The sequence below is a fragment of the Gordionus sp. m RMFG-2023 genome, chromosome 5, assembly GCF_954871325.1.
Source record: "Gordionus sp. m RMFG-2023 chromosome 5, tfGorSpeb1-WG-v2, whole genome shotgun sequence".
NCBI classification, from domain to species: Eukaryota; Metazoa; Nematomorpha; class Gordioida; order Chordodea; family Parachordodidae; genus Gordionus; species Gordionus sp. m RMFG-2023.
Genome location: NC_088779.1, coordinates 12799437 through 12871525, shown reverse-complemented (window position 1 = coordinate 12871525; position 72089 = coordinate 12799437). Strand labels below are relative to the sequence as shown.

General features: G+C 25.2%; 2 protein-coding genes across 2 annotated transcripts; both read left to right on the top strand.

Annotated features, from left to right (window-relative positions):
* The first annotated feature begins 508 nt into the window (after positions 1-508).
* On the top strand, positions 509-23903 carry LOC135930176 (uncharacterized). Its single transcript, XM_065466958.1, has 4 exons — positions 509-1136; positions 19511-19623; positions 20268-22468; positions 23481-23903. The coding sequence occupies exons 1-4, from the start codon at positions 855-857 to the stop codon at positions 23693-23695; spliced, it is 2811 nt and encodes a 936-aa protein (XP_065323030.1). The 5' UTR covers positions 509-854; the 3' UTR covers positions 23696-23903.
* An 18343-nt stretch (positions 23904-42246) lies between these two features.
* Positions 42247-56616, top strand: LOC135930582 (rRNA 2'-O-methyltransferase fibrillarin-like). The gene is made up of 8 exons (XM_065467422.1): positions 42247-42345; positions 42389-42439; positions 42692-42805; positions 43023-43117; positions 45383-45553; positions 54517-54762; positions 54844-54989; positions 56459-56616. The coding sequence occupies exons 1-8, from the start codon at positions 42336-42338 to the stop codon at positions 56478-56480; spliced, it is 855 nt and encodes a 284-aa protein (XP_065323494.1). The 5' UTR covers positions 42247-42335; the 3' UTR covers positions 56481-56616.
* The last annotated feature ends 15473 nt before the right edge of the window (positions 56617-72089 follow it).

Genomic DNA, 72089 nt, shown 5'->3' with positions numbered 1-72089 from the left:
AACATATTAAATGAAAACCTTTTTATCAGTAGTTTGAAAGAAAATAACATATATAATATTATTTTTGGAATTCTTCCAAAGCCCATTCCTATCAACGATAAAGGGTGTTGTTTTTATATATGTCCATTCCCCTTTAAAACTGCAACAAATTTTACGAAGAAAAGGGTAAAGTTTAGAAAAACAAAGATGCCAATATTTACAGGTAGAAAATATTTATAATTTTTTTAAATATTTTTATTACTTACATAAAATAGTATTATACATAAATTATGCAAATAAATATCTTAAAATTAATATATATATTTTTTATAAAATATATATAAAAAAAATTAAACGATTATATGGTATAAAAATCAATATGAAATTAAATTTTCTTTTAAAATATTATATAGTAACATATAATTTATTGCATTAAAATTAATGAAAAAGCGAAAAAAAATTTTTCGTTTTGTTCTTTTTTCTTAAAATTCTTTTAAGTTAAAGTTTTTATTAGGATCAATATTTGCATTTTTTTAAAAAACTGTTAAATTTTTTTATTACTATCTTACCTGCATTTAAAATTCCTTTTTTTTTCTTAAAAATAAGTAGAATACAATAAAACATCTCATGTTAAAACTGGATATAATACAATTACTGATTCTAATGGTATAAACTATAACACAAATATAACTGAAAAATTTATCGAATGTTCAAAGTATTTAAATCTAACTGATACAGTACTACAGGTGAATGAAAATCTATGGCATATTTCTAATCATTCATATTCATTTAATAAAAGTATAAATTCTTTCTCATCGTATTATTATCATAACCAATCGATTGCGGCAACAACCAAAACCACTATTCAATTTAATATGGGGATAAGGGAGGATATTATAGTGTTTAATAGCACAGTAAATAACAATATTAGCCATTATACATCTAATATCGTTACTCAAAAGGAAAAATCATTTGCTTATTGGGCTCTATTGTTATCAAGTGTCCCAATCATGACAATATTCGGAAACGTCTTAGTGATACTGAGCGTTTACAGGGAAAAAAATTTACATACCATCACAAATTATTTTATAGTGAGCTTGGCTTTTGCGGATATATTCGTGGCCACATTAGTTATGCCCTTTGCTGTTTACATTGAGGTAATAAATTTTTAAAAATTAACATATTTATTAGTGAGTGTGGAATATTAATATTTATTTGAATATTTGAGTTTATGCATTCCATTTTTATAATCTGGGCATTGAAAATCTAGCGTCGTTAATTTTAATTTTATACGGATGAAACATTTGAATGCGAAAATATTAATCCATAATTTTAATAAATGAAGGTTTTTTTTTATAGACTTATAACTTTAAATTGTACATAAATGAAAATTAATTTTACGATAAACCAACAGAGGATATTAAAATCCTATAAGCAATTGTAGTTTAGCTTTATTCATTAAAAATTTTGTTTGGAATTAATAAGAGTTTATAATTTATTAATACTTAATCGTTTTTTTCAGACTTTCTTCTATATCGTGTTTCTTTGTAAAAGTTATAAAATATAGTTTTAAAGGAAATTTTAATGAAAATAGGTAGCCAAAACGACAATTGCATCGTCGTTTCTATACAAAGCCAAAATTAAATTTATATCCTTGTTATAAATAAATGTCTTTAAATTATAAAATGTTTAAATAGATCCATTCCAAATGTAAAAGAATGTATAAGAAATGACTTTTATTTAAAAAAAAAAAATCCTTTGACGATTTAATTTAACTAAAATATAGATAAAAAAAATTGATAATTTTTGATTTGATTTTTTTATAAAATGTTTAGTTAATCTCATTTTTAACTTGGGGATTAGTTCTTGGAATCATCTGTTAAAAACATCTATTTTAAAAAATATATTAAATCTTAATTTGTTGGTTAAAATTATATTTCATACATTCATAAATTGTGTATAAATGTATATTTTAGACTGATCATATATTTCCTAAGAGTATTTTGTAAGACTTGACGTGAGCTTGATTTACTTTATATGTATGATAAGGATTAGCTAGTGTATGAAAAATTACTTGTATAATATATATTTTTTTAATCTAGTATATTTTGTCCAATCACCAAAATGTAAACGCATCCCAAAAAATACAATAATTTAAAAAACATTAATCGCAATTTGCAAACTAGATATAATATAACCAAATTTTCTTCAAATAAAAACATTGTATACTACTTTTTTTTACCAGTCACGAAAATGGGTCAATTAAGTTTTAGAAAATTTTTTATATTTAATCGATAGACTATATATAAAAAAATATTGTCTTCAATTTTTTAAAAAAATCTTCAATTTAAAAAAAAATATATAATTGAAAATGTTCAGTGATTAATATTTTGTTCTCTTTTTTGTTTATTAGGGAGGCACTCAACTCAAATTAAATAAAAGTTGAAAATGAAGTCTCAGAACTTGATATTATAATTAAGCACCATATCAAGTTTAAAAATGCGAGTTTAAGCTTTATTTTCTTCTCATCATTGCTTTATTGCCAGCTGTGATGCATACTATCCTAGTATTTTTTTGCAATATAAAATTTGAAACATGTAAAATATTAGTGTCGTTAAACGGCTCGATTTGAGCGGATTAAAAACTGCAACTCAATATTTAATTCAGAGAAATATTAGATTTTGGTCCTAGATGGCAAATTGACATATATTAGTGAAATCTCGAGGTTAAGGCTATAATTTTCTGGATAAAAATATTGAGTTCGCACTTTTTAAATCGGCTAAAGAATTTTCTTATCCTAAGACAAAATATATAAATAACATATTTAAATATAATTATTGAGCTTTTTGGGACTCAATTGTGTTTTTCATAATTGTGCCCCCCCCCCTTTTAACATATTTTTGTATATAATATTGTTTTTTTATAGTATACTAGTTGATAATCCGCCAAGAATGACGGGAATAATAAAATCTTGAACTATTATATGAAATTTTTTTTTAAATACATTATTTTATATAAAATAAATGACAAATTTTAGAGTGATTATTTATTCATTTTATTAAATTTAGAGTAAAATATATGAAATTGTAATCAAAAATGTAGGGAAGATATTGATAAATTGGTGTTGTATGTCATTTCCAGAGTTCAAATATTGTTGTTGAGATAAAATTTTTATACTGGCATATTTTGGGGTGGTAATATGAGATAAATGTTTTTCAATTGGCTAAATATAATTTAAATTTATTTGTTAAATCTAAATTGTAATAAGTACTTAGGATTAGTGAGGAAGGTTAATTTTCTGGCATGGGAAGATATTGATAAATAGGTATTTTATTCTATTTGCAAAGCTCGCATATTGTGGTTGAGATAAAAAAAAATTTTACTGCCATATTTTGGGGTGGTAAATAATTTAAATTTATTTGTAAATCTAAATTGTAATATAAAAATAATTTTATAAAAATTAATAAATTTTACTTTGATTGAATATAAATATACGTTATTTTAATTGGCTAAATATAATTTAATTTGCTATATTAAATTTAATAATATTCATTCTTACCATATTGAGGTGAGGTTAGTATTCTTTTTAATATAACACAATAAGATCTCAATTATATAAATTAATTGAAAAATAAATGTTAATAGCAAAATAATAACATATATAAGAAATATTATATTACAAAATTTAATATAGAAGGTGGCTGAGTGGAAGAACGTTTGCCTTTAAAACGTTAAGTCATAGGTTCGAATCCTGTGATGTACAAAATATTTTCTTAAAATTTAAAATTAGAGATATATAGTCTCCATCGATTTATTTAACATTAAGAGGATAGGAAGGTTGATAGAAAAAATAAATTTTAACATTAAGATGATGGGAATAATAAAAATTAACGTTAAGATTATACGAAAACGTTCATTTCTTGATTACGGTGATTATATATAAATGTTAATCCTTATTTGTTAAAATGTATATTTTAAATAGAAAAAAATAATTTGGTTTTCGTAATTTGTTAAAGGTCACTTAGGTCAGGATTCTCATTAATTACAATAATCTGGACACTCATTTTATATTTAAAAATGTTGAATGTTTTGGCAAAATTAATAATAATATTATGAGTGCGATATAAAATTCTCCTAAATAATCCTCTGTAGTTACCAATATAAATTTATAAATTTAAAGTAACACTTAAATTCGCACTAATAAATTTGTCTTCTCTAGAATGACGCATAATAACGGTGCCATTAATATATGATAATGATTTTAAGATTTTCTTCTATATGGACTCTAATTTAATGGTGTTATATTTAACAAATATAAACTATTCTATAATTATCTGCTTAATTTTATATCATATAAAATTGCTTAATAAACCAAAATAATGAGGCAAAAAAAAGCATCCATATTTAAATGGAAGCCTATTTTGTTAATTGACCATGTTCAACTTTGAGAAAAAATATATTGTAGCTTCATGGGAAACATTTTTTAATAAAAAAAATATTTTAAAATAAATTTAGAAATGTACATTTTTTTTCTAAAATTGATTAAATTAAATTAATGTCTTTTATTTCAAAATATTTAATGGTAGATGGCACTAATAATGCTTTTAAATTGCAAAACAGTTTTAGAAATTTTTGACCATATAAAATTCTCTGGATAGTAAACGAGTATTATAAATCCTTTGGGAATAGTAAAATCTTTTACAAGGGAAAAATTAAAAAATGTAGACAACTTAGTTTTAGGCCGGATAAAAGTTATCTTTTGGGGTTGTAGTTTAGAATAGATAGTGCCAACATTTTTTACTTAACGGGGAGAATTAAAAATTTCAATAACTTGATTTTTTAGCGAATAAAAGTTTTGGGTGGTAGATGGGTAACAAACCTTTAGGATTAAACTAATCCCTAATATTAGTCTACTACCCATAACTTTTTATCCACCCAAATCACAATTAAAAAAAAACATTTTAAATGCTTATCTGCAACTTGTGTAAATGATATGATATTATAAGCCATTTATAATGTGTATTTACTTCTTACAAACTATAAGATGTTAATAAAATTAAAAAAATTTAATGTCCATTCTTAAAAAATATTTTAATAAAGCTACAATAATTTTTAATGTTAAATACGTGAGCAATTAATAGAAGAAGCTTATTCTTAATCATTTAAAGATGGAAGTCTCCATATATTTTCATGATTTTTACAGAATGAATAACGAGTGAATAGTTCTATAACATGTATGGCCAAGGCTGCCGCCAATGCTAGTGAATGCAGGGGAGACTGGGGTTAGTCGAACCAATTTTTACAAAATTGGCTATAGCACTTGTTGTTTTATAGATAATATAAAAAATAATATATAATTGGATACCTAAAACTATACTCTATAAAGGTGCCTTATAAAAAATCTGAATATAATCATATTTTTTAATTTTTATTTTTTGTAAAAATGAAAATTTTAAAAATGAAAATTTTGTTCAACAAGCACCAATAGCGGGGTGAGGCAAACCACTTCAAGGGGTTTCCTAAACTATTTGTTTTTTAGGCCATAATAAATTGAAATGCATTTTTATTTATTAATAATGATATGTATAGAATAATTTTATTGTTTTATTGTTCAAAATATCATAATACTTATAAATTGAAGCTAATTATATATAAAAATTGAAACTTAATTTTGGCTAATTTAATTAACATTTTGGACATAAAAAAATATGAATTTTAAGGAGAGATTAAGATTTCTTAATATAAATCCTAAATACCAATCATAAACAGCCATGAAATTGCCTTTTCTAGAATTTGAAATTTTTTTCATTATTAATTGCCATAATTGACGTGTATGGTTTAGCAACCCGCTAGCTCTAAATTGACAAATCATGTTTGAAATAATATCTGGATTTGATAAATACTCATAAAACTTACCCAAATTATAGAAGAATGTTTAAACTTTATAATAAAATTTAATTTACAAATAAATGATTATATATTTTAATAAAAATTGAAATTCTGTCGTGTAAAAATCTTTTGAAAATTTTATCAAAATTTTATTTCTTAAATTTTAGTAATTAATTATTTCAAAATTTATTTTGTCCATAGATGTATACTAATGAAAACTATATTAGGATAAAATTTTAACCTTCTGGTGTATTTAATTTTAAAATGAGAAGAAGTAGTTTGCCAAGCCCCGGGGCTTACCTAACCCCAGTCTCCCCTACTATTGCACGTATGCTAGATTTATTAACATGAAAATTTTACCATTTTTGACCGTGAATGCAATTTTGCACCTTACACCAGGAATTTTTTCGTGAATTATTGTTTTTAAAATTAAAAAAAATATGTGAAGAGAGTATTAATTTAGATATGCCTTTAGGAAATTATAATAGGGGAGACCAGGGCTCGTCGATGCAATTTTTATCAAAATCATCATAGGTCGAAAGTAATTGTTGTACTTGAATTTACAAAATACCATAAGATAGCCCAAACATCTACCTAATCTTATACATTGATAAATTTTTAAATTATTTTATAGTTTTTTGTCAAGATTGAATCTAGTAAAAGTGAATTTTCAAGCCTCAGACCCGGGGCTTCTAGATTCAATAATTTTATTAAGTCTCCCATAGTATAATTAATATGATTGTTCTAACTTTCATGGACAAAGTTTTATTTATTAAATATCCATTTAAAAAATAATTCATATAGAAATGACAAAATATTATATTATTTTAATTATAAAAAATGTGTAAAATATTTAAAAAAATTTTTTATTTTTTCCAAATTCTATTGTATTACAATTAATTTTAATATATAATAGTGGCAAATAAATACTTATTTTATATTATTATATAAAAATATTATAATATATCATATTTGTAAGAATTATTTGAATGATCTTAGTAGCCCTGATTCTACTAGCCTCTAGTTACTAATATAATAAAACCTTTTAAGAATATATTAAAAGATGATATAGGATTATGAAAGTTTCATAAATGCGAAAAGAGGGGTTTAAATTTCATATAATATTAATTCTATTATTTTTAAATTCTTCATAATTTAATGCCACCTAATACAGTGTAAAAACATTTTGATTTTTACATAAATAACACATTTTATCATAAAAAATTAAATATCGGAGGAGTGTAAAATATTTTTAGCCTCAAATATACATATTATACAATGCTAATTATAATTAAATTAAAATTTTTAATATGTCTGGTTTTTAAATAAAATCCGTTAAACCGACATCCGCCGACTATTCCTGGTTTCTCTTTCTCCTAAATTCTATATAAAAAACTTTGAAAACTTATTTTCATTTTAAGTAGAACGTAATTCAATAAAAAAATTCCATTTTATAAGGTAAAAACTTTATTATTTCATCTTCAACATTTTTATAGATCAAAAAATAGTCTCAAAAAAACTAAAAACTGAACAATTAACATTTGAATTAGACTTCTGAGAACAACTGGTATTTATCGATTAAATCTGATCTGGGGGAGAATACGATAACTAATAATTTAGTATTGAGAAAGAAAAATGAAATTAAATAAAATGAGCTATGTAATGATCTAGAATATGAGTGGAAAAAATAGGGAAGTTGTATTTTACTAGTGGCATTGTTATACCTTAAATTACTAAGAATTACCTACGAGGAAAATATTATTCGTGTAAAAAAAAGAAAATATCTTCCACTGATCGAACGTCAACTCAATTTCTTCTTGTCAAATTAAAGGCCAAATTTTAATTTATTTCTTTCAAATTTCTCAATATCCAAAAGATTGCAGCTAATTTGAATTAGCTAAATTGATCAAATTTTTCCGATATTTTATGGAAATATCTAGGCATTTATTTGCACTATGTTTTAGGAGTTGGCAAATTCAAGACTATGCTATTTAAACCTGGATATTTTGGTAATGTTCAAAATTTTAAATTATCTATAGCGGGTGTTTTTTAATTTTTAAAGACTCGACATTACTGGAATTGTACTACAACATGTAGAGAACCTAATCTATTTACAATTTTGTCATAATCTATTTTTCTAATTCCTAAGAAATGATCAACATGTCTATATTATAAATTATTTACTTTTTAAAAATTTACTAAACCCCTACAATATTACTACTATAATAATCTTTTAGCAGATTTTAGTTATTCAATTAACTTAAATCGAAGCCTTGGCCTAGTGTCACTATTTTGGCTTCATATAAAACTTAATTTAAAGAAACCTTCTCATTAATATTAATAGTATTATAAATTCATTAAAAATTCCCATTTTTTTATTATTTCAATTTTTTTTATTTTTTTCTTTTGATACTATACCAGGATATGCCACCTAAACCATGATTAAATGACAGTATTTAAATAAAATTAGTAAAAATAAATAGTTACAGCAAAAATACAAGCACAGTAACTTCAATATTAACTAATGTAAAAAAATTTAAATTAGAATTGCTTAACATCGTAATTACAATATAATTTGTTAATTTAGCCTTTCAAGGACATAATAAAAATTTTAAATTAACAAGCTCTTAAATGCATAGACGTATCCTTTTCCAGCAAATTTTATAGTAATAAAAATTTCATTATAATTATATCAACCCCTTCTGTTATTTATTAGAGACTTATTATTATTAAAGATGTAATCTTATGCAAAAACTTCCTTTTTTAAAATTAATTGGAATGGTAATCAATTCTAATAAATGTGCAACAATTTTTTGTATATTTTGCTCAAATTTCAATCATTGTTTAAATATTTTGATTTTTTTTCATTATACTTATTAATAGAGTTTGTAACCAAAACAAGAAACTGAAACCATGGAATCCGCATTAAATCTAAGACCCGACACTCTTTTAAAATTTTTAGGAATAATGAACCTCTTTTAAAAAATATTCAGAATGAGAAGAAGTTTAGGTTCCAAACTTTGACGAACATGAGCAGGGTTGAGTGAACGACTATTAACAAAACTCTTAACCTCAATATAAATAGAAAACAAGGTAAAAGCTATATTAATGACATTAATATGTAGGAAAGCATTTATAGAAATTCAGCTCGTATTAAACTTAAATAAACTTTCTATGAGTTCTCATTCGTTAAAGCCTTGTTATAAATGATACTGATTCTATGTTCTATTTGGTATGAAAATATTAAACAATTCATTTATATAAAAAAACTGTTTCACTCCGAATTTGGATATAAATTGTTTTATCAACTCAATAGCAAATATTTTAAACTTTTTTGAGGACTATCAAGGAGTTAAATTTTTCCTCTCTAATGAAGATGATCATGTAAAATTCCCTCTAGCATACTATAAAATTTAATTACAATTAAAGATTACAGGAAATTAATTAAACACCACAATAGCTTTATAAATTTGATAAATTTAGAAGTAACATTAGTAAGGCCCCTTTTTTTAATCATGATCGATAAATTAGACTTGGCTCGTGTTTAATAAATCAAAATGTTAAATACAATTTAAAGGATGCCAAAGACTTTTCAAAAATTATTTAATTTTAATAAATAATTTAAATTTTGTTTGGAATTTGTAAGAAACGACAAATAAATTATTTCTCAAGGGCAAGTTTGTCCAAGGATGGGTCCGGTTGAACTAAAAACAACTTCATCTATTTTAAAATTTAAATGTTAGAAATATAGATTAATGCGCAAAAATATTCTTAAGAAATATTGTATGAATATAAACAAGCAAATTATTAAAATATTACTCCTCTATAATTGAGTTAATTTTCCAATGATTTTATCAGTATTTTATGTCATATCTAAATGCCTATGTTTAGAAGAATTTATCCATTTGATCTATTTTTCTAAAATAGTATTTAAAAAATATTTCATTTGTGCAGGAACTCATGCTTGGTCAAATATATAATGATTTAAATATATTCGGAAAATATTATGATTTTTTAAGGGCTGCTTGATGAATTAAGCTTTCATTTATCCGTTTTAAAAAATTTTCCAAAATGAGAATAAATAAATTTATCTTATTTATTCATTTTGAACAGTCGGCTTATCTTGCTATAGGCGGTGATTTGTGAATATCCTATTTATAAAGCTCTGTTTGAACTCAGCAATCAAATAAATTATGAATCATCACTTGATTCCTTTAAGCTCTGATATATTACCTTCTGTGATTTCATGGTTTCAACAAAATTAATATCATTTTTTGAAAGAGATTGCATAAAATACTAGAATAATTCAAAAAATTAGCAGATATAGTAAAAGAATTGAATTATCGAGTATTATATATTATAAGAAACCTTCTTTTGAGGAAATTCAGATCATTCTGCCATTTAGCTAAGAGAAGAGTTTTCTCCAATCCCATAAAAATTTAAATTGACCTCCTCTCGTAGGCTTACTAAATATTTTTTAAAAGAAAATTTAATCAACAACAACGAAAAATAATAGTAACAGACAGAACATTATCTACTAAATACTTAAACAATCTTATATTACTGGCACCATGAGCATCGAGAAAAAAAGTAGAGTTTGAGGGTCTATATCCTATTAGACATCTACACTGGAACCCTTATCTCCAATGTGCACCTGTGAAATGAATTCTACTATAATCTAATTATTAATTTCGGTCTATAATTTTCAATTAATTCTTTTTTTTACAACATCTTATGGAAACACAATAAGTAAAAAAATAATTTAAAAATTGATTTTTTAATCACATTATTATAATAAGTTTTTAATCATATTACTTTAATAAGTTTTTAATCATATTATTATATTACATTCATATACATGAAATATTATTTTAGTTCACAGGTTTGCAGGAAGTATAGATGTTTAAAATGTTTGTTACAGTTTATAATTGAAAAAAATGCTTTTATATAATATCACAATATAATAAGTAGGCAAGAATATTTTGAAATAGATTATTATTATAAAAATGTTAGGTTAAAATTGTGGGAGGAAATGGTATAATATTACTTTTTTATGCAGTTCATTTGGAAAAACTTTAATTATTATGAAATTAAGAATTTATATTAATGAAAACGGCAATAAAATTAATAATTTTATTAAAGAAAAATAAAATCCCCTCATTGGTTCTTAATAAAACTAAAACTGATCCAAAATCTGTCTAGAGTTTAATATTAGATTTGGCACATTGGCAAATATATTACTCTTTTTTTTTGGGGGGGGGGGGGCTCTCAGCAAGTAAATTAATTTGAAATTCTGAATACATAGCCAAACTGAAAAAGTTTAATTCTATAAGAGATTCAAATATATAAAGAAATTTATTTTAAAATACTGTTTAAATAAAGGAGAAGTTTAATAAAAACTTTATGAATAATAAAGTACTAAATTATAATTTTATTTTAAAATTGGAAATTATATTTTATAAATTTAAATCCCAAAACTATCAAACATTTTTGAAAAAATATATACTAAAGAGTAGAGACCTGCAAAATCAATTTTTTTTTGTCACAAGCCTGCCCAAAACTTTGATATAATATATTTTAAGTTTAACCCGACCTATGACCCGACTTCTTGTGAATTAGGAAATATTTTTCAAACTGAAACATTATTTTAAATTATGTATTAAACTTAAATATTCAACATTTATGAGTTTTTTATTCTATTTATTTTAATATGATATGAAAATGAATATGAAATATTTACCTCCTCATTTATTTGAAAAAACTTTTCTTCTTTTTTTAATTCATTTTTTAATGATGATATTTAATCAGGCAAAAAATGAATAATAAAAATATAATATTCATATTCGGGCAGGGGCAAGCTTTTATTTTATTGATGATCCTTCCGGGCGGGGCAGGCCATCCCTACTTAACAATAGTTTAAATTTTTACAAACATAAATTCATATTTTAAACATCCTAAACAATAATGATAGATAGATAGAGAGGGTGAAAGCAAAATTTCACTTTCAATACTTTCTTCTATATAAACAAATTTAAAAATTCGATAATATTCTTTTCTGATAAGGATAAAAAAATATTGCCTCTTATTTTTTTAAGGAAAATTTTATAAATTTTTTCATTTTCGGATATTATACTATTACATCTGAGTTCAAGATTTATGTTTAAAGATCTATTTTCTTCTTTATATTTTAAGGAATAAATTTTTTTAAATTCTATATATTAGCATGCTAATCTAAAATTAGGCCTTCTTGGAAACTTATTATTTTTAAAGTTTTTCTTTTGGTAAATTCGAACTTATATCTAACTAATATATATTTTCTAAAAACAATGATTAAATGTCCAAAGACTTTAAAAGTAACACAATTTATTAAAATGTTTTATTAATTATGATGAGGTTGCAAGATATCCAATGAATTGATTAATTAAATAAGTTGGGCGCTTTCCATAAATATAATTTCATTATAGCTATTATAGTTTTTATTAGATTATGACAATAATTTCATCAACGTTAAAAGATTGTTTTATTATTCTTGCCATTAATATATATTTAAAAAAATTGTGATTTATCCATGGTAAAATACATTTTATAATTAAAACTTATGGATAAAATACCAGCTCAATAAGCAAAATGTAGGTTGATTCCAAAGAGAGAAATGGTTTTGATTTAATATATATTCGAGGGAGATATGCAAGTTTAGTTTAGTTAGGGCTAAATGTCGGTTAGTTTGGCTCAACTCACAAGCCGAAAAAAATCTCTTAGCGCGTTAATCTACATTAGTTTCTTTCAAATTTAAGTGATTATATTTTTAAGAAAAACCCCCAAGCCATTCTGATAGTTTTCGGAGGCTAAAAATTTGCCTAAATGGTTAATTATTTAGTTTTTCAGTGGATCATTATATCGCGGTATATTTTTTGTAAAGAAGGTTAAATTTTCATTTATGAACGATATTTTGACTAACTTTTAAGTCATTATATAATGTATAATTTTATATTTTATTGTGATTTACATACCGATTTATATAGCCATAATTTTTAACCGTATTATATTCTCTCTTAATATTTTGTATTTTCCTATATTTTATTATTTGTATTCGAAACATATCTGGTTGTTGTAACAGAGAAAAAAAAATATACTAAATTGACAATTATGTTTTTTTAGTAATCACCTCTTGGAAATATGTCAAGCGTAACTTTAGACTTTTTAATAAATATAGGCCACAAAATCAGAACCTATAGAAAAAAAATTCCAATTATTATTTTAAAATATATTTATTCTTTTTTATATTGAGAATTTGGTCTACACCCTTTTTTATTGGATGACTGTATTATTTTTATTATATTTAAAATTAGTATCCGATAGGGGTGGGACCAATACCAATATATTCTTGATTTAAAATACCAATATAAACCAATATAAATATTGGTATTGGAATATATTGGTTTGATATATTATTAAATACAATATAAACCAATACCAATCCCAATATTAAAAATAAGAAAATATATATATTATTTGGTTTTTCAGTGGATCATTATATCGCATATTTTTTGTAAAGAAGGTTAAATTTTCATTTATGAACGATATTTTGACTAACTTTTTAAATCATTATATAATGTATAATTTTATATTTTGTTGTGATTTACATACCGATTTATATAGCCATAATTTTTAACCATATTATATTCTCTCTTAATATTTTGTATTTTCCTATATTTTATTATTTGTGTTCGAAACATATTTTAAATATGATTGGTTTAAATAAATTCTATATGATAATTAGTTCTAATAAATTTTTTATGATGACTAATTCTAATAAATTTTTAATGATGATTAGTCCTAATAAATTTTTAATGCTCCAAATCATTTTAATATTAAAAATTACCTCCCCCCCCTTATAGAAAATTCCTGGTTAGGGGCCTGTTCACATCACTTAAATTCTTATTAAAAAAAGAATTTGGATTTAGTATTTTATGAGTTGGTTCTCAGCCCTGTTTTTAATTAATATGCTTCATGATTTTTTTTTCTTTTATTTAAAACCACAAATTATGGGTTTTTAAATCACTATTTCTATTCTTTTAAATAATAAGAATTTAACCAATACCAATATATAAACCCCAATGTTTAAACCTATATTTTAGACCCAATACCAATACAATTTCTTTAATCTTGGGTTTTTAATATTAGTTCCCAGCCCTAGTATCCATCATTACTAGACTAGTCCTTAAAAAATAGGTTTATTATGCTTGCCAGTTGTGGCGAATATAATTTTCTAATAGAAAATAATCTACCTTTTTATCCTCTACAAATGTGAATCTAATTTTGACATTATAGAAAATCGGACATTACTACTTTATATTTATACTATATTCCTTTTTTAATAATACAATCTTATAGATCTTATTAATTATTTATTTAATTTAATCTCCTTCGTTGTGTTTGTGTGTAACATAGTCAAATGAGTTTGCAATTGCAATGGTTTTTTTAAATTTGTTAACATTCTTTTTTAATTTTAATAAGTATCCATTGTGAGATGTTGTGACAAATTTAATTAATTAATTAATTAATCCGAATAAAGTTTATCAGTAAAACATAGTTTATAATTAATTATCTTCTATACAGGTAAGTAACATATGCATTATTAATATGAATTAATTAATAAATTAAATATAAAGTGATATGATATTTGGTGATTTTTTAAAATTTATTTTGATTTATATAAAATAGTTGATCATTATTAAAAATATAAGCATTTATTTAAATTTAAATTAACCCTTTGTTTTTAAAACTAAAAAAGATAAATTTATGTACAATTACTAGCATTCTTAAATTTTGGTTGATGTTTTTATATACCAACCTTAGCATGGAGAAATAATTAATAACTTATTTAATTTGTTAAACTCTGAAAGAAATTATGTGTTGATTAAATGATCAATATTTTTTCAAATCTAATATCCAAATATCCTATATTCTATATAATTTACTAGAAATGGTCCCAAAGTTAAACGCTTTTTTAAAAAATAGCGTACTACCATTTCTTTTCAAAAAAAGATAGCGTATACTTTTTAAAAATGGTAGCTCTTCGCGTATACCTTTTTATGCTAATTTATAAAGAAGTTTAAAATAACTATTATTTTATTTTATATAATCGTCAGTAATGTTTTATGTTCCCTTTTTTCGGCATTACAGAAAAACATAAAATTCCTTTCATATTTTTCATGTAGACCGTATGATCGAAGATTATCATAGACTTGAACATTGTAATATAAAACTAAACAAAATGGAAAGAATTTTAAAAAGCCAATAAATTAATATATCTCTATATTCGAATAAAATAAGTTCGATTATATCGTTAGTCTGCTAATTTCGAAGATATAAATTCATTTAATATCTTCACATTGGAAATTAAATTAATTAATAAAAAAACTCTTTCTTTATGAAATATTTGGTTATAAAGTAAACCACTATGAAGAGGTACAGTAAGTTTAGAAACAGTGTTCCATTTTTAATGTTTTTTTAAAATATTTTTAGTTTGAGCTATTTTTCTTAGGATTTTTAAAAATGATTCTATAAATATTATAATATTCAATTGGGAATTCACCTTAGACATAAAATCAATCCTATTAATTATAGTAGTCGCATTACTCTTATCATCTGCTTTAAATAATTATTATTTTTTGATCTTTCAATATTCCTTTTTCTTTTTTAATTGAATTTGACTAGTTACATTTAAGTGAATCTCCAAGGCGAAGGCATGTGTAACTTTATTATTGCATTTTTATTAACAATGATTATTATCCAAATATTAACAACTATTTTGATGTTTTGTAGTGGAATCTTTTGTATTTTTATTAATTTTTTTCTTCAATAAACGTAAAAAAAATCCATAAATCATTATAAACATAAAAATAATTAAACCAAATTATAAAATTATAAATTATTCAGAGATCTACCGATACTAATATTTTTTATGAAATTATCCATAAAAAAAAGTTTAGGTATAGCCAAGATTTTTCCAAGGAGAGGGAGGGGTGGCACTATTATGTTATTTTATCTCAATAAATTTTGTTGGAGAAGATCTTTTTTTAAATTATTGTTTATATTATAATATATTGTGTAAATTATTTTAGGAGGTTTTTTTGGGAAAATTTTTCATCAACTTAAGATGATATTTACAAGAACTGGCAAATTTCTGAATTTTCCTCCGCTACGACTAGGCTAAAGTTCATTTAAACATTTGAAAAAAACTATCATAAGATTTTTCCCAGTTTTCATTTACACAATAATAGTTTATTTGACTTTTAATTTAAGCTATATCCTTAAAATTTTAATTAAGCTTGTAATTTATTTTCGTATGTTTATTCTTCAACTTAATTCCGCTGAATTTTAAAAGTAAAAAATAAGTAAATTATTAGGCTATAAAGAGTATAAATAGACTCTAATATTTTATTTTTAAATGCAGTCTTTCTTCTTTTTTTTCTAATCTGTAGAAAATTTGTAGATCAATTTATTTTTTTAGAAATTCATGGCTATAATTTTTTCTTTAAGCGGTTAATAATTGTATTCAGTTAATATCAGTTAAAAGGGAGATTTTTAGCCGTTATCGACCAATACCTTGAATATGGGGCAACTAGCATTGATTTTTGGATTTATAATTAATATTTTTTTTCATAGCCTTCTTAGTCATATAGTGTCCTTTTTCCAAACAAATAGCCGCCTTTTGGAATTTTATAATGTTCTTTCCAATATTAATTAAATCCAGATAGGATTGCATTCTGGGGAAAAAGTCAATATGTGTTTCAAAAAGGACACCATATGACTTTAAAATAAACTATAAACGATTTATAACTATCTCAAAAAAAACAGCAAGCTACTATCTTTCGCTAAAGCGCATTACTTTAATAACCCTGACGGCCATAAAACACAATCATTTAACTACAAGGCCTCAAGTAATTTTAAGAATACACATTAAATATTTTATCCTTTATCATTTCGGCGAAGCATAAATTGTTTATATAATCATAAGTTTTGGAAAATAAATAAGGTTATAAATTAAATTTAACATGCGGCAAAATCAATTTATTATATTATTTTTTTTTAGTTTTAAACTTTTATTATTATATATTTATTAATTTGTGGTATACGAATAAGGAGGTATTATAGAAAGTGGTTTTGGAATTGATGCACAAATTTAGCAACATTGGTCATATTTTAATTTATTTTTTAAGGGTGGGGATGGAGGGTTGGCTTAATAAAATAATTTAAATTGTTATATATATATATATTTAAATTTTATTATATCGAAAAAAGTATAGTTGTGTGTACGGCATTTGCATACTAAAATAATCTTTTAAATTTAAGTTGATTAAAATGAACACGTTTTTTATTCAAAATTTGGAAATGAAATGGGGAGTTAGTTCCTTTAGAAAAGAACGTTAAAAACTCTAAAAAACAAAAAATTTCATAATGGTATTTTTTAAAATATTTATAGTAAACATAAATATGCATTAAAAAACCTTATAATTATTATATTTCCTATAAATATTTTGCACCTTTCTCTTAATATGAAAGGAATATAATAGCCAATAAATATTATAAGGAAAGATATTATAATAGTTTAACAAATATCGATAGGTTTATTATTATATTGATGCATTTGTATTGTGTTTGACTAAGACTTTCATTCATATCATATTATGTAGATAGCCTAACCTTTTTATTTCTTCTTCAAACAATCATTCAATTTTATATAAAACTTAAATATGTTTTTATTACAACTATATTTGAAATGAATATATGATATATATAGAGAATTATTATCTCCATTAATCCTTTTTAAAACATAAATTTTTATTTGCTTTGAGGATACAAATATAGTAAAGTCTTATAACCATTAAATGTAAATGTTTAAAAAATTTTTTAAACTTTATAAATAATATCTAATATCTCATTAACTTTTAATATTCAAATTTAAAATCGATAGCTAGGTTGATATTATCTATTTTAACTCGATTAAGGATCAATATACACAAATTTAAATAAATACTCATTTGCTCAGCGCATCGTATTATGTACTAACAAAACAATAGATGCTGTTTTGAATAATCAATTAAATTTAACTTGATTCATAGGTTGGCCTATCTTTCAAGGTATCGAAGGATTTATGTCTAAGACCTGTAAATAAATGGTCCTTCCAATCAAACTACTATTTTAACTTCCCATTTTAGATAGTAATTGTGAGAAACCCAGTTAAAAACTTCCAGTTTAAATGTTTGTAATAAAATACTTTCAGATAATCAATATTTTTATTAAATTTAAAATCAAACTATCCAATATAAATAATATAATCCTATAATTAAAAAGAGATGAGTTTGGTTAAATATTTATGCCTCGTCCTTACTCAACGAAATTAGTTATGAATTTAACTTTCGCCAAAGCATGCCGAATCAATTTGAAATTTTTACGTCCTATAAAATACTTTTTAAATTCAATATTCAAATTTTGCTAGAATATTTTTTTTTAAATATATTGTTTTAATAATAACATAAGATTCCGGAATTTGGTTTACTAAAATTGATTACTAATGTTAGTAAGGTATCTCGAACATATAAATTTGATAATATTGTCGAAATTCGTTGATTAAATTAATAACTATTAAAATCTTATGTGAAGTTTTTTTAAAAAATCTTTCACTGATTTATATACTCCCCGGTTGACAATCAAAGAAACTACTTAAAGTAGACAATAAGATTTATTTCATTTTTCTTATTTAATGCTAATTATTAAATTTCATTATCTTTAACAAATTATTATCTGCAGTATATTATTTGTATAATATGCAATGTGTTTTTATTATTTTATAATTATAGAACTTAAGTTGTGATTTAAAAATAAATTTTTAGTACAATTTGAACCTTTTACATTACATTATTTTACTTAATCTAAATATGGGCGAAGGTCTTATATTGTCTAAGATAGATCTCTGATACTATGATTAGATTATTATTTTTATTTCGCCTAAAAAACAGCTTATAAAAGCGTTATGGGTAATATAGATTTTTTTTTAAAAATAATTTTGCCAAAAAAAATTTATGTATAAATTGGACAAGTATATAAATTTATTTATTAATTAAAATTAAAAACCACCCATTTATCTTATATTATATTTTTTTTAATCAATAAAAAAAAAAATTTAATCTGAAAAAAGGATATTTTATTCTAAGGAAATAAATAGATTTTTATTTCTTACTAGAGAATCTTAATAAAATTATATATATATATATATTAGAAGATTGTAAATAGATGGCGCAAATAAGAAAAATAAATATATTTGTTCAAAGTTATTAAATACCACAAATTTTAAGTCTTTTGAGTTTAATCATTTATTAATTTGTAGAATATCTTGACTACTATTTAATAATAATATTATAAAAAGAACGACGATTAAGTTGAGTAAAAACTTTAAAAAATATATAATTGGTTTTGGCTAATAAATTTGATATTACTTAGGATATAGAAAAACTAGTTATTAAAAATAATCTCTTGTATACAAAAACTGAAATAAAATTATATATAATTGGTACATAAAATTTTACAATATTCATTAAAAATTTATATTAATTATATTTTTATTATTATTTTATAGTTTACAAAAGGCATATGGGAATTGGGAGGAATGTTATGCGATTTTTTCATTGCGTGTGATGTGTGTATGAGTACGGCTTCTATATTAAATCTGGCAGCCATTAGCATGGATAGGTTTATAATTGTATAATGTAGGTAATATAAGCATAAATAAGCGATTAATGGAAAAGAGAATAGTACGTGAGAGAGAATTTCTTTCATTGTTAAGTGTAGATTTGATAGGTTTTCCCTTCTGCAATTTCCTATAGTTTTATATAATTACCGATGATCAATTTCCTATTTTTCATTTATTTATGGTTATTTAGTATTAAATAATAAATATTTATTGGATATATCTAAATATAGCTTTTTAGCTCACAATGTCCTTTTTTAAACACATAGTGGCCTTTTCAATTTTATGCTGTTATTTTTAACATTAATTATATATCGGAATGCAAATTATAGTTTCTAAAATTGGAACAAAATAAATAGTGCCTTTTTACGTTTTGTGATTATAATATTGTTGAATCTGACAAAATAAATATAAAAATATAATTTTAATATAGGAAATTTTTTCACTAAGTATATAATTATAATATTTATTAATTTTTTATTTTAATATTCATAGAAGTTCTTACCACCAGGCTCCATTTTCTTAAAAAAGTCACAATTATATTGATTCAGGGACTTCTACTACCCCCTCCTCAAAATTGATATTGCCCCCCACCCCCTCAAAAATTTTAAAATTATAAGTATATACATATTTTATATAATATTAGATTTATAGCCGTGACAAAACCGATCAAATATTCCAAGCAAAATCATAGCAGAAGAGTTCCATTAACAATATGCGTCTGTTGGTTAGTTTCAGCTGCAATAGGGTTACCAATAATTCTTGGCCTAAACAACACTGAAGGAAGGGACAATACAGTTTGCACATTTTACAATGCAGACTTTATATTATATTCGTCGCTATCTTCCTTCTATATTCCTTGTTTAATAATGATATATCTTTACACGAAAATATTCAAAGTGCTCAATGAAAGAGTTAAAAAGGCTCACAAATTTAGCACTCATCAAACATCTGCAGTCCCTATAACTGTTCCAACTCTGGTAAACGATGAAGAAATTCGAGCAGAAAATTCCACTAATGCAATTGGCAAAAATATCTTATTAATGGGCAATAATCGTTGGAACAATAAGTCTATAATAACTTTACCAATATCGTCTAATTTCCAATCTAATATCATAGATTCGCGTGCACTTTATATAGATAACAAACATAAATTAAAATATTTACAACATATTAAATTGCTACAAACACCTGATGATTCGACTTTGACTTCTAATAAGACATTGCTTGATCTTACCGAACCAACTCTTGTATTAAATTCTTCTTCCACTAATCCAGACGAAGAAAAATCTAATGATACTATTAATAAAAATTTAGAGAATGGAATCGGTAAGGAAAGAAAGTTTAAGAAACGTCAGGGCAAAAATCTGGTAATATTCAATAAAAACCTACGCAATAGAAAATATTTATCAACCATTAAAACGGATCCATTAGTGCACACAGATACAACGCCAAAATCATCTCACTATGGAAGTATTGATTGGGCAATCTATAAAATTGATGAAAGGTTTCCCAGAACTCAGTCAAATATGAATATAAAATTTTGGTTAGAAAAATTTAAATTAAATAAGAAACAACCAAACAAAAGTTGCATATTTTTAAGAAATCAAGGGTTTAACTATTTTAAAGGTTCTCACAATATTTTAATAGGTGAAAAATTATGTTCTTACGATAAAAAATATATTACTTCAAACAGCTTGAGAGATTTTAAATTTAACGAAAAAACTTGGAATGCTAGATATGATTTACCTCATCCCTACTTTGTAAATTCTCAGGGTAAAGTGGATTTACAATTAAAACCACGCTTTTCCACAGGTTTGGATTTAAATAAAAATCGAATAAATGGAGTATCCAATGAATCTACGCTGGATTTAATTTTAAGTAACAAACGCAATGTGGATAATATTATGAAAAAAGAGTTCAAAGAAATTATCATTACCACTAGATCCATAGAAGATCTAACAGACTTCCTTGATGATTCTAGTAATAACAAATTAGACAGAACACTAAATCTTTTTGAAAAAGAGTCAAAATTAAACAATCCTTATTCAAACCAAATTAAAGAAGATAAAAATGAGGTTAAAAATCCAAAATTGGAATTGAGAGGCACTAAAAAATTGTCTTTTAATGTGAACTTACAGGAAAATATCAGCTATACTAAAAAATATTCAGTCAAAAAACAAATTAAATTGTATAAAGGATTGTTGAATAACAAGGCGGACAAGAATGATCCCTGTGATATCTTCTTTGATGATAATATGTCTAATCAATTTCAAAATAAATTAATTTCCTCAATATCTTTGCTATCTAACGATGTTTCGAATAAAAGCAAAAATGCTTTCAAATTTTTTAAGCATCTAATACCTACCTCTTTAAACCAATATACGTTTTACAATGATACTGTACCACAATCAAATTTGGCTTCAATCAAATCTTCCATCTTAATTTGTGACACTGCTCAAACGGATTACTCGTTAGCTTTCAAAAATTCTTTATTATGTTCCAGGCATGTAATTTGTAATAAAATAAATACTTTAGATGGTCCAAAAAAAAATTACGATTTCCAACCTAATAGAAGACATTATTCGGAAGATAGTTATCAGTGCAATTCGTCCACTTTAGATAAAAGAAAATCTTCGTTTTACAGATCGAAATTTAGTATCAATAATGATGGGAGTAAAAGGCGAGATGACCTTAAAACTCTAGCCGACATAGCTCCTACAAACATAGGGGAGATGACTAGCAATTATATGGTCAAATTGATGAAACGTCGAAATAATAGTAAAAAACGGGACAAGATGGCTAAAAAAGAAAAAAGAGCTACTAAAACATTAGCTATAGTTTTAAGTAATGTTTTTTTTTATTTCATAAAACATTATATCTGAAATTTAGCCATGGGTGGGGAATTGAAAGGCGAAAAACAATATTTTAAATTATAATATTTCTTATCCCGAAAATCGGGAAAAAAGGAATGAAAGGAAATCATTATAAACGGGAACTTTATAAAAAAAAGAATTTTTACAAAAATGTCTTATAATAGCAAAAATTAAGTTTAATTACTTTTTAAATTAACATTTTTTAATAAATCTGTTAATTATTAATCTAAAAAAAAAATTATGTTGAAGATTTCTTGTAACTTTTTTTGAAACTTAATTATATTAGTAGCTATATTAATTGAAATATATTTTTAGAAAAATATTTTTGAATGTGTTTCTTAATTATAAAAAAATACTGTTTTTAGTTAATATAAAATTACGTCGAAAAATGTTAGTTAATTTAAAGGAGGTAATCTTTATAACTCTTTTATTAATCTATATTTTATAGATTTTCTTAAATAACGTATACCATATAATAGGCCTTTTTAATAAACAAATTAAATATTCGATTCGTTTCTAATAAAGTAGGAATAAAGGAGTATTCGTTTCGAATAAAATGAAATTGAGAAACCTATAAATCTAACAGGTGATATCTTTAACAACATCAACCTAGTGAATGGCTCTTCTTAGAATTTTCTGTCAAAAAATTGCATGAACAATGAGAAAAACTTTTAAATAAATATGTATTTTAATTTCGTTATTAACTTGAACGCATGTTCTTTTCAGATAATTATATTATTTTTTTCTGTTAAAAATTAGATAAACAATAAAAAGAAACTTCTAAAAATAAATCTGTCAAAATATTTTGAATCTAATTATTTTATGATATTTTAAAAAAACGAATATTTTGAATTGAATACAAATAGTAAATTTTGTTATTCATACAATGAATCGAACATGAATAATCAACTATTCTATTCGTTGTTTTATATTTTAATAAATTATCTTTTTTTAAAAATCAACTGCTCACCCCATAAAAAAAGTTGTCTTCCTCATCAGTTGGGTCCCATTTTTTACGGTCAACTTGTTAAACGCTGTTTGTCAAAAACTGAATCACGACCCATGCAAACCGAGCATATTCTCCTTTACCTTAACCACATGGATCGGTTACATAAATAGTCTGATGAACCCAGCAATATACACGATATTTAATATGGAATTTAGAAAAGCGTTCAGAAAATTATTATGTAGTAAATAATCCGAAAATTAAATAATTTTAATTAAACATTACACACACACACCCTAAACAAATGACACTTTCTAATATCTGAAGAAAAATATAGTAAAATATCATGTAAAATTTAGAATATTTATAATCAAATTTCGAATATATAATAACGCCGCGTTTTTCGAATAATATTTTATAATCAATTAACTTCCTTTTTGATTGAAATTCAATATTATATAAAAAAAATAAATAATGTAAATATACAATACAAGAGAACCAAATCAAAAGGATAGAAAATCTCCACTATGAATAGCTCATTTATTTTACAAGAAAAATCGTGCCCTTTTATATCTATTATTATTATTATACTAAATATATAATATATTAATATTGTATGATGAAAAAAAATTATTTTCACAAATTACTAGAAAATAGTTATGATCGATTTGATTTGTTTGAAATAGGATGTTGTGAAATAAAAGTTTATTTAATATTTTTTATTTTATAAAATATATCCTAAAATATTATTTGTAAATTTTTTTTGGTTGCTTATGAAAGTAATATGCATGTATAAGATTTATAAATCCGAAAGGAAAAAGAAAATGTGATAAAATGATTAGATTTTTTGGCAAAAAAAATTGTGTCTAAAAAAAATTAAATCTAATATTTTGGTTTTAAATCGATAAATATTGATTTTATAGTTTTAAACATGTGAAATCACAATACTTTTCAAGAAAATGTTGTCGAACTTTATTTAAAACAGGCTATAGCTATATAATCATCAATATACTATGTATAATGGCATATATAATTTTTTAATTTTTCTCTTTACAGAATGTTATTATTAAATAGACAAAGTATAAACGGTTTAAATGTTTTATATGTATTTTCTGCGCTTAAGATATAAGAAACCTAGGAATATTCTGCCTTTTATTTTATTTGATTGCATAACTACAAAATTTATGAATAAGATTGATCTTATTTAAAAAGTTATGATAAATAATTATACCAGACCTTCTCAAAAAGACCCAAAAGATGATTTTTAAATGTACAGTGAGATCGGATTGCAATAGAGTCTGGTACCTTTAATTCTTTTTTTTTTAAATTTTATATTAAAAAAATAAGTAAATAAATAAATGTTCCTAATATTTTAGATAACTTTTCCTAAATTAAATATAAAGAAAAAATTAAATTAGTATATGGGCTATAATTTTTAATACTTAATTTTTTTACAACATTGCATAATTAATACTTTAAGAAGTAACTTTTTAAAATACTGCAATTTATCAAAAATATAAAATAATAAAGGTTTCAATTATTTAATAATTATCAAATAAAAGATTATAAACCCTATTCTAAATAAAATTATATTTTATTTGAAGAAAAAATTTGTTTAATTAAACTAACCTTAAAATTCAGTTTTAAAGATAGTGAGAGATGACTACTAAAACAAATGCTTATTGAAATTTGAATATGGTAATAAATTCTATAAGAAATCAGAAACAATTATCAAACGGAGATATAGAAAATTTATCATTAAAATGAATTAGAAACAGTAAAACGATTTAAAAATATATATTTAATGCTTAAATTCATTTAATTTTATGATTTTAATATTATTAAATATGTAACATATTTATATCAATTTCGTGAAGTTAAACTTAGCCGAACAAAGCCCTACTTTTAGCATTATTATTGCTGCCTATGAGTGATTTATCACTTCCATTAAGTTTTATTGTATCTATTTATTAAATGATTAAATAGGGAAAGAATTATTGGTATACAGATAATATTGGCATCATGCAAAAATGGAAATTGTAAAAATTATAAAAATTTGAGTTGCTTAATATTTAATACTCTAATTATTAGTTCTATCAATTTCGCTGCCACAAAAAAATATCTGAATTAAATGCCAAAATAAAAATTATGATATCACGTCCTTAAGTATAACATCAGCCAAACTTCTTGAAGCATTAACTGAAACTTTTTTCAATAATTGGTGCGTATTTAATATATTCTAGTTAGTGTTGTTAAAACGCCGCGAGTCGAGACCCTGACCCAAAGCTCGGGTCGTTTTATTCGACTCCGACTCAATGTTTGGGTCGTTTTTTTCGACTTCGACCCGAGTTCAAGCCGAAAAAACGATTTCAACCCAAAATATGGGTCGTTTTTTTCGACTCCGACCCAAGTCCAAGCCGAAAAAACGACCTCGACCCAAAATATGGGTCGTTTTTTACGACTCCGACTCATGGGTTGTATTTTTCGACTCAAACTTGAAATTTGGGTCGTATTTTTCGACTCAAACTTGAAGTTTAGATCGTATTTTTCGACTCCAACTCTTGGGTCGTTTTTCTGACTCAGACTCAAACATCGGGTCGTTTCATTCAATCAGACCCAAAATATGGATCTATTTTTTAAAGACGACTTAAAGTTAGGGTTGCTTTTTTTCACCCCTAACCCAATATCTAGATCATTTTTTTCGACCAAAAGTCAAATAACATTTAGTATATATTAATATTATAGGCGGGAAAGTTACTTAAAGCTTCTTTAAATTATAATGCTTGATTAACTATTCATCATAGTTATATTTTAAAATTTTTAAGTGAAGATGTACCATAGAAAAGTGCCATTTGTCATGATGGTTATTTTTGAACTTTTTTAAATGAAATAGATAAAAATATATATTGTAGACATGTTAAATCAAAATTTCAGTGTTGATGTACCATAGATAAGTGGTAATTGTCATAATCGCTATTTTTGAACTTTTTTGAGTTTTTTTAAAGCAAATTGCTAAAAATATATATTCTAAACATGTTAAATCAAAAATTCAGTGTGGATGTATCATAGATAGGTGACAATTGTCATAATCGCTATTTTTGAACTTTTTCAAATTTTTTTAAAGGAAATATCTAAAAATATATATTCTAAACATGTTAAATTAAAAATTCAGTGAGGATGTATCATAGATAGGTGACAATTGTCATAATCGCTATTTTTGAACTTTTTCAAATTTTTTTAAAGGAAATATCTAAAAATATATATTCTAAACATGTTAAATTAAAAATTCAGTGAGGATGTATCATAGATAGGTGACAATTGTCATAATCGCTATTTTTGAACTTTTTCAAATTTTTTTAAAGGAAATATCTAAAAATATATATTCTAAACATGTTAAATTAAAAATTCAGTGAGGATGTATCATAGATAGGTGACAATTGTCATAATCGTTATTTTTGAACTATTTTCAATTTTTTTAAAGGAAATAGCTAAAAATATATATTCTAAACATGTTAAATTAAAAATTAAGTGAGGATGTATCATAGATAGGTGACAATTGTCATAATCCCTATTTTTGAACTTTTTCAATTTTTTTTAAAGGAAATATCTAAAAATAAAATATTCTAAACATGTTAAATTAAAAATTCAGTGAGGATGTATGATAGATAGGTGACAATTGTCATAATCACTATTTTTAAACTTTTTCAAATTTTTTTAAAGGAAATAGCTAAATATATATTCTAAACATGTTAAGTTAAAAATTCAGTGAGGATGTATCATAGATAGGTGACAATTGTCATAATCGCTATTTTTGAACTATTTTTTTCGACCAAAAGTCAAATAACATTTAGTATATATTAATATTATAGGCGGGAAAGTAACTTAAGGCTTCTTTAAATTATAATGCTCTGATTAACTATTCATCATAGTTATATTTTTAAATGAAGATGTACCATAGAAAAGTGCCATTTGTCATGATGGTTATTTATGAACTTTTTTAAATGAAATAGATAAAAATATATATTGTAGACATGTTAAATCAAAATTTCAGTGATGATGTACCATAGATCACTGAATTTTTAATTTAACATGTTTAGAATATATATTTTTAGATATTTCCTTAAAAAAAATTTGAAAAAATAGCGATTATGACAATTGTCACCTATCTATGATACATCCTCACTGAATTTTAAATTTAACATGTTTAGAATATATATTTTTAGATATTTCCTTTAAAAAAATTTGAAAAAGTTCAAAAATAGCGATTATGACAATTGTCACCTATATATGATACATCCTCACTGAATTTTTAATTTAACATGTTTAGAATATATATTTTTAGCTATTTGCTTTAAAAAAATTGAAAATAGTTCAAAAATAACGATTATGACAATTGTCACCTATCTATGATACATCTTCACTGAAGTTTTATTTTAACATGTTAGTAATACTTATTTTAGCCCAATTATGTCAAAAAAACTTAAAAAAGTTATAAGATAACGATTATGACAATTGTCACTTTTTTATGGTACATCTTCATGAATTTTTAATTTAACATGTTTAGAATATATATTTTTAGCAATTTGCTTTAAAAAAACTCAAAAAAGTTAAAAAATAGCGATTATGACAATTGTCACCTATCTATGATACATCCTCACTGAATTTTTAATTTAACATGTTTAGAATATATATTTTTAGCTATTTCCTTTAAAAAAATTTGAAAAAGTTCAAAAATAGCGATTATGACAATTGTCACCTATCTATGATACATCCCCAATGAATTTTTAATTTAACATGTTTAGAATATATATTTTTAGATATTTCCTTTAAAAAAATTTGGAAAAGTTCAAAAATAGCGATTATGACAATTGTCACCTATCTATGATACATCCTCACTGAATTTTTAATTTAACATGTTTAGAATATATATTTTTAGCAATTTGCTTTAAAAAAACTCAAAAAAGTTCAAAAATAGCGATTATGACAATTACCACTTATCTATGGTACATCATCACTGAAATTTTGATTTAACATGTCTACAATATATATTTTTATCTATTTCATTTAAAAAAGTTCAAAAATAACCATCATGACAAATGGCACTTTTCTATGGTACATCTTCACTTAAAAATTTTAAAATATAACTATGATGAAAGTTAATCAGAGCATTATAATTTAAAGAAGCTTTAAGTAACTTTCCCGCCTATAATATTAATATATACTAAATGTTATTTGACTTTTGGTCGAAAAAAATGATCTAGATATTGGGTTAGGGGTGAAAAAAAGCAATCCTAACTTTAAGTCATCTTTAAAAAATAGATCCATTTTTTGGGTCTGATTGAATGAAACGACCCGATGTTTGAGTCTGAGTCAGAAAAACGACCCAAACTTTGAGTTGGAGTCGAAAAATACGATCTAAACAGTCGAAAAATACGACCCAAACTTCAAGTTTGAATCGAAAAATACGACCCAAATTTCAAGTTTGAGTCGAAAAATACGACCCAAATTTCAAGTTTGAGTCGAAAAATACAACCCAAATTTTGAGTCGGAGTCGTAAAAAACGACCCATATTTTGGGTCGAAGTCGTTTTTTTCGGCTTGAACTCGGGTCGAAGTCGTAAAAAACGACCAATACTTTGAGTTGGAGTCGAAAAAAACGACCCAAAATTTGGTTGAGCTCTGTTCGAGCCGACTCGGCTAAGCCGATTAACAACACTAATTCTAGTGATAGTCATTTGGTAGATATAGATAGTTTAAAGGAAAACGCATAATTGGCAAAATAATAAAAAAGTTGCCAAAATTGGTATAATTATTGGGCGAAAATGATATAAATATCTGGGTACGTCAATATGTAATTCCTTATCAGTACATAATTTATCAAATCAATTTTTCCAGTAAATAAACGGAAACCAGTTATAAGCAATATAAAAACTCTAACGGCATGCCTTATGATGAATCATTATTATTAGATTTTAAGTTGCGATACAAAAATTAATTATGTCTAAATACATTAAAGTTTCCCTTTCCTTAATTCAAAATTATGATTTTACGATCTTTGTGTATATTATTTGTTCTTTTTGGGTTATTTAATAGACATAGAAATTTAACCATAATGACGCAGTCACATAAGCACGAAGTTTGCTATATTTTAAGCACTAATTCTAAAGCTTAGGTCAATATGCAATAATATAAAAAATCAAATGTATTAAATTTTAAATGATAAAACTCAATATCTCTGGCTTTAGCAACTTTAATATAAAAATTGTCAGATAGAATTGTGGAATCTTTGGAAAATGCGATACTAAAATATAAAGGATTGATTATGGTAAATTCAGAGTTGAAAGATAGTTTTAAAAGGATCTAGATACTGATACAGATATATTGTCTAAAAAGAGATACAATTTTAATTTCACTCTTATATAAGGTTTTCATAAACCTAAATTAGGATTCTTTTGTGAAAATTACTAAAAGGAATTAAAAAAATTTCGATATCACATTTATCAAAATATTACTAAAATAATGATTTTTAGATTTTAATATATTAATATATGATTAAATAATTATAAATATTTATTAGATTTCAATAATATAATATTTTCAAGATTTTGGTCATTAAGGCATCCTCGTTTATCTGTAAAAACATTTTTAGCTACAGTAAAAAGTCTTTCTATCGGGGCGCTTGAAGGGATTATTGTGTTATATTTTATGAATAACAATTTTATATCAGGGTATTTTTTAAAAATACTAAAATCTCGAGTTTCATTTTTGAAAAAATTATTTAAAATTTGTTGAGTATTAAAATTTAAATAATTATTAGTAATCATATCTGCTGCTGTGAGGTACTAAACTGGATATTAAATTATTTGTTTTTTTTAGATTATTTGGTTGCAATCAGTTGAAGACCTAGATAATTTATTAACTAATCTTTGTATTAATTGTTTTTTTCATTAACAGTATTTGATGTTTTTTCTTATAATTTAAAATTACAATTGTAAACATTTATTTAATCTATATCCTTAAATGTTTTACATCGTTGCAAGTTTGAGGTAATGCTAACTGAAATTTTCTTATTTTTTGGTAGACATAGCAAACATTTTACTATCAGAGATTTATTTTTTTATTTTTAGATATTATTTTAAAATATGACAGATACCTCAATAATAATATTTAGATACAGATACTTTAAACAAAAATCAAATCTATCTAGATACAGAATACTTTAACATCTTTGGTAAAATTGATGATTACATGTTATAATTTTTCACCCTAAAAGCGATAGGACTGAGCAATTCTTTACGATAGTAATATAATATTAAGTATTTTTCTATAATTAAAAATAGAAAAGGTCGAACATCGATCTCATATGATTTATATCATGTTTGAGAATCGCACCATTTTAATTGTTTTATAAATATATTTATATAAAAATTATAAAAATTTGATTAAAAATGTGCCCATAATTTATTGCCTATTCGTTATATTTTTATAACTTTTTTGAATAAAAGAAGAAATTTCTGAAAGGATTTTATAAAAATCTTAATTACATTTTTACCAACCCTCCCCCCTCCTCCCACCCACTATTCTCTATGCCACTTTCATTGATTACATATTATAACCATCCAAATTATATTGCTTAATTTTTCCTGTAACTACTTAAGAAATTCTTAAATTTATGTATTAAGCCATTACTTAATTAAAATATATTGCTTCTAATATTTATTTCTTTCTTTTTTAAATATTATAATTTTATTAAAACTCCTTTTCCTATCCGCCAGCAACTATAAATTTAATTTAAAATTGCAATTAGTTATTGTATGTGTGAGATTATGGTTATATCAAAATATACATACAAAATCCAGAATTCGGCATTAGATTATACATATATCTCTATAGTAAAATCTATTTTGATAAAAAGCAAAAATCGTTAAGCCATCTAAAAATTATACTCGTTTTTTGTTAATCTAATATCTGCGCAATTTTTTAAACTCATTTAGTTTTTTTTTCGAATCAATAAGTTTTAACAGCTAATACAATTTATTATTTAAGGGAAAAATTTCGCAAATAATAAAATCACTTATAATAATAAATCAAATCAAACATTTATAATAAATCTTATAAAAATATTATTAAAAAAATCACTCTGATAATATCAATAACAACAATATGTAAGGTCTGGTATATAATCAAATCATTTTTCCCATATATATTTAAAATATGTGATCCATGTATATATAAATTCTTTTTGTTTAATTTTGGCTTTGTATGGCAACTTTTGGAAATTTTTATTAACTTAAAAAGTTCATTTTTGATTTTACTTTTATTATAAAGATAACTATTAATAACTCCAAATAATTTCTAACACAATACTTACATATTGCAAAAATGAATATTTTTGTTTTAACAATGGTCATCGTTTTATTATAAGTATATAATAAATTTTTATAGATTTAGCACGTGAAAGTAATATTAATATGTTTATAATGCCCATTTCTTCAACTAAATATAATCTTATAAATATTATTCTAAAGTTTATTTCATCTATATTTTATATGCCAAAATCAAGATATGTAAGTGGTGATAGGTTTTTCTCGATTTGTCTTGAATCCTCATATGATAATTTGGAATCTATCAATTATAAATCTTTGAGAACTATTTATACATTTTAAAATCTGATTTTACTAAAAATGTATTCCAGTTTGTTGAACCTTATAGTATTTTAGTCAAATTTTGTTTTTTTAATTTATATAATTAAGAGTAGCATAAAAATGACGAAATTGCCTGAACATGTGAGGTATAAGACTATAAATAGACTGATATACATTTCCAGTATTTTGATGACATTGAATTATTTTTTATTATTTGCTGTTCTCTATTATTGTTTTTATTAAATTCATTTGACCCTTCATACTAACTAGCATTAAAATGTTCTATTCATTTTGTATTCTTATATAATTTTGTTACATTTTCTTCAGAAAAACATTTTTGTTTTCTATTTTAGGCATCGGATAACTATATTTGGCGTTTTGAAGGGTAATACCTTTTGTCAATAAAATTTGCTATTTTAAATTTTGTACAAAACCTTTATTGGAAAATTGGATGAAATGAGATTTACCCAAAACGAAATAACATTTTAGATTAGTTATGCTTAAATAGATATTATTATTATTTAGGAAGGGTTATGATTTAATATAACATAAGAATCTTTAAGAAAATAAAATTATTTTAGCTCTTTTGGGCAGGTCTTTTTACGCCTAAAATTGTCACGGCAAATATATATAAAATTATTATTTAACAATTGCGGAAACAAGACCTAATGACCAAAATACAATAAGATATCAGAAACAATAGATTTTTAAAATCTATACTTGGGTTGGCCTGTACCCGTAGATTAAAATAAGTATCTTTTTAATTTTCTAATTCCTATATTTTCTAGGAAGAAACGACTTCGACAACGAAATGTTAATTGGACGGATAAAATAAAATGAATAATAGAAGAATATTTGTTTTTATACTATTTTCTGCCTCTGATAGGAATGTTTGTGAACGCATTAAATGAATATTGGAAGTATATTTGTTTTCATATAATTTTCTGCCTATAGGAGTGTTTTTGGGTTAACTAGAAATGTTGATTCTAGTAAAGTCTCAGGCTAACGACACATATTACTTTCAAAAGTATAGCCTATTGCTTTTTTACAATTGGTGGCACTAAAACCAAGGGACTTGATGTCATGAATATTGGCTATTTTGATGCCCAGGTATATTTATTATTGAAATTAATGTAAACGACTATCCTTTTAAAACTTATAATAAAGGGAATACTATTTGTTTAAAATAAAGCAGGTGGAAACAAAATTTTTATGAACAATAAATATCAATCGACCAAATATTTCTCTATCTCAACCCCTTCTTAACACTAATTTATAATTAGAAAAGATGGTTCCTGTAACACAATAAACGACCATGTTTATAACAAAGCATAGCATTCTATTATATATATCTAAGATAAGGTAAAAAAAATATATTAAAAAGACAAAGTTTCTTAATTTATACTAATTATAAATGTTTAATATAATTTTGTTTAATGTTATGCTAAATAAATAATATCAATATAATAATATATTTTTTATTGTTTCAAGAGTATACATAATTTTTTTTAATGAGGTAAGTGTAGTAATTTTTAAAATGATGATTATAATTAAAAATTTTCAGAAAAAAAAGTAAAAAACCAAAACTACTTTTTTTTAAAAAAAATATAAAGCTATCATTAAGTGAACTTAAAAATATGATTTTCTTATTTATCAATCTCTAAAGATTGTATAAAAACTTTTATGTACACGATCTAAAACATTTAAAAAGTCCGATTGAAGATCGTTGGACTTGATTGAAAATTAATCTTTTAATAATATAAAAATAGTAAAAGAAAAACATGTGTCATTTTAGTAGAGAGCTAAAGGTTTTATAAGAAATTGATTGAATATGCATATAGATTGGTAGTTTTCCTCTATATTGTAAAATTTCGGACCATTATAAACTACCCTATTCTCTAAATAATTTTTATAAAAAATATCTATATAGCCCTATTTTGCTAATAGTCAAATAAAAGACTAAATTAACTAACTTTTTGATTAGTCCTTTTTCTTGTCTTTGAAATATAAAATATTTTGTAAATATTTTTTACATTGCTTTTATTAAATTATTCCTTATGTAAATAATTCGGTGCGGAAAATTCTGCGCATGACAATTCATTGTGGCAACAATTCGGCACAGCGTAGTGTTGTTAATTTGCTTGGTGGTAAAATTTACGACCCAATTATGTGCTCAGGCCTGCTCTGAGCACGAACCCGGGGTCCAGATCAGGGGCCCGGGGTTCAGTTTCTATAAGTAAAATCAAATATTTTTATTTTAAATAAAAAATTCAATATAAAATTGATAAATTAAGATATATTAAAAAAAATTTCCAAGGCTCGACCTGATCTGGCGGAATTTTTTTATAAAATATTAGGCCCAGCCCGATTTCTAATGTATTATACAATATGCAACAATCTTTATTTGAAATTTTAAAATCAAAATATAAATCCTGCAGTGACTTTTTTTTCTTTTTTTAAAATAATATATAATTAAAAATTAATAAATATAAAATATATTTCTTTACTTTTCTTTTAAAAAAATGTATATTTATTATTTTTTATAAACAAATTTCTCCCCCAAATAATTTCCGATTACAGTTAAGTGAAAAGAGTATTATTATTTTAAATATACAATAAAAGGGGGTAAACAAAGTAAAATTTTAATTGAAATTAAATATGGAGAAAAAATAAAGATTAAAAGTCATGCATGCATGTTTAAGGCCGTGTCCTAAATAAAAAAAATAATTTCGCAAAAGTTTTGCGAAATGCACAACTTTAGCGAGTTTTGCGAGATACGAAACATGTCCCGAATCATACATTTATTTTCAATTTTAAATTGTTTGATATGCATGATATACTATTTCTCTATTTTATATTATTTGAAGATACGACTGAGTCTAGAAGAAGGCATAGATTTTTAGAAGGACGGTATATATGATATGATTTATATTATATGTATTAATTCTAAAGATCAAGGAATTTTTAGAACATTTGATAGTATTCCTTCATATCCTGACCAATTTCGTCAGATGTTCCATATGCATGTGGAAACATTTAATTACATTCTTACAAAATTGGAATCTACAGACACCACTATAGTTATACATAAAAATTCTATCAGTATGAAGCATAGACTATATATAACACTCATGTATGATGATTATTTTTTTATATAATATCTATATATTTATAGATATTTGACAACTGGTATGAGCTTTAGAAAAATAGCTTTATATGCTAAGATTGGCAAAACATCAGTATGTACAATAGTTACATCAACTTGTAGATTAATATGGATTGGTCTTTAACCCAAGCATCTCTGTTTACCAACAGTTGAACAGATGCTTGAAATTTCAGCAGAATATTTCAGGAAATCAGGTTTTCCTCATATAATAGGATCTATTGATGGAAAACATGTTAAAATAAAACAACCTAAAAAAAAGTGGTTCCACATTTTATAATTATAAAAAATACAACTCCATTGTCATTCAAGGTATTTCAGATGATAAAGCTAGGTAATTATATATTTTCTAAATTTTAATTCTTTTCTAGATTCATGTTGATTGAAGTTGGCTTTCCTGGGTCTATCTCAGATAGAAGTATCTTTTCAAAGAGCCTATTTTATGAAGGAATGATCAATAAAATCATCAAGATACCCAATCCAAATTTTTTACCATCTACAGATATTATAGCACCTTATGTATTTGTAGGTGATGATGCTTATCCCCTATTGGATTTTATTACGAAACCCTACAAAACTAATTTGAATGATAATAAATCAACTTTCAATACTAAATTATCAAAAGCCAGAGTATCAATAGAGAGATGCTTTGGCATCATGAGTGCCAAATTCAGACATCTTTACAAACCTTCAGAAACAAATATTACAAACACTATACAAATAGTTATGGCTGACTGCCTTTTGCATAATATTTTAATAGATCTTGAGGGAAATCATAGCACAGATATAAATCATGAACAATACCCAATACTCAATTTTACCCAATCTCAGTTCCAGCGATGGACTGAAAGCTCTAATAATATTAGAGAAACTTTTAATTTATTTGTAAATAATTATATGTAAAATTTTTGTACACATTAATTTTTGATTCCCATAATCTTATATTTCTTAATTCCCATAACCTTATATCTCTTATGAATGTTTTCATTTTTCAAAGTTATATAATTTATTTATAAATATTCAATAAAAAGTGCAAATAAAAGTGTTGTTTTGATTACATTATATAAGTAAGTTATTTCTAATTAATTTAATGAGTAAGACAAATGACTAAATTTCAATAATTTTTATTATAAATAAATATACAAAATATGTTTAACATATTATGGTATTAAAAATTAAGATATAAAAATGTATAAATTAATTAAAAAAATACAGTATAAACTAAACTAACATTGTTATAAATTTTAATTTAAAATCAAAAATTTCTTTATCAGTCATAATATTAAATTGAGCTTGATATGATTTGAAAAAACCCATAATATTATGGGGATCATCTCCTTGGGATGTATGTTTGGCAGCAAAACCTATTTTAAAAATTAATAATTATTAAATATATAAATGTACCCCTAAATATCTCCATTTTTTCATCTTCATACTTCTTAGATTTTTTAGCTTTAGATTTAGGAGTATCTAAATTCTTTCTCTTTGAGCTACATGGATTAATATTTTCTTTATTAAAAGAATTGTCTAACTATAATTAAATTAATAATATATACATAAAATTAATTTAACCTCAAAAATTTCTTTCTCATATATATCAGTAGGATTAACAATATCAGTTAAAAGATCATGTGTATTTAACTCGTAATCCTAATATATAGTTCATTATATACATTTCATGTTATAATACCTGTGATGATGTTTGTACATTCACCACATCTTGGATATTTTGTTCATAATCCTAAAATATTGTTATTATATAATTATAATTTCATGTTATAATACCTGTGATGATGTTTGTATATTCACCACATCTTGGATATTTTGTTCATAATCCTAAAATATTGTTATTATATAATTATAATTTCATGTTATAATACATGTGAAGATATTTGATCCAAACTAAAACTTGCCTCTGCATTCTTACAAATATCTTCCACATTTTCTTTTAGCCAAAAATAATCTTCTATAAATTTCAAGTGCCTACTGCTTATCATAGCAGCACCAGAACCTATATAAAATTAAATTATAATATATTTAATAATATCATACCTGATTTTTTTGAAAGGGAATAAAATTTATTAAATTTTGACTTTATAGCTGTGAACTTTTTTTTTATTTGCTCATAGTTTAATTCATATATCTTCCCTATCTCTTCCCATTTTATTTTACTTGCTGCAGTGTCCCTATATTTGAGGTCGCTATTACACCAAAGAAATCTATGAGGCCTTATTTTTTCCATCAAATTAGATTCATTCGCCATCTTTTCGCACAAATTACAAAAGTTTAAAGAAAAAAAGATTAAAGTTTTACGAATCATAAAATTTGTAAGAATCGTGTAATATGCGCAAAATCGAAAAAATCATTTAGGCCAACATTTTAATTTTCCGTTTAAAATGGCTTATATTTTTTTTTTCGTTAAACTCGCGCAAATTGCGCGAGATTATTTTTATGCAATTTTTGATATTTAGGACATAGCCTAAATAATAAAAATAAATTATGTTGTAAATTTATAATTTTGTGATGAAAATGGCAAAGCCACATGCGTTTTTTTTAAATATTTTTGCAGTTGTTTATTAATTATTATTTTTTTAGTTATTTACTTAGATAATTTTTTTTTAAGAAAATATTTTTTTATTAAATTTAACTTTAATTTTAAAAATAAAATTAAGTTTTTTTATATTTTTGAAGTTAAGTTTGTTATTAATTTTTATTTTATAAAAAGTGTAAATTGAAGATTTTATATATTTTGACTTCAGAATAGGCAGGAAAAAAGAGGCTTGTTTATAACCAACCACCCCCCCCCCTTTCTAAATAAAAACGTCCCAAAAGTATTCTAAATATCCCATTCAAACTCAATCTTGCCGAATTTATAAACTAATGGTATCAAATGTACTTATCTAACATACATTTATAAAATTAGAAAAAAAATAGCGATGAAATTAAACAAATCCGGCCAGAAAGTTCGTATCTAATTCTGAACTAGGATGGTATAAATTAATCGCTCGGCTAACTAACATAATAATTCATTTTAATCTTATTTTTTTGATATTTCTAAGCCCTAAGTGGTCTCGATTAAAAAAATTTTAACCCTAAGCTGAGTTACTTGCAAGATTTTACTATCTAACCATAGAAAATGTCATATTTATATTTTTGGTAAATATTTTTTATTTGAACTATTTAAAATAAAATTATTCATCTGGACCCCGGGTCTGAACCCCGGATCTAAACCCCGAGTGTGTGCTCGGGGTTCGTGCTCAAAGCTGGTTTGGTAGATTTTTTAGACCCCCTCTGGGTTTTACACAACCAACCAATTAACAATACTACCGCAGCGTTAATTCAGCATGGCGACAATTCGGCGCAACGTCAATTCAGCGCGGCGATAAATGCAATTTTTTGTAAATTTATTTGCATAAAAAAGAGAATGATTAAATAGAAGTTTATTTGAATGCTAGTCCTATTAATTATTTCTTTACATTTTTTTTACAAAAATCTTAATTTTGTCGGTTCTCTTTGCGACCAATATGTGAAGGAATAATGATAAATTTGCCATTAAAAAAGAATGAGGGATGTAATGAGAGTGGAGTTATTGATCTCGAGTTTAGAAATGAGCGTTATACCTTTTTGTGGGGTGAATATAAAATATTGTAAATCATCGTGCAAGACAAATATTTAAAGATAGATTTCAATGAATGGTGTGGTGGTGAATAAAATTCAAAAACTAATGTAGCGGCGAAAGTGTAGAATAATATTGCGAAATAAAATAGCGTTGAATTAAAATAAAAAAATAGAAAACGGCAAGTGCTATAAATTATACATTTATATGAAGCTATGGTGTGAAACTTAAAAAGTTTTTTCAAAATAACATAGAGTTCAAGTTCACAGGGAGAGATAGCAATTTCTTAAACAATAAACATAAGAAAATATAGCTAAAGGCGGTGTCAAAAAAAGGAGTGAGGTGAGTAGTAATGGGTTGAAATAACAATAAGGAGAAAATAATAAAATAAAATGAGTTGGTTCCATGAGAGAAAAATATATTCACGAGATTAATATTAGATAAATATTATGCGAGGAAAATCCTCCTTTATAAAAAAGGGGGTGTCTTCAAAATGGTGAATATTTGCAAATAATATATTTAGGATAAAGATGCTAAAATATTTTTTTTAAAAGAAGAAAGATATCCAATATTTTTTATCTTTAATTTTGGGATAAAAACGTTAAAGAATAAAAGAGAATTGAAATGGTGATAAAAGAAATTGGTGAGATATTGAGTAGAATATAACAGCGTTTTGGATAATTTTTTTTTAAAATAAAATAATGAATACAAGGTTAAATATTTTTCTTGGTTTAAAAAAGGGTGAATAGAAAAAAAAGATAATATTTCAATCTAGAGAAATTTTTTTAAATGAGTTGATGAATAACTAAAATATGTAGATTTTTGAAATAAAAGAAAAATAAAATGAAGTGGAATTATTTATTTTTTCGATTTAAATGAATTAACCAATATGTGTGTTGTAAGCGATAGGAATTTTAGGGGCGAAATCGGGGAGAATTCTAGGGGCGAAATCGGGGAAAATTATAGAGGAGAAATTGAGATGAAATTTAGGGGATCAATTGGGAAGGGGGCTCATTGGGGAATATTTGGGGGGACTTAATGGGGTTCGGGGAAGAGTTGGATTGAAATATTTTGGGATGAATTTTAAAAAGAGAATACAAAAGAGGTGTTTAAAATTTGCTTAAGAATGTTAATATATTGGAATGAATTTTAAAAGAAGAGGGATACAAAAGTGGAGTTTTATATTTGTGTAAAATTTTAATTGAAGTATTAGTATTGGAAATTTTGAATTTAAAATATATGTAGATTACTTGAATATTTCTTAATGTCGCGGTAAATTGGGAGAGAATAAAGTGGTGAATTAAAAAGGAAAGAAAACGAGTTGATCTAACCAATAGAATGATGGAATGAAGATCGACGATTATATGTGAAGAATTATTTTGTATTACCAAGAAAAAGCAGAAGTGTTTTTTTTAGAAAATCAAGAAATGATTGTGTCAATGGTTGTAGATTATCAACTTGCAAAAAAAAGAAATTAAGGAAATTCATTCAAGCTCAATGAAGCCTACGGAGGAAAACTATTAATGTTGAGTACTAATATCCGTTCAAACTCGATAAAGCGATAGATAGTTAATTGGGTCCAGATAACAATATTCGTTCAAGCTCAATGAAGACTGCGGAGGGAAATCATTAAAGTTGGGTCAAGATAACTAATATTCGATCATAAATGACGCAGCCAATGCCTATTTCAGCGAAACTATTTGGATTAAAATGAAACCACTACACTATCAAAAATTTTGGAAGGAAGATAAATTCATATGGCGGGTATATGGATATATTATTCAAAATAGGAATAAAATGGGGTAAGTTAAAGAAAAAATATATATTCTCATTTCGAATCATATTTGTTGGTTAATTGATAATAATAAAATAGTTTGGAATTAATTATAATTAGTAATAGAAATTCATTATAAAACCGAATATATGCCACGATTGAGAGAAACCAAGTTGAATTACTAAAAGTTTGTATATTCTAAAGTCATAACGTGGAACAATATAGGCAGGGATCCAAACCGAAACGAATATCGGTTCGGTTCAGGTTCGGTTCGCCAAAAATAAAAATATCGGTTCGGTTCGAACCTCTAAAAACCGGTTTGAACACTTTTGTATTCAAACCTACATTAAAGGAAAATTTTTTTTTAATTTCATAATTAAAATAAAAACCTTCATTTTTATTAATTGCACATTATAAAATAATATTATTTATAAATATAACAAATAAATATATCATAATTTTAGTATGAACAATTATTTAAATTTTTTTTATTAAGCTGCACAACTAATATATTTTCAAAATTCGTCTCACTCAAATTACATCTATAAGGAGATAATATAAATTTATTTGTTGAAAAACATCCTCCCACACTAACTTTGGTAGCTGGCATTGCCAGTATGATATCAGACGTGATGTGTCATTTATAAAACTATATGTAAAAATTTATATATTAGATTTAAATTTTTTCTAGGCATTATAATTTATAAGCTTAAAATATTTAAAAAATATTGTAAAATGGCAATATACTAAAGTTTACAAAAATTATGACTGACGTTTATCAATCAAATGTGATTGATAATAATTTTTAAAACAGTTTGAATATAATTAGTATTTTTGCAATATACTACTAGTAAAAACTTACACATTATTTTATAAGCATAAAATAATGAGACTCGAACCAGTTCAGAGACATTTTAGCGGTTCGGTTCAGGTTCAACTAGAAATTTTTTAGAGGTTTAGGTTCGGTTTAGGTTCGATAAAAAATACCGGTTTTTAGCGGTTTAACGGTTCGGTTCAGGTTCGGTTTGGATCCCTAAATATAGGTGTCCAATGGGCTCATTTATGGAAGGCATGTCATATTTGTCATATTATTATTGAAAGTTATTTATTTTAAAAAAAAGTTTTGTTTAATATTTATCATATCGCTATTTTATATATCATGTGTAGAATGCGTGATTTTTTTAAAGTATAAAAGGGACGAGATTTTATAAATATAGTGACTTTTTTTAAAAAAAAATATTCTTTTTAGTTGGCGAATAAAATTGGAGTTGAATATTTACAATTTTAATTTTAGAGTTGTGTTGGTAAACTGTGTGAGTTGTAAAATAGCATTATACTGGTAGAGTTTTTTATAATATAATTTTCACACCCCTAATAGTGCTTCCTCTATCCTTAGAGCAAAATCCTGGCTACGTTTATGAATTATGTTATGGAAACTATATGATTTGGCCAGGTCAGATTTAAATTATTCATAATAAATTTAATTTTTAATTATGACGTTCTTTATTAAGGGCATAACTTTCTTTTTTATTTTCATGTGATTTTGACAGGTTCATACTAAAAGATTTATGAATAAAATATTTGCTGTCATTATTTACGCCTGTAACTGTCGCTCATGTTAGATATCATTTTACTCTATAGTAGGCTCAGTATATTCAACAATTTAGGGAAATAACATACCGCTAAAATTAAAAAATGCGACCAGGTATTTTTTTACATCTCTGCTTGTTTATTTTTTATCATTTTAGGATTTGGCTCAAGAGGGACACCCAGAGGTGGCGGATTTAGAGGTGGAAGAGGTAAAAATGTAAATAATTCCATTAATTTGGCTGTTATAGTTTTATAGCATACAATTATACAATTGATTTAATTTTATATGTTTTACTTTCTTAAGAATGTAAAAAATTTAATTTAAATAAAAATGTTTAATTAAGCTTATAATATAACAATCATTTTATTAATTTCTACCATCTTAGTGAATTTATTCAATATTATACATATGGATATACTTTTAATTTATCTGTATTTTAAAATAATTTACTTTGAATAAGGTGGAAACAGTACTCCACGTGGAAGAGGAGGATTTCGAGGTGGTAGGGGTGGATCTGGACGAGGAGGCTTTAAGGCAGGACAGAAAGTTGTGGTTGAGCCTCATAGACATCCAGGTTAAATTATAATAAATCTTAAGTAAAAATGAGTTTTTTTAAAAATATTATAACATTATTTTGGCATTCACCAGGGTAAATTTAAAATTTGTAAGGGATTTTTTAAAATTTAAAGCCAAAATTTAAACAATAACTACAAAATTAAGTTTATTTTTTGAAACTCATTCAAATTCCCTGAATAAGTTTGAATAACTTTTTAATTTCATATATTTACAAGGAGTATTTGTGTCAAGAGGAAAAGAAGATGCCCTTGTAACTCTTAATTTAGTTCCTGGAATTACTGTTTATGGAGAAAAGAAAATAGCTGTTGGGGTAAGATATCTATATTTTGGGACAAAAAATTATATATTTATATTTCATATGATAATTTGTCTGATTCAATTATATAACTTCAGTTCTTGATAATCTGAGTAGATTTTTTTGTATATTTGAAAACCGCAAGACATTTTTCATACCTTTTATCATTATAATGAATTTTTGTCTATTTTGAACAAAATATTCCAACCAGACAAGTTGTGCCCTTATTTATTATTTAAGCTATATATCACAATTGGGTTATAACATCAGTTGCTTATTAGATAGAACATGATTCATACAGTATAATTAGTACTTTGATTTTATGAATCAAATATTAATTTATTCAAATGATATTTATCTATTTCTTCTTCCACTGATATTGAATGTTTAAAAATATTTGTTTTTTAAATATATTACATAAAAATAATAATTTTAAAGTAGAATTTTGTAAAATTAAAAATATTAATAAAATCGCTAATGGTTTTTATGTACTATGAATGCAAATTGCAATGGTTTTGCATTGCGATGACCACTATGAATTCAGACTTACTCTTATTGCATTATAAATAAATTTGGCCATTGTTTAACAAATTGCTTTATGTTAACTTGGCCCTCTTTTAATAGCAACTGAATGGGGAGGGGGGGGGATTTAAATTGAAAACTTGGTTTTTTCCATATTTTTTGAAAAATTTTAAGTAATGTTTTGTGTTACCATTACTCAAACAATGAAATGCTCAAAAGAATGTAGACGTTATTTTTATTGATACTTTACAGAGGAAATAAATAAATTTAGTAGGGTGAAGTTATATTTTTCTAAATATAAAATTGATATAGATGAAACTTTTTTCTATGTGTATATTATAATTATAAGATTCAAGTATAATAATTTATTTTAAAATGTTTGATTTACATGTTGATGAATCTTGGGTAAAGGTCTGCATGGGATCTTGGATTTGAACATTAATAACTTTATTTTGGGGCTTGGATCGGGTTGTAAGAGGTGCCCAACCCAAAACCCAGCCCGATAAATAATAATTTATCTTAAAATGTTTGATTTACATGTTAATGAATCTTGGTTAAAGGTCTGCATGGGTTCTTGGATTTGAACCTAAAGAACTTTTATTCTTGGATCCAGTTGTAAGAGGTATCCAACCCAAAACCTAGCCCTATAAATAAATATAAATATCCTAAATAATTATTTTAATTCATAATGTCATTTTCAATTATTATTTTACATAACATACATCATATTCTATCAGGTTAATTAAAATTTATTTATCTAATATATATTTAATTAATTAGCCTCAAATTTTCAATATTTAAAATCGTTTACCAAATCTTAAATTGATGGAAGGCTTATTAAAACGACTTTCCCGATTTAAGTGTTTTTGCTCTTTAATTCCTGGCTATCCAGGCTTCCTCAGCTAACAGCAAAAGTGTGCTTTTATTAGCAGGTCCTGTGAAAATAAGAGGACTTGTTTAAAGCCTGACAAACTTGACTCCTCGTTATTTGTATATTACAATTATTCACTATGTGATACTATAGATAATGATATTGATAATATCATTATAATATGTTCATTATATCATGCACATTATTCGCAATAGATTTTAAATTTAATTTTATTTCAACTTTTTAATATTTAAACTGAATAAAAGGTATATGCCTCCAATTTAAATTATGCAAAATATTGATTATATTATGGTGGTCAAATTAATACAAATAATTTTTAATTGTTTTTGGATATTATAATATTCACACTCAAATTTAAAGAAATTTAGTTAGGTTGGGGTGAAAAAATTTTTTTTTATTCATGATTGGGTTGGGCTATGACAAAAATTTTTTCATAATTTGGGCTTGGGCTACAAAAAATTACTTTACAGGCCACCAATCTTGGGTTCCTTTATTTGAAAATATTTTATATAGACTATATTTTGCAGATATTTGTATGGCTAGGTATAAAGATAAATTGCACTCCAAGTTATATTATATAGCTTCTGTCATTAAAAACATTTATAATTATTATTTGCTTCTTAATTTAGATGATTTAGAGAGGCAATTCAGAAAAAATTTAAAAACAAACAATAAATTTAGTGTTTTCATTTAAGAAAAATTAAAATTTTCCTTAAACTACATAATGCTATATGAAAATATTTATATTTTATGAATAATAATCATTAGAATAAATTATTAGATTCGAAATTCCTAATTAAATCTCTATTTAATATTTCTTATGAGCATAAGTAGTATACACATATATTTTTATATAAAAAAAATAGACTGGTGATGATAAAATTGAATACAGAGCTTGGAATCCATTTCGGTCAAAACTAGCAGCTGCAATATTAAGTGGAGTTGGTAAAATTTGGATAGAACCAGGTTCTAAAGTTTTATATTTGGGAGCAGCGTCTGGGACAACTGTTTCCCACGTGTCTGATATAGTTGGTCCTGTAAGTTTTTCACTCCATTTAGTTTCAATATATTTTTATTTCAGTTTTTATCATATATTATTGCCTGAAAATTAAGCTGAATGGGTAATTCCTCAGTGTTTCAGATGACTTTTTTTAATATAGATGAAACATGTTATGAAGATTAAATATTGTATATTTGATAAAAATCAAAATTTTAAAGCTCTAACTTAAATAGAACCAGAGTTATGGGCCTTCAAATTCCAATAAGGATGTTTACTTGGTTTTAATGATCTCAAAATCAAATTACTAGATAAATACTTAGTCCAATATCACAAATTATGTACCATTTTATAGCTCTTACATTCTCCCTAAGGAAATACCAAAGTTATTTTAAAATATTTTCATTTTTGACGTATTTCTGATATAAGAAAAAAAATTATCTTGAGAAGAGTTTTGAAATGAAACTCGCCAAATATGTTTATTACTTATAGTTATATGTAAATATTTAAATAAAGATATTAATGGATAATAAATTTTATTTAGTTTTTTATAATTTTGCACATATGCATTTTATATTATATGACCATTAATATTTATAAATTTATTATATATATATACTAGAAATTTTAAAATAATTAATTTATTTGTACTCCAATAAAAATAAAATATATTATAATTATTTTTAACAATAACCTATAATATATTTTTTTATTTCTTAAATTATAAAAAATTAAATAGAATTTAAATTCTTATTTTCTCCTGTACGCTCATTTTTAGAGAGTAACTAAGTATCATTCTACATTTCAAAAAATGTCTTATAAATCTAATTTATCCAGTTATTCAAAATATAAAATGCCGCCAATAGAGATAGAAAGTTAATTTTGAGGCAGGTGATTCTCAATATAAAATGATATTACGGAATTACCTTTCCCCAAATTTGCAAAATATTAAACTCAATAAAAAAATTAATATAGGATTTAATATTAGATGCATAAAATAGGACAATATCGTTCAATAAATCAACCAGCTTTAACTTAAATATGATAGACATGGCCACGGAAAGGGGGCTTCCCTCTCCTTCAAAGAAATTTTTGCCCCTTAAGCCTGTCTGAATTTTTTGCCTCTCAGAAATAGCCTCAAAAAATTTTTCCGGCCCCAATATTTTTAAAAAATATTAATTACTAAAATTTCATTTGCATTAACATTAAATCTAAATGAAAACAACAAAATTCTTAAAAAAATATATGGTTGATAAAACATGAAACCTCAAAAGGTCATTTAAATTCAATATGACTTGATAAAAATTGTAATGTAAGAGAAGAAAGGGAAGTATCGATTATAGTGAACCATCAAGTTGAGCATAATCAATATTTGATACATTTCTCAGATTACAAAAGCACTTAGAGGGATTCCCACTACAATAACTGATGCTAATTTATTCTTTAGGACTTTTTGCAATGTTTTGATTCACCTGCCAAAAAGTTAAAAATTTTAAATCAATTCCAAAAAATTCCTAATACACATCACCTCAAAGTCAAAAAGAGAAATGGTGTTGGAATCTATCTTAGCAATTATAACAAAAGTGAGATGCCTTTTTTTTACCTTAAGGCTGACAAGACAGATGCAGCAAGTTGTAAAAATTTGAGTTAATTATTTGGTATAATTTTTGTGAAAAAATCTAAGAGATTAGAAAGTCTTTCTGCTGAAAGCATTTCAAAAATTTTTCAACTTAATGATTTAAAGATTAATTCATCTAATATAATGAGTCAGGCCTATGACGGTGCAAATGTATTATTGGTTAAAATACTGGAGACAAACTTTCCTCCAAAAAATGAATAGAAGGTGTCTTTAAATTCGTCTTCTCAGATAATTTAAAAAAAACGAATACGCGATTTATTTTTGCGCGTTTTCGCCTAATAATGTTTTTTAATTTAAGCACATTTCATTTTTTTTTTAATTTCTACTTTCAACTTTTTATTAGTATTGTTGAATAAATATTTAGTAAAAGATTTTATTAAGAAACTAATAAGGAAAATTATTACAATAGATTTGGAAAGGGATACCAATAAAATATTGAAATATCCTAATTTACCATCTTATACATGGAAGTAGAGTCAATGTTACTAATGATGATGATATAAATATTTGCAATGTTATAATATATTTATTTGACAATTATGATATAATAAAATAAAGAAAAATATTATATTGATAGATCATTATTTGGAAATTATATTAAAACATTAGGATTTTCAATAAGCATATTCCATATATTTGTTTAAATATTTTATTTCTGTAAATTATCCATTGAAAAGAAATCATGTTTAAAGCCTTTAATAAAATTAACTATTTCATCCTCTTCTAGTATATTTTTCTTAATTATTTTCAATTTCTCCTGTTAATTCTAAAAAAAATTTATTATGTTTTGTTTTCTTTTCTTAATTAGTGGGATTAACCTAAAATAAAATATTATTTTATTAAATATGATTTATTACATTCTCTATGTCATTGCTTGCACTATTTTCTTCACTTAAAACATACAAATAATGACTAAAATTAGATAGCAATAAATTCTAAATTAATTGAAATTTTGATATTTATATCAGACCTGCAGAGGTACCATTTGCACGGCCCGGCCCGGCCCGGTTTTAAATTTTTTAGGCCCGGCCCGGATATTTTAAAAAAAAATTTTTACGTCCCGAAGCGGCCCGGATTTAAAAATTTAAGGCCCTACCCGGCCCGGATATTTTTTTAAAAAAAATTTTACGGCCCGGCCCGGATATTTTTTTAAAAATAATTTCAGGCCCGGCTCGGAATTTTTTAAAATTATATTCGACCTGGTATATACAAAAATTCACCTATGAGGTATTTTACCATATCTTTCAGCGAGTATTATCGCTTATTATTTAAAAAATATATGTAAAAAGCTAATATTTTGAGAATATTATATTGAATTTATAAAAATTATAAAACTGTTATTTATAAAAATGGATATTTTGAGCATATACTATATTTTATATTGCATTTATAAAATAAAACTATTCATAAAAAATGGTAATAATATTTGTCATATACTATATTTTATATTACATTTTAAAAAAATAAAACTAATATTTAAGTTATAAAAATGGAAAATATTTTGAGAATATAATATATTGTATTTAATTTATAAAATAAAAATAAATCGCTATTTAAAAAAATGCATGCATAATAAATAGTATTTTGAAAATATAATCTAATTGCACAATATTAATATAATTTATTTTATAAAATAAATTTTTTACAAAAGAAGATAATTGTATTATATAATATTGTAAAAAAAAATAATGAAAAATGTTGGATTAAAAACTTTCATGACTCAAGGTAAATATAATAAATGCAATAAATATTTGACAGTTTGCAAAGTAAAAAACCAGCATGATTGACGAAACCCTATACTCAAGAAAGATATTAAAAATTCACAAATTATCATGAAGAAAGAGAAGCATATCTACCTTTTCAGGTTGAAGATTACTTCTTCTTTCTTCAAGAATTCTCCCAGTAGTGGAAAAATTCCGCTCACGGCTTGCACTTAAAGCAGGAATTGCCAATTTTGCTAAAATTGGAAATTCGCTTTGATGAGCCGCCCACCACTCTAACAAATTATCCACCTTAAATATTTGATCTATTATTTATGTAATTATAATATTCATCATCGGGTATTGACATATTACCAGAATTACCATCACCCCATTTGTCATAAAACGATTCAGTTTGTTTAACAACAGTCGTAATTTGACTGGTCGATGGTATTTCATTTACTTCCTGAGCCTCTTGTAATTTAATATAATCTTTTATATAGTTTTCCGTCATTTTGCGATCTGTCCCTGACTACATACGAAATTGCTTGAATTTGGGACAGAGAAAAAGAGAAATAAAATGATACTTGTGTAAAACAAATTTTTCAATTAAAAAATGCTTTATGTAAAATCAATTTTATTTCTCCTTTTCGCTTTGAAAGGTATTACAAACTTTAAGAAGTGATATTCCTTTATTTGATAGTTTTGGTAAAATATATTCTAAAAATTTAGATATGAATTATAAAAAAATATATTAATAATACTTGAATATTGGGGCTTATTTAAGATATTCCTTTATTTGATTGTTTTGGTAAAATATGTTGTAAAAATTTAGATATGAATTATAAAAAAATATATTAATACTTTGAATAAATTTGTAGGAAATTAATAATTAGATCGATCTGTGGGTTGTTAGGTAGTGTTAACCGTCACCCAATATTATATTAATCATAACTATAATATAATATAATCTTATAACCATTAACTCATAATGTAAAAATTATTATAAAAAATAATAAGGCCCGGCCCGGCCCGGGTTTAACAATCTTAGGCCCGGCCCGGCCCTGGTTTAACAATCTTAGGCCCGGCCCGGGTTTAAAAATCTTAGGCCCGGCCCGGATATATTTAAAAAAAATTTTTTTAGGCCCGGCCCGGATGTTTAAGAAAATTTTTTTTAGGCCCGGCCTGGCCCGGTATATTTAAAAAATTTAAAATACGGCCCGGCCCTACCCGGGCCGGGCTTAGGGTCGGGCCTGCAGGTCTCTGATTTATATTATGCAATTAATAACCTCTTCTTCAAGGAAAGCATCCTCACTACTTGATTAGATTTACATAATGGAGTAATCATCATTGGTTCAAGGAAAGAAGTGCTTCAAAATCAATCCACTTTCTTTTAAATCCAATGTCTGAAGCTCTCTTTTTGTTTTCCCTCAGATATGCCTTTTAAGCTTTTATATTTTAATTTAGCCTCTTATACTAATAATTTAAATAATCAATATCTAATTGATAAACCTAACCTGACATATTATGCTTTAGGGCCATTCCACGTCAATCGATCGTCGACCCCTTTTAAAATTGTTTAAAATTTCTGGAATTATTTAGATTGGTAAATAAATGAGAAAGTCTTTTATTTTAGCTCTCTAGCACACCTGGTTCCCGAGATATAGGGGCTCAAAAGTTCAAAAAAGAGCCACTTTGGAATCTGTAGAATTTTTAAAATGCTTATATCTCAAAAACTATTATGATAAAAAAATATATAATATCATATTGTAGGTAAAAAAATCTCTAAAGGGCTATCAAAAAATAATAAAAATTGGCACCAATTTGAGTCTTTAACTTCCGGTTTACCTATATCGCTTTACCTCTATTTTTATACAAAAAAGGAGTTTTTTTTCGAAATTTTTTTTTGCTTTTTATTTAGATACCTTTTATAAATAATATGCGATGTCATAACCTTGGCGACGGTATCAACTCTTCCGAAATATACATTTTTACCAAAAATTGAAGAAAAAATAGATGGCGCTAATGGTTGAAAAATATTATTCATAAGGAAAATGAAAATATTGACACGTTTATAAGAAATGTGATAAAATTTTCCAGTTATGCCCCCCACCATTCTTAAAAGGTTTTACATTTTTTAGATCTCTACTTTGATACTATAGCGAATGACTTTTTAGCTCGATAATGTATAACACCTACAGTAAAAACGAATATTTTATCAGGCATATTATCGATTATATTTTACAAGCATATTATTTTACAAAATAAACTGTTTAAAACGATCTCTCTTTCTGCCAAATATTTTTAACTTGTCCGTTCAGATTAATTTTAAATAATTCAACCAGTCTCCAGCTTATTATTTTATCGTCTGTCTACCAATAACATTCGGGATTTGGAGAGTGCAAAAACATATATTCTATGTGCAGATTAGTTAAAATTTTATTCTATATCATAGATGGACGTACCAAATATTAAAATGTTGCAACCAATTAAATCTACAAAGACATGCTTATTATCGCAAGAATCTAAGAAAGATTCTACCCTAGATGACCAAAAAAATTTACCATTCAATTTTATGTTAATATGCTCTTCATGCCCACAAAATTTAGCAAACATTTCTTATACTTCAAATGACAATGTAGATATTGATTCTCCCCCTCATATAATTAATCAAGAGGCTATTGATAACATTAATATATCTCTACAATCAATAGGGGAATATCCCATTAAAAGAAAACTTATGTGAAAAGAAATATTCGAAGAAAAAAATATTTAGAGTAAAAAAAGTTTTAAAGACCAAAATTATACCATTATCTTCATCAAATGATAAAAAATTCGATGAAATTCTAGATCCCTCAAAAATCAATTTCCGAAAAATTGTAAAAGAATTTAATATTTCATATCATATGGCGTTAAAATCAAAAGGTCTAGAAAAGGGGGTTTTTTCAACGCCGAATCCTAAACCCGGCAAAACAATAGATGCCACCACATTTGCTGTTGTCAAAACTTTTTATAGCAATGATGAATATAGTAGATCGATGCCTGGGAAAAGTGATTTTGTTTCTAAAATAAAAAATGGTGAAAAGATTCAAGTCCAAAAGAGATTAATTTATAATTTACGAGAGCCATATCTTAAATTTAAAGATATTCATTCAATTAAAATTGGAATAATTAAATTTTGTTTCAAATATATTTTAAATTATGGAATATGATTTTATCTATATTTCTATATATTAATAAAAATGAATATTAAAAAAATTATATGAAAGATATTTATTATTGAAAATTTGTTACATTATTAAGTGTCTAATGGGCATTTGCCCACACTGCCCCTCAATTTAATTAGTATATTTAATAGAAATTCAAAATTTTTTAGTATAAAAAGTGGAAATATCCGGTTATTGATAAGTTAGCAGCAAAATTTTAACCATAATCCGTAATTTCATAAAGCGCCATCTATACTTTTCTTCAATTTTTGGAGTCGATTGCGTCGCCAAGGTTTTGACATCGTATTTTATAAAAGGTGTTTGAATAAAAAGCAAAAAAAAATTTAGAAAACAAACTCCCTTTTTTGCTTAAAAATACAAGTAAAATATAGGTAAACCGGAAGTTAAAGACTCAAATTGGTGCCAATTTTTTTTATTTTTTGATAGCCCTTTAGAGATTTTTTTACCTACAATATGATATATTATATATTTTTTTACCATAAATAGTTTTTGAGATATAAGCATTTTAAAAATTTTATAGATTCCAAAGTGGCTGCTTTTTGCACCTTTGATCCTCTATATCTCGAGAACCAGGTGAGCTAGCGAGCTTAAATAAACGGCTTTCTCATTTATTTACCTATCTAAATAATCCCAGAAATTTTTAATAATTTTAAAAGGGGTCGGCCAGCTATTTCTTGATACTCTTTTTCCCTCCTAAATTTATTTTCATGCTTATCACTACTTTATAAGCCTGAGATCAAATTTATCTAAAAATAAATATATCAGGAATAAAAGAATAGTAAGTTTATAAATATGATTAAATAAATAATAATTACTCATATAATTTTTTCAAAATAAAAATGATGCTTAAAATTACGAATTCGCAATAATACAATAAATTTTTTGGCGAAAAATAAATATTTTTTTTATTGAGCATGAAAAATAAATGTTTTTTTTTATTGAGCATAAAAAAAAATGAACGAATATTTGCTAAGATACTCATGTCTGTTAATATTGTTTTCAAGTCGAAAATTAAATGAGCGAATATGCGAATTTTTAATTGTCTGCGAAGACATAGCCCTTATACATTATTTCAATGACAAGTTACATCTTGTTGATAATTGGTATAACAATATTTTTAATTTTTTTCAATTTAGCAAACGAATTTTACAATTTCTTTAGACGTTTTAACATATCCCTTAAATATACAGCGGTACTCTTGAGACTTTTAGACAAAATGTGAACTGGCCATAGGGCAATATCTCATATTATTTGTTAGAATTTTGAGGCTATTGGTGAAGTATTATTTTACTTTCTAATAGAACTCTTAACTCGGAAATTTTCACTCATGATTAAGTCGAAGCCACTGCTCTTTTGTCTCAATGCATAAATAAACTATTATATTGGCCAGTAATTTATTAAATATTAACCACAATTTATCCATTGAATTAGCATCTTCGTCAGTAGATACTAATATGGTGTATGCTAAAAATTTTGTTGAAACTAAAATGAATATATTAAAAAATAAGAGGTGAAAATTTATTAGACCTGATAAAGAGTAAGGCTGAAAATTATAGCAAAATTTAATCTGGCCCTAAAAAATTTTTGAGTATTTGTAAAGTCTAAAAATTTGAATTTTTTGGTTAATACCAAATAAAATTTATTGAAATAATTAATTATTTTGTTGAACGTTTTTTTAGATATTTATTACCGATGATTATAATTTTTATTTTGTTTTAATGCATTGTCCCTCCTTGACCCAAATTATTTTATTGTAGATCTAATAATAATTTACGATCCATTAGCTATAGTGGAAAAAAGGAAACCCCAGAAATATTCACATCTTACCTATAACAATATTTATTCCCATCGTAGTATCAGCAAACTGCTATATTGAGAAAGTTGCAAAATCCTTAAACAAACTAATTCACCAAAAGAGCACAAATATAACAATCTTTAGGGCTCTTTTGATCAAACAAAATTCAGATTTGAAATTTTACATTACAATTTTATTATTTAAACATTTATGGGCACCACCAGAAGAATGTCAATTTTAGTTAATGAACCAGAACATCTAAAATAATTACAATTTATATTTCGAATTGATATTATTTGCAAAATAACATATCTTAAAGCTTTTTTTGCAATATTCAAATTTTCAACAATTATTTATTTAATTGTTTTCTGGCGCCATAAAAAATTGACCTAGCCCAAATTTATATTTCTGCTTATTCTTATATCAATTTAATCAGTAAGCATATATAGCTAACCCTCATTTTAAAATTAATATCTCATTTAAAAAAATATATATTAAGCCTTGAATTTAATTCATCTCCTTCAACGTAATGGGCTTAAGAATTCTTGCAATTTAAAAACTTAAGAAAGAAGGTTTTTTACTATATTAGTTTAAATATAATTAAACCTGAAAATAAAATTATAATTTCACATAATCCTTAAGGAAGGCCGTGTGTATGCAGTGGAGTTCTCTCATCGTTCAGGCCGGGATCTCCTAAATGTGGCTAAATCCCGTTCCAACATCGTTCCTATTATCGAAGATGCCAGACACCCTCAAAAATATCGTATGTTGGTGCCGACTGTTGACGTTATTTTCGAAGATGTGGCCCAGCCAGACCAATCTCGCATAATGGCCCTTAACGCACAATCCTACCTCCGGGCTGGAGGCCATTACATTATATCCATTAAGGTTAGCCATGTTTTATATGATGATAATTCTTTTAACCTTTTATAAATTAATCCTAATTTTTGCCCCCTTTGCCAAAAACAGGCAAATTGTATCGATTCAACAGCTCAACCGGAGGCTATATTTGCTGGAGAGGTTCAAAAATTGAGAGCTGACAAATTAAAACCTATGGAACAAATAACTCTTGAACCTTATGAAAGAGACCATTGTGTTGTGGTTGGTGAATATAGGTAATTGAATCATTAACCCAAATAGGGGGTATATAGGGGCAGGGGTCAAGATAATAATTTAAGGGACCATTTACAATAATAACTACAGGATGATACAATGTCAAATTTGTTAATATTTAACGAATCGATATATTTACCATTCGCATTTTTATGAATAATCTACTATTCCCATTTGTTCATAATGAATTACTCAAATAATATAAATAAATTCATTTTGCATGAATTATATATTTAAATAATTTTTACTGATTCATTAGAAAAATTGTCTGAGACATATATTCTTTGTCTAGTCATCTCACTTTTAATTGGTCTTTTTCGTACTTTTAAATTTCCCCACTTTTTTTCACACCAATTTTAAAAGGCTTAATTCCCTAAGTTAATTTTCTTGGGCTCTTTCCAAATGGATGGACCACATCTTAACATACCAGCCAGAGTACGAATAACATTTCTGCTCCTTCCGTTTTTTATGTAAACTTACTACAATTTCTTCCTCTGGGCCTAGTCTGTAAGAATGTTTGCCAAGGTCTTCCTTTTGCTATCGATTATTTGATTCCTTATCAAAACTGGCAGCGTGTGATAATAATCATCTCTGCAATCTTGGGGACAACATTAAGTCTTTATTATATACCATATCAATAAGATATTCTCGTCATTTGGTTAGCCCAAAAATGATTGTCAAATCTTGTTCTATTTAAGTTTCTGCTTATTGAAATTCTCTATAAAAAATATTTCAAGGCATTATATCCCTTATTGGATGCACACTCCTAATGATTTAGAAGAAGAAAAATCACTAAAATTTAAATAAGGTGAGAACTGTATATTTTTTTAAAATTTGCATAAGTTTATAAAAATATTATGTAAATGAATGAAAATAGTTTAAATCTCTAATATTTATATAATTATGATTTTTTATTGATATTTATTTAAAAACCAATTGTGCTAATAATTTTATTTGTTCGAATCAAATAACTTAATTTACTATTCTAATGAAACGAATCAAATATTTAATTATCTTTTGATATCCTATGGTTTTATACCTTGAAAGTTAAGTTTTGACTATTTGTCGCCCAAAGCTTATTTGTGAAAAGCTTGACCCTGCTTCATTAATTAGGATTGAAAACAATTATTTTCAAGCCTCTTATCCTTATAGTTTATATTTTGCGTTTTCTACCCTTCCCTCCACCAAATTTATATTTTTCTTTTATGATTTTTAATTGAGTGTTATTGCAAAGAATGAGTGGACACCATTTTTAGTGAAGGCTCTATTTACTACCATGCTATCACTCAGAATCAGAGTTACTGGCCATTTCAACTCGCATAAATTAGATTAAGAAAATTCACATAATACAAATTCATTTTGACATTTTATTGTCCAGTATTAGAATTACTAAATTGCTAACCTTTGTCCTTCAAGGGTTAAATAATTTTAATATAATTATAGTTAAATATATTTTAATATTTAAATTCAGGCCTCTATTAAAGAAAAAATAACATTGGAATACATGTATAATGAAGATATTCATTTTATTGCACGAACGTACAACTTTTATATAATAATAGAAATACTCTGTAAATATTATTGTAAATTTACTATTAGCATAAATAAATGTTTAACATAAACGAGAAAAAAATTCACGAGGCCTTATGTAATTTTTACAAGTATATAAATTAAATGAATGATTGTTGTTTATTATACTCAATAACTTAATAAATTTCCAATTATTCAATTTGGGATTTATTTGATGCATAAAATATGATTTTATTTCTTTTAGGATATTAGCTCTAAAAAAAATTCTAAAATTTTTATACATGCACCAACCATGAAATTTTCCTAAATTGGAATTGAATTGGTCGTATCAAGATCAACAGTAGTTATGTTATGTTTTAAAATGTTAGTAGCTTAGCTAAGATTTATATATGGGGGTGGGGAATCTAGGAAAATATTTTCCCGGAAAAAAATCCCCAGGAAAAAAATTCCCCAGAAAATAATTCCCAGGTAAACAATTCTCCGGAAAAAAAATCCCCGGAATAAAATTCTCCTGGAAAATAATTCCCCGGAAAAAATTTCCCCACTATATATTGAATTGCTAATGCATTGCTAAACTGCTTTGCTAAAAAGCAATCAATCATAAATCAATCAAAATTTTATTATGTATATTTTATTAATGATAATTTTTTAAACTTTTTTTAAAATATACTTAAATCATTTTTTTATTATAAATGAAGAATACTGAATAAATATCATATAGTATATAATTTTATTTTTATTTAATATTATTGGTAAGAAATTTATTTTTCTAGCTTATTAAAACAAAAGTACATTTTATTCAATTTTAAAAATTAACAAATATATATCCGTAAGAGGGCGTTATATGTTTTAATATGTATCATTTTAGGAAACCGGAATTATGATTGGATAGCACTTTTTTTATGGTATATATACATATGAAAAACCTAAAAATTAAAAATTTTTATAGGTTTCTTTGATGTTTAATTTATGAGTATTAGAATAGTAAAACAATGGAAATTTTCTAAAGTAAATATTGCTGGCGTTATTTATCAAAATCTCTTCATTTTTGTTTTATACGTGTATATTTACGTGCTAATCATTATCCTGAAAAATATTATGATTTGACCGATTGCCAAGTTCAAAACCGACCATTTATTAAATATTCGATTGATCAAATTTGCTATTAAGATAAATTGAAAAATGTTGATTTTTGTTTTATGTATCTATAAATACGTATAAAACATAATTCCAAAAAATATTTTAAAAATATCGTGATTTGACCCGAAAACCGACCGAATGACCAAATACTGCATTGCTGGGGTTATCCATGGAAAAATCTTCATTTTTGTATTATACGCGTATATATATACGTGCTAAGCATTATCCTAAAAAATATTTTGAAAATAATTTGATTTGACTGATTGCCGAGCTCAAAACCCCACTTACTAAATATTCGATTGATAAAATTTACTAGTAATATGATTTGAAAAATGTTCATTTTTTGTTTTATATATCTATAATTACGAGTAAAACATATACGAGTCGGTTATCCGCCAAACCACGATATTTTTAAAATATTTTTTGGGATTATGTTTTATATGTATTTATAGATATATAAAACAAAAATGAACAATTTTCAGATTATATTACTAGTAAATTTGAATCTAGGTAAATAATTCCCCGGAAAAAAAATCCCGTGACCCGGATCTGCTCGGCAGTATTTAATTAAATAGAAAAGTTTTTTAAAGTCAAATTTCTTCAAGGATTTGAGATTTTAAATAATAAAACGAAAGTTAAATAAATCTAGTTCACACACTTTCATCAACTTTTCGGTATTTATTGAAAAATTATTTTTACACAAATTTTAATCATTTTTTTAGAAATATGATAAAAGGCTTTTCACAGTTTACTAACTCTTAAATAGCGCCCCTTTTTGTTTTTACAAGGATAAGCTATTAAATAATATAATTTTATAAATTTTGTGGCGAAATAGGAAATTAGCAATTCAATCTGATACCCTCTATTTGATAAAAATTATTTTACTGAAGTATTTACCTACTTTAAGAATTTAACTGACTGAATACAAAATCACTATAAAACTTGCAAAATTATATTTTTTACTGCCCAATTTTAATTAAATACTGCCAAAAGTAATGAAAAATGCTTACCACTTTAATCAAAATACATCCAGAGATGATTATCAGCAGTGAGTATTATATTTATCTAATCTAACAATTATTATTTTGCTTATGAATTTTTTTTAAAAGTTACAGAAAAGAAATAATTATAATTTTATTAAATGATATATAGAATAATAAATTATATTATTCAAAAGAAACAATTCTAGAACGTATAAGTTCTACAATTGAAGAGAGAAAATTGGGCAAGTCCCTTCTCGCTTCTAAATAATCAATGCATAAATTTTTTTAAATAGTTTGTTTCGTTGCATAAATACGATTTTTTTGGGAGTGTATGTCCCAATATTCCATTAGCCGATTTTTCCCATATCAACCGCTATTTCCATCCTTATTTTTTCGAGTAGTTCCCATATCTTCGGTTTTTTGTTGCCTACAATATGCTTAAATCGGTTATTCCATCCTTCACATACATTGTTTGTTCGATTTTCCCCAGCAATCGTAACATTGAACACATTCCATGTTTCTGGTGGGAACAATGGCTCTAGTGTTGTTAATCGGCTTAGCCGAGTCGGCTCGAACAGAGCTCACCCAAATTTTGGGTCGTTTTTTCGACTCCAACTCAAAGTTTTGGTCGTTTTTTACGACTTCGACCCGAGTTCAAGCCGAAAAAAACGACTTCGACCCAAAATATGGGTCGTTTTTTTCGACTCAGACCCAAGTCCAAGCCGAAAAAAACGACCTCGACCCAAAATATGGGTCGTTTTTTACAACTCCGACTCAAAATTTGGGTTGTATTTTTCGACTCAAACTTGAAATTTGGGTCGTATTTTTCGACTCAAACTTGAAGTTAGGGTCGTATTTTTCGACTCCAACTTGAAGTTTGGGTCGTATTTTTCGACTCCAACTTGAAGTTTAGATCGTATTTTTCGACTCCAACTCAAAGTTTGGGTCGTTTTTCTGACTCAGACTCAAACATCGGGTCGTTTTATTCAATCCGACCCAAAATATGGATCGTTTTTTTTAAAGACGCCTTAAAGTTAGGGTTGCTTTTTTTCACCTAACCAAATATCTAGATCATTTTTTTCGACCAAAAGTCAAATAACATTTAGTAGATATTAATATTATAGGCGGGAAAGTTTCTTAAAGCTTCTTTAAATTATAACGCTCTGGATTTAACTATATCCATCATAGTTATTTTTTAAAATTTTTAAGTAAAGATGTACCATAGAAAAGAGCCATTTGTTATGATGGTTATTTTTGAACTTTTTTAAATGAAATAGATAAAAATATATATTGTAGACATGTTAAATCAAAATTTCAGTGAAGATGTACCATAGATAAGTGACAATTGTCAAAATCGACATTTTTGAACTTTTTTGAATTTTTTATAGCAAATTGCTAAAAATATATATTCTGAACATGTTAAATTAAAAATTCAGTGAGGATGTATCATAGATAGGTGACAATTGTCATAATCGTTATTTTTGAACTTTTTTCAATTTTTTTAAAGGAAATAGCTAAAAATATATATTCTAAACATGTTAAATTTAAAATTCAGTGAGGATGTATCATAGATAGGTGACAATTGTCATAATCGTTATTTTTGAACTTTTTTCAATTTTTTTAAAGGAAATAGCTAAAAATATATATTCTAAACATGTTAAATTTAAAATTCAGTGAGGATGTATCATAGATAGGTGACAATTGTCATAATCGCTATTTTTGAACTTTTTCAAATTTTTTTAAAGGAAATAGCTAAAAATATATATTCTAAACATGTTAAATTAAAAATTCAGTGAGGATGTATCATAGATAGGTGACAATTGTCATATTCGTTATTTTTGAACCTTTTTTAATTTTTTTAAAGGAAATAGCTAAAAATATATATTCTAAACATGTTAAATTAAAAATTCAGTGAGGATGTATCATAGATAGGTGAAAATTGTCATAATCTTAATTTTTGAACTTTTTTCAATTTTTTTAAAGGAAATAGCTAAAAATATATATTCTAACATGTTAAATTAAAAATTCAGTGAGGATGTATCATAGATAGGTGACAAAAAATGGTTATTATATATACGAGTAGTTAGGTACATAATAATCTTTAAGTGATAAAATGAGATGCTAATATATTTCTTGTAATTTTAATTTATAATAAAATTCTTAAATATGTTATTGTCATAGACTGGGTTAGAAAATCAACTATCACATAAACTCATCTATGTTTTATTCATATTATATTTTTAAGTTTGAGGATATAAAAATATTTCCTCTTTGAAGTTACTAGTTAGGATAAAATTTACTTGGCACATCTTACAATGATATTTATACTTGTTTTTTTTTTCGAGAATAAATTTTATGCGATATCTCATGAAGGAAATTACAAATCATTGTACAGAGAAATAACTTTGTATATATTATCTGCACCCATATCTTTTTTATCAATCTCTATCGATGACATTTTAAATTATATTGGAAACTAGATTGTGTAGATTTCTAAATATTAATTTAAAAGATTAAGATGCTAGAATTAATTATAGATATATCTTAAAAATTTGTATATGCATTTATTATTTAAAATCTCTCGTTTTAAGCCTATTTAGCAAGAAAAATATTGACTAATTCTGAAATTGATAATAGATATCTATACCTTTATATAATCTATGAGAAAAATTGCTCTCATAATATTCTTCATAATAAAATAGTGAAATTAACGCCTGAAAAAAAGTAAGCGCTTTATAAAATAGTTCAAAGTTAATCCCAGTATCAATTTTAATGTGTAATTTTTCTCAAGTGTTCAAAATTCTATATCTTAATATCAAAAACTATTTTAGTTATCATTTTAAAGTCAAATAATATTAAAACACTTATATTCTCCAGTATTCATAAAAAACAACAGCCTGAAACAAGAATACTAAGCTCAAAACATCTTAAATATTTGATACATTTATAGTTTAAATATTTTTATTTAAATTATATATATTTATTAATGTACAAAAAATTTAATTTAACAATATATATAGATATAAAAATTATATATAAAATTTATTTTTCATGATATTGATATCCCATGAATTTATAAACACTGTTTAAGTGTTTCGGAGGCCATGCGATTTCTTTTCTTTGTTACGGTGTCCACCCCTCTTGAGAAGACACGCTCGCTCTCAACGTATGTACTTTGCTGCGACAAAAAATCTTTAGCCATCATGCAAAAGTACGGAAAACGCTCAGAATTACAGTACGACTTAAAAAAACTCGACTTAACACTACATTTTTGAAAAATATGGCTCGCCTAAATTACTAAATTATATTTAAAAATATATTAAAAAAATGCATCCGGAATCGCAAATACTTATAAAAAAAATTTATTGTTTTATTAGTTTAAAAATTCCATATGGAAGTGAAGTGACTATTTAAATTCTAAAATTAAAAAAGATATTTTATTTTACTTGGCGTGGTGCCAGCTAGACGGCAAATTTGTTGAGATTTTTTTTTCTTCATTGTTAGGGATAGGGATATGATTAATAATAATTTTTTTTAACTTTCCAAATTTTTTTTATTATTTTTGAGGGTAGCCAAATTAAATTAGAGTAACATAAATTTTATTAATAAAAGTTGTCCAATTTTCAGGATTAGTCAATATTTTTCTTGCTAAATAGGGTTAAAACGAGAGATTTTAAATAATAAATGCATATACAAATTATTAAGATATATCTATATTTAATTCTAGCATCTTATTTTAAATTAATATTTAGAAATCTACATAATCTAGTTTCCAATATAATTTAAAATGTCATCGATAGAGATTGATATAAAAGATATGGGTGCAGATAATATATACAAAGTTAATTCTCTGTACAATGATATGTAATTTCCTTCATGAGATATCGCATAAAATTTATTCTCGAAAAAAAAACAAGGTATAAATATCATTGTAAGATGTGCCAAGTAAATTTTATCCTAACTAGTAACTTCAAAGAGGAAATATTTTAATATCCTCAAACTTAAAAATATAATATGAATAAAACATAGGAGTTTATGTGATAGTTGATTTTCTAACCCAGTCTATGACAATAACATATTTAAGAATTTTATTATAAATTAAAATTACAAGAAATATATTAGCATCTCATTTTATCACTTAAAGATTATTATGTACCTAACTACTCGTATATATAATAACCATTTTTTGTCCCTTATCTGTGATACATCCTCACTGATATTTTAATTTAACATGTTTAGGATATATTTTTTTAGCTATTTCCTTTAAAAAAATTTGAAAAAGTTCAAAAATAGCGATTATGACAATTGTCACCTATCTATGATACATCCTCACTGAATTTTTAATTTAACATGTTTAGAATATATATTTTTAGCTATTTCCTTTAAAAAAATTGAAAAAAGTTCAAAAATAGCGATTATGACAATTGTCACCTATCTATGATACATCTTCACTGAATTTTTAATTTAACATGTTAGAATATATATTTTTAGCTATTTCCTTTAAAAAAATTGAAAAAAGTTCAAAAATAAAGATTATGACAATTGTCACCTATCTATGATACATCCTCACTGAATTTTTAATTTAACATGTTTAGAATATATTTTCAGCTATTTCCTTTAAAAAAATTAAAAAAGGTTCAAAAATAACGAATATGACAATTGTCACCTATCTATGATACATCATCACTGAATTTTTAATTTAACATGTTTAGAATATATATTTTTAGCTATTTCCTTTAGAAAAATTTGAAAAGTTCAAAAATAGCGATTATGACAATTGTCACCTATCTATGATACATCCTCACTGAATTTTAAATTTAACATGTTTAGAATATATATTTTTAGCTATTTCCTTTGAAAAAATTGAAAAAAGTTCAAAAATAACGATTATGACAATTGTCACCTATCTATGATACATCCTCACTGAATTTTTAATTTAACATGTTTAGAATATATATTTTTAGCTATTTCCTTTAAAAAAATTAAAAAAGGTTCAAAAATAACGAATATGACAATTGTCACCTATCTATGATACATCCTCACTGAATTTTTAATTTAACATGTTTAGAATATATATTTTTAGCTATTTCCTTTAAAAAAATTTGAAAAAGTTCAAAAATAGCGATTATGACAATTGTCACCTATCTATGATACATCTTCACTGAATTCTAAATTTAACATGTTTAGAATATATATTTTTAGCTATTTCCTTTAAAAAAATTAAAAAAAGTTCAAAAATAACAATTATGACAATTGTCACCTATCTATGATACATCCTCACTGAATTTATGATACATCCTCACTGAATTTTAAATTTAACATGTTTAGAATATATATTTTTAGCTATTTCCTTTAAAAAAATTTGAAAAAGTTCAAAAATAACGATTATGACAATTGTCACCTATCTATGATACATCCTCACTGAATTTTAAATTTAACATGTTTAGAATATATATTTTTAGCTATTTCCTTTAAAAAAATTGAAAAAAGTTCAAAAATAACGAATATGACAATTGTCACCTATCTATGATACATCCTCACTGAATTTTTAATTTAACATGTTCAGAATATATATTTTTAGCAATTTGCTTTAAAAAAACTCAAAAAAGTTCAAAAATGGCTATTATGACTATTGTCACTTATCTATGGTACATCCTCACTGAAATATTGATTTAACATGTCTACAATATATATTTTTATCTATTTCATTTAAAAAAGTTCAAAAATAACTATCATAACAAATGGCTCTTTTCTATGGTACATCTTTACTTAAAAATTTTAAAAAATAACTATGATGGAATAGTTAATCCAGAGCGTTATAATTTAAAGAAGCTTTAAGAAACTTTCCCGCCTATAATATTAATATCTACTAAATGTTATTTGACTTTTGGTCGAAAAAAATGATCTAGATATTTGGTTAGGTGAAAAAAAGCAACCCTAACTTTAAGGCGTCTTTAAAAAAACGATCCATATTTTGGGTCGGATTGAATAAAACGACCCGATGTTTGAGTCTGAGTCAGAAAAACGACCCAAACTTTGAGTTGGAGTTGAAAAATACGATCTAAACTTCAAGTTGGAGTCGAAAAATACGACCCAAACTTCAAGTTTGAGTGGAAAAATACGACCCAAACTTCAAGTTGGAGTCGAAAAATACGACCCTAACTTCAAGTTTGAGTCGAAAAATACGACCCAAACTTCAAGTTTGAGTCGAAAAATACGACCCAAATTTCAAGTTTGAGTCGAAAAATACGACCCAAATTTCAAGTTTGAGTCGAAAAATACAACCCAAATTTTGAGTCGTAGTCGTAAAAAACGACCCATATTTTGGGTCGAAGTCGTTTTTTTCGGCTTGAACTCGGGTCGAAGTCGAAAAAAACGACCCAAACATTGAGTCGGAGTCGAATAAAACGACCCGAGCTTTGGGTCGGGGTTGCGACTCGCGGCGTTTTAACAACACTAAATGGCTCTACTTGCCTTTGAGAGTTTTTCCCATGTCTCAATTCTCCATTCACATAATTTTTATCAAAATAAAACAATAATTCTTTGTTTTCATCCGATACAATGGTTTTTAAATACTCCATACCTCGTTTGACATCGTGTATAGGTAAGAATGCTAATCCATCTATCATAGCTGCAAATAAGCATAACATTGGATCATTCCGATATGATGATTCTAACCCCAATTCCTGAATCTTTCTATGAGTTGATTGAGTTAGATGCTAAAAGTTGAAATATATAGATTAAAATTATTGTATAGGTTTTATTTAATATTTATGTCTTTTCCATTTTTATTAATTACACTGTGTGACAAGAAAAATGGGAGAAAAAATAAATAAAAACAAGTTTTGGTGCAGAATTTGACATTGAGTTCGAATTCGTTTTCTAAGTTTTCTCTTCACGTCAACTTTTAAAAATACTATCGTATAAATACAACTTTTCGAAATCTCAAAAATGGTAAAATTTAGGTCTTTATACGGATATATTTTAAAAATTATCAAATGAAAATCCCTGAAAATTGGTGATAGTGTTAGACTTATATTTAAATTTATTAATTTTTATAATTTTTTATAGATTGCTTTTTGAGAAAAAATGGTAAAGAATTTCGTTTTGGGGGTCTTAAGTTTTCAATTTAAATTCCCGGCAAGAATCGTATAAATATGTTGGCGGACCACTGCTGGAGTATCTTTTTTGAAAATAAATCATCAACTTCATATTCGCGGAAATATATTTAGATTTACAATTAAATTTTTTTAAATTCGATAAATTTTATGTTATTGTTTAATTTGTTTTAAATTCAATAAATTTATTGTATATTACAAGTTAAATCCTATATAATATTGAAGGAGGGGGTGAGACAACGGACCGATAAAAGGTTTATTAAAAGTAAAATATGAGATAGGTTAGCTTAGCATAATATATTTATTTAAATATGAGAAATGTAAATATTTCATTTAAAATAAATTGTTTGGGAATCGTACCTTGTGCAGTGTAGCGAAGAGAACGAAAGCCACAATAAATATATTAAATGTAAGCTATATTGAAAAAGAATCTAGAAAAATAATTCCCCGGAAAAAAATCTCCGTTTTTAAGATAATTAAAATTACAAAATTAATAAATTAGGAGAAGAAATTCCCTATAAATAAATCAACGAAATAATAATTCTCAGATAAATTTTGATAAAATTAATTCTGAAGAATTATTTTCTAAGAATTTACTGTCTTAAAACATGTTTTTTTTATTTTCTCCCAAAAAATCAAGTCAAAATTTGTCACACAGTGTTACTAGTAATGGGTTCGTTTATCCTACATTCATAAAAAAATCGTTTAAAATATTCCTAAAAACAACAGAAAAAGGAAATTAGAATTAAAAAAAATTTCAAGTTCCACGGTCCAAAATACATTTTAAAATCAAGTTCCTAGCATATCTCGATAGTATTATATAGATGTATTAAATCGTAAAAAGAAACCTAGAGTATTTTCGACGGCATTGATTGCAGCCTTTTCAAAATCCATATAAATTGTTATCGGATCTATGACTAAATTCCGTTCTTGGGCTTTTTCGAGTAAAATCTTAAAAATTTCTTCATATGTTGTATACGTTTTTCTTTGTAACAAGAAGTGTTTTAAAGGGTATTCTATAGCTGCAAAAATAAATGAGGAGCCAATTTAAAATTCCCGTCTATATACCAAGTTTTCGTTTCGGCTAGCATTTTAAGCATATAATCGGTGGCAAATATAATTATCCGTTCATTAGAATCTCCGCCATTATCATGCAAAGGAAATCTCTCATTCGTGGGAGATCCGGTTGTAGCCCAATCCTCTAATATTAAAAGATATTTCCAATTAAAAGTTATTTATAGACATAAATATGACTTAACCTGAAATGCTTAAATCTTCCAATGTGGCCGGAATAGAAGGAATTCTTTTTATTTTGCGATTTCTAAGTGTCCTCTTGATACTCTCTTCATTCGGAAGTCTTTTTCTGGATTCGGGAGACAATTTAGACATTTCTTCTGCATATATTTGGCAAGTATTTTGATTTGTTTCAGAGGCTTTTCTTTTCATCGTGCTTATAGCATTTTCAATTTGATATTCATGCGGATTTATAGGATGAATATGAGGCGTATTTTCCAATGTATAGTATATATTTTAACAGTGGCGTGTTAGAAATAACCACCCCCTCTGCATGGTAAATATAATGTGGTTTAATTACCTGTTTAATAACTATTCAAGTCTAGATGAAAGTAGATAAAGGAAATAACCTTTCTCTTTCTCAGTTAAAATTTGCTTTCACATTTTTCTTTTCAATTCTAAATTACCTCTTTCATAATTTTCATATATTTCTACGGGAATTTTTTTCAGGGTAATTATTTTCCAAGGATTTTTTTTCGGGGAATTATTTTCGGTGATTTTTTTCCGGGGAATTATTTTCCGCTTACCAGTAAATTTGATCAATTGAATATTTAGTAAGAGGTCGGTTTTGAGCTCGGCAATCAGTCAAATCAAATTATTTTCAAAATATTTTTTAGGATAATGCATAGCACGTAAATATACACGTATAAAACAAATTAAGAGATTTTGATAAATAACGCCAGCAATATTTACTTTAGAAAATTTCCATTGTTTTACTATTCTAAACCTACTCATAAATTAAACATCAAAGAAACCTAAAAAAAATTTTTAATTTTTAGGTTTTTCATATGTATATATACCCAAATATAAAAAAAGTGCTATCCAATCATCATTCCGGTTTCCTAAAATGATAAATATTAAAACATATAACGCCCTCTTACGGATATATATTTGTTAATTTTTAAAATTGAATAAAATGTACTTTTGTTTTAATAAGCTAGAAAAATAAATTTCTTACTAATAATATTAAATAAAAATAAAATTATACAATATACTTCATTTATAATAAAAAAAATGATTTAAGTATATTTTAAAAAAAGTTTAAAAAATTATCATTAATAAAATATACATAATAAAATTTTGATTGATTTATGATTGATTGCTTTTTAGCAAAGCAGTTTAAATGCATTAGCAATTCAATATATAGTGGGAAATTTTTTCCGGGGAATTATTTTCCTGGGGTTTTTTTTCCGGGAATTTATTTTCCGGGAAATTTTTCTGGGATTTTTTTTCCGCTTACCGGGGGTGGGGGGGGGGGGTTTGAAAATGTTCTGGGCTTCTCCCAAGCCCTGCTATCTCTGTCTTACAATAGGTTCCTCCTATAAAAAATATTATATATTATTGATTTATCCGTTATTATCGTTATATCATATTCATAATAGTTGGCTGAACAACTGAAAGTACTAATTCTAATATATGCCAAAGTTATCCTTTATTACTGTCTGACTTTAACCAATATTGTAGCCATTATAAATGAATAAATTATTAGTAACAAAATTTTGACCAACCTTGCGATTATGAAAGTATTATTCTGAAAATTTTATCAATTTTTAGTGCTCAATTGTAAATTAATTTAATCCATTTGGTAGACAGTAGAGAGAGAAAAAATGGTATTATGCTAAAATGAAAATTATTTTAAAAAACTCTATATCTGGTGTATTCTAATATTTAGTGTCTGACTAGTACTTTTAATTCCTTAATCAAATATAAGAACCATAATGAAACTGAGTTATAACAAAATAAAAACTACGATGTCACGCTAAAGAGTAAAGTTAGCCAAATTTTTGCAAAAGTCTCTGAAACTTATACCAAGCCATTAAGTAGAGCTTATAAAATTTTATTGTTTTATTTGTTTGGTAGTTAGTTTAAAGGTGAAAATGATTATTGATAAAAATAAAACATCAAAATTAACATCAGGCCAGAACAAAGAATATAGAAGTTAGAGATCTGCAAAGTTCCTAATTTTATTTAGAATAATCGGGTTCGGGCCGGGCCTAATATTTTTAAAAAAAATTCGGGCCAGGTCGGGTCGGACCTTGGAAATTTTCTTAAATATATCTAAATTTATCAATTTTATATTTAATTTTTTATGTAAAATAAAAATATTTGATTTTATTTATTGAAACTCTACGACATATAACATATGTCTTTTATTTTGAGTAATTATAAAAATTAATTTCTATAATTAAATAAATTCTGGCCGGGTCGGTAAATTTTTTTAAAAAAATATTGGGTTCGGGCCTGGTCGGTAAAACTTTTTAAAAAAATTTCGGGTTCAGGCCGGGCCGGCAAAACCTTTTTAAAAAAATTTCACGCCCATTCACGCTTACCACTAAAAAATTTTCGACCCGATCCAACCGCTCACGAAAGAGAATATTTTGATTCACGCCCGAAAATTCACGGTGTTTTTAAATTTTTCAAAACTTTAATACTATAATTTTTTACACTTTTTTGAATTTATTCTATTTATTTCTTTAATTCCATAATCCATAATAACAAAAAATAAATATATATTATAAATCCATACTTAGAAAAAGAAGAATGTCTATTTTTTTTATTTCAATTGTATACGCCTTTCCTCTAATAGGCGATTGCTTACAGAAAATAACCTTTTACTAGAAGCCGAATTTGCCAGGGCTGACAAAATTTTACTCTCTAATTTTCTCAAAAAAGGAAATAAATTTTCCTGCTTCCAAAACTTCAAAATTGCCTTGTTATTTGTTTTATTTTTTAAATTTTTATTTTGATAATATTGATATTGGTATAATTTAAATAAAAATGATAAAACACTAAAATATTAGAACAACTATATAAAATATGTAAAAATATATAAAATTACTAAATAAAAATATATATTAATAGTATCGAAGGCTTTAAAAAGAGCTTAATTTAATAATGAAAATATACCTAAAAAACAAGTATAAATGTGTTTAAAAATTTCCAATTGAAGTTTTTGTTTAAGAAATAAGGATTCGCGATTTTCGTTTGTTATGCTAAAAAATTTTCGTGATAAAGTTTTAAAAAAAATATATTTAGACTGTGAAAAATTGCCTTTTGTTGAAATGACTACTGGTGAAATATAAAGTTATTTAATTTTGAATATTTATTAATTTTTTTATTTTCCCCACAAGTAAGAGGGTTTGTTTTAATTGATGAAGGAAATGATGATACGCAGGTTGCATCCCAAATAAGGGACTCAGACCCGACGGCTTAACCTGCATTCCCTGGTCCCATTTGTTTTATGGGAAGAATCTTTTAAATTCACACAGCTTTCATCGGTAGATGTTGATGCTTAATCAGAATCATCTAAAAATATGTTTCATTTAGAATATATGGTTTTTTATGAATTAGGAAAATTATAAATGACAGTTGGCCATCTAATTTTATATCATTTCACATTTTTAAGATTGGTTTGTAAATATCTTCCTTTTCTTCGTTTATTAAAAACTTAAGGCTTTTGAAATTAGGATCTAGAATTAAGCCTACCTTAAGTGCTTGAGAATAAAATTTAAAGGTTAAGTAAAAAATCTCGCCACAAAACACCTAAACATAAAAAGAAAATAGAACTAGGAGCGTGACACCAGATGTTATTCATAAAATGCCTGAATATTTTTTGTTTTCAAATAAAAAAGAAATAAATTAAATCAGAAAATATGTATTTTAATTATAAAATTGCACATTTATATTTATAAAAAATTTTAAAATTTCCGTCATTCACGGGAAATTCATGTTCACCCCCGGGAAAAATTTTGGAAAGGCCCGTCACGCTCAGTCACGCCTAATAATTTAAAATTTATTTACGGTCACATGTAATTTTACCGCCCGCGCTCACCTCTAATCATCATTATTTAATTGTTCAGATAAAAAAAAATTACATTGATAAAATGGTTAAATTATTGAGAAATGGATCTTTCATGGTATTAAGAAGTCTTGGAAGTATATAAGGTAGTAAGAATTTATCATCTCTTATATTATGCCATGCGCAATTATTAAATAAGCATTTGTATTATTTTATATTTTTAGGTATATTTTGAAATTGGAAAAATAATTTTATGACTAAATCAACCTAATTTCCTAAACATCGACCAAAATTTATTAAAATGTAATATGTATACGGAATCACGAGGTCGAGTCCTATATCATAAGAAATCACTTGGTTATGGATGGGTATAGTAAAACAATAAAAGAATTAAATAAAAAAAAATTTTAAAGTACCCCCATTCCAATTTTAAGAAGCAATTGCTTCGGATCCTCACCGTTGTAGGGACACTGGTCCCCGGGTAGGATTTACTCGTTCCCAAAAAAATTCCAGAAAAAATAAGATTTTGCAAAAAGTATTAGATATATATTTTTGAAATTTAAAACTACTATAAAACTAGTGATGTTAAGGTAACTGGTTACATTTTGGCTAAAAAATAACTGTAACTAGTTATATATTTAAAATTGTAACTAGTAACTGTAACTAGTTAAAATTTTTGAAATGTAACTGCCAAAAGTAACTAGTTACTTTTAAAGACATATTCAAATAATTAATTTTATTTTTAATATGTTGTGATAAATTAATTTTAAATTAAATTTATTAATTTAAAATTTTGTGAAAATGTCTGATTGTTCCCAACAATAACACAAATACTTATATGTATGGCAGATGTGCAGGGATTAAAATATTGTCAACCTCTAAAGGATACTATATTAGCTAGTATTGAAAAAAGGTAACTAAAATTAAATAATTATTTATAAATTAATAATATCATGTTATAGGTTTAATAATCTTTATGATAATGACAACATCATTGCTGCAATTCTTCACCCTTTATTTAAAACTGACTGGCCTTGAATTAGGCAAGAAAGGAATAAAGCAAAAAAGGGGGAAATTTTAAATTTAATAATACCTTAATACCTCAAAGTGAATCCCAGACGAATTAATCATGCTCAAAACCAACATCACTTGATGTAGTTGGATTTTTTGACCTAAAGCGCCAAAATATTCTGGATAATGAACTCATAGAAAACTTTATCAAATCTAATAAAACTTTTT

Coding starts and splice junctions, on each gene's coding strand:
- LOC135930176 (XM_065466958.1), top strand. CDS start 855: ATGGGGATAAGGGAGGATATTATAGTGTTTAATAGCACAGTAAATAAC. Junction 1,137..19,510: donor CCTTTGCTGTTTACATTGAG/GTAATAAATTTT, acceptor ATTATTTTATAG/TTTACAAAAGGCATATGGGA. Junction 22,469..23,480: donor AACATTAGCTATAGTTTTAA/GTAATGTTTTTT, acceptor CCATAAAAAAAG/TTGTCTTCCTCATCAGTTGG.
- LOC135930582 (XM_065467422.1), top strand. Junction 45,554..54,516: donor TGTCTGATATAGTTGGTCCT/GTAAGTTTTTCA, acceptor ATAATCCTTAAG/GAAGGCCGTGTGTATGCAGT. Junction 54,990..56,458: donor GTTGTGGTTGGTGAATATAG/GTAATTGAATCA, acceptor ATTTAAATTCAG/GCCTCTATTAAAGAAAAAAT.